Below are 72,089 nucleotides of genomic sequence, written 5' to 3'. Positions count from 1 at the left end.
TCCTTACAGGTTCAGAATTATACCAAATTGGAAGGGAGTTTAAAGATAGCAATCATTCAAGTCAGCCTAAGAAAATAGAGTATTTGCAAGAGGAAAGTTGGAGGGGGAGGGCAAGGTAGGGGAAGGGGGCAAGTTACATTGGGTGAATTGTTTGAATAGTGAGGCCGATAGTTTTTTAAGGCAAAGGCCCAGGTTAGTGTTTGTGAGTGCACCTGTTTCCAATAAAGCGGCCTTTTCCACACTAGTTCGGTGTCAAAGTTTGGTAATGCTCCCCTCTTCCCCAGCTCATCATTAGCCATTATCCAGACAATACACAACACTAGACCAGAGAATCATTTTAGGAACACACCAGTTATTTCAAGCCATTTGTGACTACTTTCTTTGGCATGAAGCTTCCCTTTTATCCTTACAACATTGAATTTCTTCTGTTATGAAAATCTCCACTTTCTGTTGAAACCAGGCTCCACTTGAGTTCTCCAGTATGCATTTCACCCATCATAAATCCATCATCCATGACCTGGTTTCCCTTCTGATTGTACTTGGTCACATTGTTAAACTCACTAAATGGGCATCCTTGTAGCTTCGCCTGTTACATCAGTTAAAACCTATAAGCCTCAAGAAACTTCAAGATTGTGGTTGACGCTGTAGATCATTCCCACGTCTAGATACGGTAGCGCGCTTCCCTTGGGTTAGCCTAAATCATATTTACTTTTAGTCCAAAATTCTAATATAAACACAGGTCTACGAAAGGTTGACAGCTTCCTATGCATAAGGAACAAGGAGGTACTAATCTCAACGCAGCCTGGACACTCTCTGACACCAAAAGACTAGTCAAAGTTGTACCTCCTTTGCACCTTGGAGTGGCAATGAAATTGCAAAGCCCATTTGTGGTTTGCCATGCCTCCCGCCCTTAGCTTTGCAAATCGTCCATGCTCTCCACGTACATCTCCAACAACACTAACTGAATTATATTAATGTATTGACCTTTTGTCAAGTTTTAATATTGCTTTGCGTTGTAAAGCATCTCGCTGCTGCTGTTGTCTCTTTAAAAATATCAATATTGATAAATGACACAGCTCAATGCAATATCAAGACAGAGGGTCTGGAAAGAGAAATCATTATAGAATGTCAGGTGCCCGTGATGAGCTGCGTTTACTTGCGCCACCAGAATTTCCAAGATGAACCAGAAAAAAGTCCCTTGGTACAGAAAAAGTGAATGAATTTTAAAAACACTGTTATAAAAGTAGAGTGCCTTACCTTTCTTTAATAAAAAGTATTGTGCTCCAGGTGAGGCTCGAACTCACAACCTCGGCATTGCTTATTGCAAAGTACTGCTGTATAAGTACCGCGCGCTAACCGATTGCGCCACTGGAGCACTCTTGTTATCCTGCAACAACTCAGTAGTGAGTACACAAACGGAGTGCTGCTGGGAAATCTGTCATACTTATTTATCTTTCAGTTCACACATTGCGAAATACAATACAGTAACAGTTTAACACACACATAATGCACAAATATTCTAGATTTGTAATGTAGGGACAGAAACTAAGAAGAGAAATGAGTAACTGAAGAAAAACGAAAAAGAAAAATTCATTTTCTGCGACCAAGAATTCCGTCTGCAGGCCACAACAACCGAACCCGGAGGAGGCGCTCGTGAGCAGAAGATCATCTGTAGATATGACAACAGTAACACCTTTCAATAAACGCCAACTTTCCCTGCTCCGCCCTTTTCATCTCTCACCTGGGGGCAAACGATTCTTTTCAACAGCGAACAGAAGGCAGATGATTGCACCGCATGATGTTGAAGAGGACGTGGGTTTAGGTGTCTGTGCGGCGCCTCCGTCTATAAGAACCGGAGCCATGTGAGGGAAGAGTGAAAGAAATAGTGATAATTTAGCGGGTCTAAGCGCACAGGAGCCGAGATTTTGCAATACGAGTTTACTCAAGCTGAGGTTTGCGGTCTGCTTCTCATAAAAGGGCTTTCGTTTTATAGACGATCGTTCAGGTTCATGTTTGTACGTCTAATGTGCATTCATTGGAAGAAGCCGTACGCCTTCAGGGCTGCAGCGCGTTCGTGGTGGGATCTAAGCATAATGCAAGCGTTTGGAGTGAATAACTATCAGCTCGCCGCTGTAGTCAATTCAAAAATTGCACCTTTTCATTATTAACACTACATTCGGGTTCCACTGTCCTGTCACTTTTTTGAAATGCTCAAATGCCAATTGGAGCTGTCTCTGTGGCGCAATCGGTTAGCGCGTTCGGCTGTTAACCGAAAGGTTGGTGGTTCGAGCCCACCCAGGGACGAGCGTTGTTTTTTCTGAGCAAAACAAATACAATGTTAGTGTTTTGTATTTTTCATCTGTTTCATGTCACATCTCTAAACAAACACATAAAACACCTCGGTCACCCTAGTTAATATGGTAATTCAACTGTGAATGATGTGAAAATTGAATCAGTCCAAACAATCCAAAACGGGTCAAAGGCTGGATGACCGACCAACATTTAATTATGCAGCATAATAGGGCACCTTTTGTCATAGTATTACCTTACAATTTTGCCTTTTTTTAAAAAATGTTAACACTATCTGGGCAAAGGTTTCACTTCATTAGAGCCAGCCTGACTACCAAATATAGCAATAAGCAGCAGAATGATGACCAGTTAACCTTTGTGAAGGAGATTCCTCTGTGCAGCAACACATGCTGCTGAGTTTTTAGTAACTTTTGATTCTATTGAGCTGGAAAAAAACTTTTTGGTTAAAATCTGCAGATTACTGCTGCAAATGTATAATTATGTGGAAAACGCCAGAATTGCAGAATCACATAATTCCAGTGCCCTTTCTACAAGGCAAGATGCATGCATTCGGATGGCCGGAAAAGTTGCACTGTTTTTTTGCTAATGAAAACCCTTTCCAAGATTGCAGCTTATGAGCAACATAGATGTGACACAAGCACACACGTGCTTCATGAAACGTATGGTAAGGCAAGAGAGTAGCCAAAGCTTTGATGGCAACAAACAAGCAAACAAAGTGAGTCTGACCTTCTCTAGAAGAGCTACATTGTCTGTTCCATCCAAGCATCTATCCATTGGTACTTTCACCTTTCCATCCATCTGATGATATATACCATTTCACCCTTAAGTACTTTCATACAGTCATTCTTGCATCCATCATTCAATCTTTCTCCATCTGTCCATTGGTCATTCAATCCATCAATCTGTTCACATATCCATCATCGATGCTGACATCAGTCTATACATATATCCAGCCCTTACTTCCATCAATAAAGCCTTGCATCCTGTTAATTGATTTTCCTGTCTATCCATCCATCTATGTGCATTTACTCTGCCATCCTTTAGCCCATCCATCCATCAATCCTCTCAGATTTCCATTTACTCTGCTATTCTTTCACATGTCCGTTCACCTATCCATTCATCCAACCTTTCAACCACTCATAAATTTACTCATCCGTCCACCCTTTCTCCCTTTTTCATTCTTCCTTTCACATTTTCTTCTTTTCATCCTTCCATCATTCTTTCCCTTTTCCATCTTTCATTCTTCCTTATAGCGTTAAATATGAGATTCTGTCTTCCGAGTTGTAGACAGAAGAGGCACATAAAGAACCCCACCGCGCTGTTGGTGCTAAAGCAGTGGCTTCAGGATGCCCCCGTGGTAAGGCAAGATGGATGTTTTTATTTATCATTCCAACATGGCAGACAGGCATGTTAGAATAGTAAATAAATACAAGTGAAACAGAAGAAAATTGTGTCTCATCGCAAGTAGACCAAAGGTAAGTGAACGGCCTGGCAGCACTTTGCAGCTTTTGGGACCTCTTAAATAAATAAATAAATAAATAAATAAAATAATTGACGTTGAACACAATGGGGAACATTGCGGGGGAAGGGGTAGGGGGAGGAAAGGAACGAATGGAGGAGGAAAGTACAATCATGAGGAGTGGAATGTTGAGTGAGGTGTGGAGTATGGAGGGGGACAAGGGCAAATGCTCAGAGTGTGGAAAAAAAAGCAGGGGAAAGAGCAAGGACATAAGTGCTGAATTTTAAATGAGGAAAACATGTAAAGCAATAGGAAACATTATTTCAGGTGCAGATTATAATAAAAGAAGTTTAAACCAATAAAATATATTGTTAAACAATTCACAAAATTTCATGAAAGATCTCCTTTTTCCATGGATACTTTTTTCAGTCCTTCATAGAAATCCAGAACATGTTTGGAGGCGATTTAAAAATGATCCATTTGTCATAAAAAGGAGTATGTTGAGATATTGGATTGTACTTATTTTAGCCTTATCGTGCCAAAGCATCAGTCTTCTTGGCTCTTGATTCAAACTGCACCATTGTTGCAAATTAATATATTTGGTGTGGTGTATACCCTCGCATTTTTGGCTCGACTGTTTTTGCTGACTGTAGAACGCTGTATAATTTACCCCTGCTAACCAGTGGAAAGTAGCTCTGCTTCCACTTTCGATATGATGAAATTAGCATACTCCTAATTGGTATATTTAACTTACCTGCAAGTCCTTAGTATATGGTACAGGATGTATCCAGGACTTGGAAGTTAAACGTCACCTGTGGGCTGTAGTACCGATTGTGCCGCCAACCTCAGTGGCAGCGGAAACACAACTACAGGCCTGCCATTTTGTAGCCTAGCTGTGCAGTTTTTAAACTGCAAATTCAACCTTTCAAAAGAACCCCTTTTGATAGGACAAAACCTGCCTTTTGAAAATTAATAAGGCACCCTAAGTAAGCCTTGTTGCCCTAAAGGCAGGGTGCACAGTTCTTAAGTTTGACAAGTACATTTTATTGCTAAACATGTCCTTAACATGAAAAAAAGCCCCAAAGCTATTATCACCGTAACATTATAACATAACTGGCTGTTCCACAGGAAAGCACCAAGATACCATAATACATTTAAAAATGTTAATAAACACCTTCAGATTTAATTCTTGCACTTCTTGGAATATTTATTACAAGCTCAATTCACTGTAATGCTACAGGGACACAACAAACTACAGGAGTCCTTTTTTAGCAAATGCCTAGCTGACCATTTCCAACTGGACCTGCCTTGGACCCTGCAGTTTCCCTCTGCTGGAATGAGTTGTGACCCCCAAGTGCTTTCCACACGTCCTGGACCCTCGGCTGGTGTTAATGTCTACTCCTCCTAACATTTCCTAAAACCAGGGTCCAAGAAACTTTTTGACTTCAAGAACCTTCAGAAGACCAATGTCAACTTGCTAAGCCGAGACGAGGAAGGTGCATTGCTGCAAGGGCCAAAGATTGAGATTGCTCCTGCTCAGAGCTTTTCTGCAGCAGCAAGTCCAATTCAGTGGATTCTCCTGGAGAAGGTATTTGGCCTTGTGCATTCCACATTGGCCATATCCTGCAGGCATGGCCTGCTGCATGAATCAGAGCTCCAAAAACCTTTCTAAGTCCGAAGGTAGAAATCGTCACCAGGCAAAGGCACCAAAAGTATCCTCCTGGCGAGGGAACTTCCTTGGGCATAAAATGAATTTTTTTCCTGCTTAGAGCGCTCCCTGCTAAAGTGAACAGCTTTGTTATCTGACACTGTGGAGCCCTCATAGGCCCCAACCTGCTGCCTTGCCCCTCTGAGGATTTTAGACTTCCATTTCATAGACTAAGTCTGAAGGTAAACCTTCTGACCAAGTCAAACCTGGTTACTGCCTCCGAACCGCAGTCCATCGTGGCTGGCCTTAACTTGCTTCTAGGTTCCGGTCAAACACAACCTGATGATTGAATTGGCGCTTAATACCTTTTTAGCACTGTTTTCACATTCAAACTTTTAAAATTCATAACTCTGGTTTCCCTTATTGAATTGTTGTCATTTGGTACCATTTTATTTATTACAATGTTCTTTATTATTCTAAATTAGATTGGGATTTGTCTTGTGTTGTGTTCTGATTTTATTGCTGTTTTTGTAGTGGATAAAAACTTTACACATTGCGTCAAAGTTAATCCTGCATTATCTGTGCCATAGCTACCACGGTGTTGACCTCAGGTTCAATTAGTGACTTTAGGGGTTCTGCTGACAAGGATTGTGGCTATTGCTTCGGATGGGTATTCACCACTCAACTAATACTCCACTTTTTTTTACAACCATGTTGTTATTATGGTGCAGTAAGGGTGATCAGCTGAACCACATTTGGTACAGCCAGCCAACATGTGTTTCACAGGGCAGCAGTTACACTTCCTCTGTGCTTATGATGAGAAGGCATATCTTTCAAAAGTGCATATTAAATTAGACTCATTGAACATAACCAAAGGATCAACAATGGAATGGCAACTTTTAGTTCCAGTATAGAGATGAATCAGTTTGATGCCCTTAAATTATCAAAGCAAAGATGGAAGCACATCATATTGAGGTACAATATCCTCTAAAATTTAGTAATTTGTACTCCTTAAAATTCATCTGCACTGAAATCTGTGTTTGTTGATTTGTAATGTGCAACAATAAAATGGTGGTTTTAATCTGATCTGCAGATGAAATACGTTTCCCTTTTGCCTTTAGCGAGCATGCCTCATTCTTTCATAAAAGTTAATATTTAAAGACAGGTTGGGATTCTGTCAGTGGGGGCATTGAGCATGCTGACCACTAAGAGACTCTTTAGTTATACCCTGCTATCCTCCACAACCTGTTCTAGATTTAACTTAAACTAGAACAAGCATTGGTAAAGTCAATAGACCTGGATATTATGTACTACCTGCAAACATAGGCATTCACAAAAGTTGGTTACATGCCCAAAATGACGTTTAGCACTTTAAAGCCTGCACTTGTAGCTTTGCCAATGCTGGGAAAGAAGGCGCCATAAACAAATTTTTGTGCATAGAATACATAAATGTAATAAATAATTGAATGTGTCAAACAGCATGATGATTGAGCGTACTTTTCTGATGTAAAATAGCCCCCTTAAATTCCAATGGAAACCCTCCATAGGAGGCAGAGTGATACACCAAACAGCCAACAGCATGATGTGAGAAAGGCATATTTCTCCGGGTGGGGCCAAAGTCTCACTCTATCTACATTTTAACGAATTAGGAACAAAAGATCATTAGAATGCATGACTTGTCAAGCCATACCTAAAATAACCCCCTCTGGTATGCAGTGGAGGGATACAAATCATTCACTCAGAATGCTACGAAATCCTACTGGACAAGACAAACACATACAACTAAGGAGAAAAGCCATCTAATCAAGACCAGATAACTGCAAGAGCCAAGAAATCAGGAGGAAGGGGCTGAACCAGAACCACTCTAGATATATCCAAAGTATTGGATATAACATGTTTGACCAACAGACTGCTAAAGCTGTACACAGCCAAGACCTGAAAAACTCTTCCTCTACCAGATCAGAAGTCCTGGCACAAAGCCTGCTTCTGGTGGAACGCTCTAGAGAGCTACCAAACCTTGTTTGGAGAGACACCCAGACGCTTGCTCACATTGGAAGTCACCTTTTCTGTACTTTATTCATAGAAAGCACAAAGACAAGTCCCAGTTCAGAACAGGATACAAATGTACCCTATCAAGGTCATCATCAATGAGGAAGGGCTCAGGAGTTACTTGTTGTGAGCATGACACTTCATGGTATCGGGCAGCTGAATAAAAGTACATCAGGAATCCATCAGCCACCATCATGGTCCAACAAGCGCTACTTAGCCGAGCTGCAATACTTTTTAGTGAATGTTGCGAACACCTCTTAGCAGGGTTGCTACACCTTTAATGTGACAGGATCAGCACTTCTCAACAAGCATTCCATATTTTTTATTGAACAGTGGCAACATTTCTTAGCAGCTATGCTGTGCTGTTCAGAAGAGCCATCGTTTCTTTGCAAAGTTGCCATACCTTTAATGGGACAGTTCGTATACTTCTCAGAAAGGAAAGGGAGGCATATTCCAAAGGTGGTGGGTGAAGCAGTGTACTTTTTTTCCACTGTTCATACATTAGATTCTTTTGGAAAATATAGTTTTTTTTGTGTGAACTACTGGTCGGCAGCCTGTAGTTTCGACACACATCCACTCTACCAGTTCCCGTAATACATTTTCTTTTTGAACCAGGAAAATTACATACTAAGCGCAAGTTTACAGAAAACAGAAATTTCACAAGATGTAAATAGCCTAATAAATGGGGTTCACAAGAGATTATGCCTGTATAAAAAAATATACATGAGATTAACCAGCAGTCGAAGTGCATTTAGAAAAAAGTATGCAAACTGTAATGTTGCGTGCATTGGGGGTGAGGTCAGTGAGCGTGGAAGCGGGGTCAAAAGCATGGATAAAAGCATATTCTATAACCTTTTTCAGTCTTTCACTTTCAGGTAACTACATATAAAATAACACACAGCTTACATAATAAATAAATACTAGTTAATTTAGTCAGTAAAAAATGCATTATTGTACATTATGAAACCTCTATAAGTTAATGCATGGCAGAGGTCTGTGTGTGTAATCAGAGAGCAACACAACATGCACAACCATTTTTAAGATGAAAAAGTCCTTCCAAAACATAGATATTGATAGTACCAAGACTGCACATGGTACAATTTCTTTTTAGAAATCTCCATTAAAAGCAAGCACACCACAGCCCAGCTGGTAACTCCCTTGCAATACCGCTGAAAAGAATAGGTTGGCACCATCAAGCAGCTTCAAGGGATTGCATCAATTAAAGACAATACCAGCTTCCAAGCACCCTTCACATTTGCAATTTAACAATTTGCGCACATTGGCCATTGACATTTCCTTCAGGTAAGCAGGTGCCCTGGAAAGAAGGCTTGTTTCTTATTTAGCTGTCTTCTCCTTCCTCGATTTCGCAGCACAGGAGACTCCCACCTTACACTTCAGCCGAAACATTTCAGCTGTCGGACTTAACCATCGCAGGACGATTGTATTTTCACAAAAAGTAGGAGAACTTTTTCTATTAAATGAAGAAAATATGGACACTTCATGCCCCTTAGACCCCCACTAGTTCGACCAATGGGAATAACATATTTCCCCATCCACCCAGACATCTATATTTGTCCTTCCACTGCCAAATGACCCACGTGTTGACAGGAACCAGCTATTGCCCACCTGACCTATCAAATGACTCAAGTTACACCAGATCCACACATGCTATGAGCCCATGGTAGTAACACCAGCCTATATCCCCAATTAAAGTTCTCTTCACCAGAGAAATCTCTATCACAATCTCTCAAAAACAATGGTTGGCTTTCTCTACATAAAAACGTCCAATATTTTGTGTGTTTGGTTGGGTTATTTTAGTATCTAATACTTACATTTTGATTTAGGGGGAGGGGACTTCAGCAGATACGCCTGTGGCCATTTCAGAGACTAAGGGGCTCATTATGACTTTGACGTCCTCTCCCCTCTTCGTATTACGATGTTTCCACCGGGCTGACTGGTCGAAACATCGTATTCTGAGAATTTCAGACGGTCATCCCGGCTACAGTGCCACGGCATTGGCCTCGGCTCCCTTAGGGGAAGACCTGTGCCATCGCAAAACCTCACCCTCGGAATGCGCACTGTCTGCAGAGCAGACAGTGTGCATTCTGAGGGTGCTGGCACTGGGGCCTCTGCACTGCCCATGCTATGGGCAGTGCAGGGGCTCCTCTATGGCCCCCGGCAGTGGCTTTCTGCCAGCCTTTCCATGTCAGTGAAACCTTCAATGAAAGGCTGGCAGAAAGTGGACTCGTGATCAGCATGGCAGTGCTGCCATAGGCACCACCATGGCTGACCACAACTCTGACCTCAGCCACGGTCACCAAACTTAGTACACTTGCAGGATTTGTCCTCGCGGTCATCAGGGTATCGTTTGGTCCAGCTGTGGATTCCCGTTCGGAACTTAGAGGCTGGTCAGTGAAGTGACCCTCATTGGCTTGCTGGTTTCTTGCTGTTGTAGATTGGTACCTCCACTCTGGAGGGAGTTCTATGGCGATGTTTGAAGCCTAGAGGTCCTCTGGGGCTCTTTAGAGTTTTTCCAGTTGTCCAGCAGCTCCTTAACAGTGATTGTCGGATTCCTGGGTGTAGCAGGAAGAGTTTGACACCTTTTCTTTGTTTCAGTAGGTCCACAGTTCTCATGGCTTGGATCTCCTATGTGCTGGTATTTCTTTGTCCATCGAATCTGATTTACTGGTCTAGGGATGTGCACTAAATACTGTATTTAATGGGCGTTTTTAGGGGAAACCTGGTAGTGAGCTATGGGCCACCTACCTTTTGGCAGCTACATCCACTAAAGTGACCACTTCTTGTGGGAAGGGTTACTTCACTATACCTGACTGGCTATTTTCCTTCCATCCAAGATGGAGGACAATTAAATGGAGTGCCCAACTCACAGGCAACACCTTAGGGGTGGAGCATGCCAGGTGGGACCACTCCTCCTACTCTTTGTTTGAGTTTCCTGCAAGGAAGGGCTTTGTTCTACAAACCAGAGAGACGGATCTCTCCCCAACGTTTGAAGATTGGGTATCTGGAGGTGGCAGGCTGGATAGAACCAGTCAGCTCCCATGCCAGGGTGTAAGACCTTTACAGGGTCATCCCCAAACGTTTGTGCCTTCCTCTGACTATTTTTTTCTGACCCTTTTTGCTGATGTTAGGACTCTGAGCACTTTACCACTACTGTTCAGTGCTAAAGTGCCTGTACTATTCCTTGTAAACTTGGTATGATGGTTTACGCCCTTGTACAGTGGTATCTCTATACCCAGGGTGTGTAAATTAAATGCTACTAGTGGGCCTGCAGCGCTGCTTGCACCATCCACAGAAGTAGCCTTTCAAACCTGCCTTAGGCCCGCTAGTGCAGGGCCTGCATGCGCAGTTTACTGCCACAGGGACCTGGCATCTAAATTTACTTGCCAGGCCTGGAACTCCCCTTTTACTACATATAATTCACCACTAAGGTAGGCCCGAACTAGCCCTATGGGCAGGGTGCTATGTATGTGCCTAGTTGTGTGGCCTGTCCTGGTAGTGATAAAGAGTCTACGTGGTTTCTCACTGCTCTGAGTGCTGCCTTTCTCATAGGATTGCATTGTAAATGTCCTACCTTATGCCTAGGGGGTACTGGCTGATCTATGAGGGGTAGCGTAGGCATGTTTGGTATAGTTGTAATGGTAGTGAGAAATGCTGCTAACTGGTGTAGGTGGATTTTGTATTAGCATTATAGAAATGCCACTTCTAGAAATTGGGCATTTCTCCCCGCTTATGACTCTGGTGTTTTGCAGCTTGAATCCAATCCATTTCTGGGGCAGAGCGACAGCTCGGCTTTATGCATACTTTTCAGACAGCCTGTACTCAGGGAGGGTCACAGAGAGGCATCTACATATTGAATGGTCTTCTTGGGCTGAGAGATGGGGAGGCAGGGCACACCTGCATTTGTAAAGGCTGTGCACTGGCCTCACACAAAGGGCTCATTTACCCCCACTGATGTCTGAAGTGTGTGCTGGAGGAGAGAGGGGACACTCCTAGAACAAGTTAGGACTGGTTGGATCCCCTTTTCCCCCTTTTGTGGAGACTGTGCAAAATGAGTATAAGTACAGGGGGTCTTCCCCTTCATTTTTAGAGCACTTTTGGGACTGGGGCTGAACCTCTGTCAGAGGGGTAATGGATTGTATATAGGACTCATCAGGACTGCTTTTCTTTTGTTGCCCTGCTGTCTGGCATCTGCTAGGTGGCCCAAAGGACACATTAGGATTGCCTTTTTGTTTCCTGCACTGTTGCCAATACTTCATGACTTGGACTTCTCTGTCATTAGTGGACTGCGAGGAGGAACCACAACTTGTACCTGTTGTTTGCTGGCCTGCTGCATCCCTGTGTCCCAAATACTCTCCCAGGGGCTGTGACATTGTGCTTGTGGGCCACCTCCTACCCGAGGTAGGAGAGGCCGAGAGGTGCCTGGGGAATCAGAGTGGAAGAGTGTGCTCTCATAAGTGCCCCTGTGGCATAGGCTGGCCCCTCCATGAAAAAAATCACTGCTGCGGCCCGGTCCGGTCGAGAAAAAAAAAGCCGACACCTCCCTGAAGCCTAGTGTTGAGGTCTGGAGGAAGCATGGGATGGGCGCTCTTCTTTGTGTGTTCGAGCACCCCCTCCCACCTGTGTTGTTCTCGAGCGGGAGTGCCGTGAGGGGCCTTCACACCCTATAGGCCACGGCCGGCCTCAACCAGAGGAAATTCTCCACGGGATCCCTCCAACCCAGAACCAGCAGACTGAGCAAAGGACACCGGCTGCCCACCTCACGCCCTTGGGGCAAGCCCTTTGGGTAGGGCACTTCAGGCTTGGTGTTAGGGGTGGCCACATAGCATGATTGCAGCTTGGTGATCCTTCCTCTGTGGGGGAAACAGAGTCGACAGGAGCCACCTCTCCCCAAAAGACACGGCGAGCCTTTCCCAGGCCAATGGCCCCTTATCCAGATCCTCACATGGGGAAACCCAAGGAGGGTTTCGCCCCATCATTTGTTGGGATTGCAGCCCCCATCGGAGGAACAGGGATGCTTCTCTATGAAGAGATGATCTCATTTATGATAACAGGAGCGCAGAAGCTCCTACACTAGTGTGGTGGGTTGTTACTCACCACCTACAAAGTAGAAGTGCCGATGCACAGTGAACCCATCCCTGGTTGTTCTGCCTCTGTCTGCCATGATGGTCTCAGGCTCTCAGGGCTTATGTTGTGATCATGCCTTCTTTCACTTTACTATGCTAATGTGCATTCTTTGTGCCTGGCGTGTACTTTAGGTGCCTGATGGTTGCCAGATTGGAATGTTTCATTTTATGTGCACACATGTTGGTGATGTTGTTTTATGATGTATGCCATGGGGAAAGGTTTCCCTCCTATGTGTACGCATGGTGATGTCTTATCCTGTTTATTCTGACAGGTGGATTCATGGTGGTAATAACAACCTGACTACTTCTTTTGTTGCAGAGTAGCCATAACTGTTTATTTTACTACAGCTTATTTTTGCAGAGTACTAATAACCTGTGTGATGTTCTGACAACAGCTTGGGTAGCAGTGTATTACTGATACATATTGTGTTTGGTCTAGTAAGGTTTTATGTAATACAGTGTATTTTTATATAACTTGTTGTTGTGTTTCCTTTGTGGTGTATTTATTGTGTCACATGTGTTGTGTGTATTGTGCAATCGCTTTACACACTGCCTCCGGGTTAGGCCTAACTGCTCATGCCAAGCTACCAAGGGGATGGGCAGGGGTTATCATGGGTGTGTAACCCCCTTGCCCTGACTAGAGTAGGTGGGTTCTGCCTGGTTTAGGTGCATACACTATCCAACCAGAAACCCCATTTCTAACACAGGGTAGTTAGCTTTTGCAGGGGGCACCTCTACGGTGACCCCGGGGTACATTTAGGGATAAATCCAGTACTGGTACCAGTTTGGATTTATCGTTGCTGGATACCAAACAACCCAGGGTTCAGAGTGGCCATCATGTAGCTGGTGAATTCATGTTGACCAGTGTCCAGCACATGTATAAAAATGACTGCTCTATTCACTCACTATGTTCCAGGTTTGGCAAGGACACAGTGGGGAGACACAGTGGGGCATATTGGTCCTGCAGCTATCCCCTCACATATAATATGGTACACCCTGCCTTAGGGCTGGAAGGCCTGACAAAGGAGTGTCTTATCCACAGTGTATGCAGTGTATGGTGGACAGTGCACACAGGCAGTGTGCCATGTCGGGTTGTGTTTTAGGCTCGCACCACGACACCCAGCCTGCAATGGCAGTGCTGGGTGTATCTGGATGCATGGCCATGGAGGGTGGCACAATCAGTGCTGCTGCCCTTAGGGTCTTACATTTAGTACCCCATGTCCTGGGTACCTAAGTACCTTTTACTGGGGACGTATAGTGGTAGCTAAAGGTATGTCCAATTGTGCCAATTCATCACAACAGTTTTAGTCCAGATATTTCTTGAGTGTTTCAAAGAAGATAGATGGCGACTCAATAAATGACTGGAGGAGTCAACATTAAGTTAACTGATCCTCTGAGAATGTGAATGTGGAGAGATACTGGCTTTCTGGGTGTACAGGAACAGAAAAAAGGTTGAACAAATATCTACAACTGTAAACCATTTGTCAGTGGCTCTAATACAAGACAGTATGGTTGCAGGTGAGGAACAACACGAAAGCTAGGTGTAATGACATCACTGATAGCCTGGAGATTTTTCACATATATGAGTTTTTACCAACCTTTTTGGTAAGTGAAATAGGATTTTTACGATTCTTTTTAATAGGCACGATTACCCTTTCTTTGAGGGAAGCCCTAAGAACAGGTCTAATTCCCAGTTGTCCTTCAGGAAATAATGGGTATTAGGGAACGTGGGACACTTTCTTAATTGGATTTACCTTTTCTTCTTTCGATTGACCCTAACTTTCACTGGTTCTCTGTAGGAAAATATGCTCTTTTTGCCATGTTACCCCCAATTTCTGCCTGATAATGCATGCACCCTTTCACTGCCATTTACACTGCACCAGGTCACTTATAAGTCACTCCTACTGCAGGCCTTTCAGCCCTGAAGGCAGGGTGCAGAATACCTATGTGTGAGGGCACTCCTGCACTAGCAGAGGTGCCCCCATGACCTCCAGGACCATTTTCCCAGAGTTTGTGAGTGTGGAAATGCCATTTTACGAGTGCACTGGACATAAGTCACCACCTATGTCCAGCTTCACAGTGATAACTTTGAATATGGCCATGTTTGGTATCAAACATGTTGGAATCATACCCCAAGGCTTTTGCAAGCATTAGCTGTATGATTCCATGCACGCTAGGGGCTCCTTAGAGGACCCCCATTGTTGCCATTACAGCCTTCTGAGGTTTTTTTCCAGGCAGCCCCAGCTGGTGCCACCTCACAGACAGGTTTCTGCGCTCCTGTTGCAGCTCGAGCCCAGGAAGGCAGAACAAATGATTTCCTTTAGGAGAGGGGTGTTACACCCTCTCTCATTGGAAATAGGTGTTACGGGCATGGGAGCCACCAGAATCATCTGCGGCGTACCCCAGGGATTGTCCCTCAGCCTGACCCTCTTTAACATCTACATGGCTTCGCTCATTAACATCGCACGATCGCACAGCCTCAACATTGTCTCATACCCTGATGACACCCAGCTGATCCTTTCCCTCACCAAGGACCCCGCCATCGCCAAGACCAACCTCCGCAAAGGAATCAAGGCCATCGCCGAATGGATGAAGAACAGCTGCCTGAAACCAAATTCCGACAAGACTGAGGTCCTCATCTTTGGCTCCATCCCCTCCGCATGGGGCGACTCCTGATGGTGCGGTTCCCAGTGTGGCAGGCCAACACCCATTGACCACGCACGCAACCTGGGATTCATCCTCGACTCATCACTATCAGTGACCCAGCAAGTCAATGCCATCTCCTTCTCCACTTCAACACCCTCTGCATGCTTCGGAAGATCTACAAATGGATCACCACTGAAACCAGAAGGACAGTCAACCAAGCCCTCGTAAGCAGCAAATTGGACTATGGCAATTCCCTCTATGCAGCAACCATGGCCAAGCTCCAGAAAAGACTGCAACGAATACAGAACGCCTCTGCACGCCTCATCCTGGACATCCACCGCCACTGCCACATCACAGCCCACCTGAGAGACCTACACTGGCTCCCAGTCAACAAGAGAATCACATTCAAACTCTTCACCCACGCTCACAAGGCACTCCTTAACACCGAACGAGAATACCTCAACAGATGGCTCTCCTTCTACACACCCCGACCCGACAGCTTTGCTCTGTCGGCCTTGCCCTCGTCACTGTCCCACGCATCCATAGATCGTTCTCCCATCTAACTGCCAAGATGTGGAACACTCTTCCCACCCACCTGCGTCAGACACAGGACCTATTTAACTTCAGGAGACATCTCAAGACATGGCTGTTCGAGCAGTAGCAGCCCCCCCACTCCTCAGCACCTTGAGACCCTCACGGTGAGTAGTGCACTTTACAAATACTCTGATTGATTGATTGGGAGGGGTAGACTCACAGAGCTTCTGGAAATGCTCTGAAGGCCTCCTTGCATAATCCAGTCTACACCGGTTCAGGGACCCCTAGTGCCTGCTCTGGCGCAAAACTGGAAAAAGGAAAGGGGAGTGACCACTCCCCTGTCCATCACCACCCCAGGGGTGGTGCTCAGAGCTCTTCCAGAGGGTCCCTGGGGTTTGCCATCTTGGATTCCAAGTTGGCAGGGCACTCTGGGAGCATCTGAGTGGCCAGTGCCAGTAGGTGACATCAGAGCCCTCCCCTTACCTGTGCAGTGGACCATTCCCCCTTTCAGGGATATTTAGGGTCTCTCTCTTGGGTGGTTCTTCAGATTCGGATTGCAAGACTCCAGCAGGAATCCTCTGCATCCTTTACTTCACCTTCTTACCGAAGAAACTGCATCTGGACCCTCCAGGAACTCTACAGACTGCAACAAAGAAGCAAAGACAACTTCTGCAGCATTGTATCTTCAGCTCCTGCCAGCAACTGCAACTGTTCCCAGGTCATGCATCCTCCGAGGACTGCCTGTCTTAAGCCTGCACCAGAAGAACGAAGAAATCTCTCTTGAAGTGAAGGAGTCACTTCCCTGCTTCAGCAGGCACCCCTCTGCAGAGAAGATCGGTAGTGTGGGTCCCCTCTCCAGACAAACTGCTTGGAACCAGCAACACAGGTCATGGACTGAAGTGGTCCCGATGGTCCTGACGTCCAAGTTTGGTGGAGGTAAGAGCTTGCTTCCCCACACAAGACAGTACCCCCATGCACCTCGTGTTTTGCAGTTGCCAAGGCTTGTTGGCATCCTTCCACAAAGTTATTCATGCACCTTGCAGCTCTGGCCCCCAGCACTCCTTCTTGCGACGCACAGATTCCTGAGTGGTTCTCCGGCGACGTGGGATTCCTTTGTCTAGTGCTGCATGGGCTTCCTTTTACACCTTCTCTGTCCTCGTGCTGTGGGACTCCTGTGTATGCTGCCTGGTCTTCTGTGGGCTCTCTGAGTTGCTGAGAGCCCCTTCTGACTCCCTCTCCTGGATAGTGTCCACCAGGTCCCTCCTGGTCCTGGGCAGCACCATTTTCCACTGAATGCGAGCTTTGCGTGTGCCAAGGCTTTTTGGCAGAATCCAGCGACGCAAACCAGACAGCAATCATCATCCAGGGTGGGTCACCATCTGTACCAACCAGGAACCCGCATCCTTCTTCCTGGGTGCAGTACTGACTGATGTTCTTCACTGGTGGGTGTTCTTTTGCACCTTTATCCAGGTTAGCAGGGGCTCCTGTTCTCCCTGGAATCTTTAGTGCTCCTTGGACTTTGTCCCCTTCTTCCACAGCTCTTCAGGTCCAGGAATCCATTGCTGATGTCTTGCAGGCTCTTCTGGTTCTTGCATAATCTTCTTTTTCATGTTCTTGTGTGTTCTAGGAAAGATACTGTGATTTACTCCTGCTTTCCTTGGCTCTGGGGTGGGTTCTATTACTTACCTTTGGTGTTTTCTAATACACCCAGCACCCCTCTACACACTACATGTGCCTAGGTGGGAAACTGACTTTCGCATTCCACTTTCTTAGTGCATGGTTTGTGTTCGCCCTAGGTCCAATTCTAACTATTGCGATTTTCACTATTTGCACTGTTTTTTGTTTTTACAGCTATTTCTGCATAGTAGTGTATATATTTTGTTTAGTACTTACCTCCTAAGGGAGTATAGTCTCTATGGTATTTTTGGCATTTGTGTGACCAAAATAAAGTACCTTTATTTTTGTAACACTGAATATTTTCTTTCATGTGTGTGAGTACTGTGTGACTACAGTGGTATTGCATGAGATTTGCATGTCTCCTAGGTAGGCCTTGGCTGCTCATCCACGCTACCCCTAGAGAGCCTGGCTTCTAGACACTGTCTACATTTCACTAATAAGGGATAACTGGACCTGGTATAAGGTGTAAGTGCCTTAGGTACCACTACAAACCAGGCCAGCCTCCTACAACATTTCTTAGGGAATTCAAGAGTAAATAAAATGAGAAATGCAAACAGGAACAACATTGCTCTTCCCAGGCTGGGATGCCACTGTCTGTTTTTGCTGGCTGTAGCTGTTGCTGGTTAGTTTTTTTTCCTCATCGGTTAGTGAGTTTCCAGGAGTCACCCAGAATTAATGGCTAGTGAATCCTACAAAAATTGCATTTCACCCACAGCTCATCAGAACACTCTCTCGATCTGTGTATGAACATAAGAAAAACGGACTTTCTGTTTAAGACCTATATGGAGACCTGAATGTCTGGACCTGATCCCATTTGTACCCAGGACTAAGAATGGGTCTCAAAGATCTGTTGGCTGAGGCTGTCCTCCTGTGTGGCACCAGGGACACCACAACAAACAGAAAAAGGCCTTGTCCCTGAAGTTGCCAACTGACCAGTGGCTACTGGTCTGGTACAGGCCCTGCTGTGGCCTCCATTGGAGTGAGTCCTGGCCACTAATTACTGTTTGTTTTGTCTTGAGAGCCTTTGAAACTAAGAGGAGCTGCTCCAGAACCTATGAAAAGATGAGATTTAGAAAAGTGTTTGACTTTCAAGACCTCCAGAGCTTCAGCAGCACCTCTCAATGACAGTGACCATTTTCCAGAGGAATTCCTTAGATACATTTCCAGACTTGCCCCTTTGGAGGGTTTTGAGATTCATAAAAAAAGACTAAGGACCTGAATTAAAATTTGATGGGCGACTGTCCTCTGCCAGAGTGATGGAATAAATTACTCCATTGCTCTGGCAGAGACCCAGAACTCCAAATTTAGCTCAAAATCCTCCAATGGGGCACGTTATCTCCCATTACAGTGGGGGGCATTTTGCAGTTTTCATGGGCCTTTGCTGCTGGGGGTTCTCCTGACAGTGATAGGCAGTGTAAACAAACCTATAGTCCGCCCAACTAAATAAGCTGGGTGGACATACAGGGCAACCTCTGACGGCCCTTATTCCATCTGAGGGGTGTAACCATGGTGGAAACAGAATAGTCTCCTCTGTCATTACACCAAAGATTTTTCCACTTTTAAATTGGGTGGACAAACCATTACAGAGTACCCTTCCCCACCAAAATGTGTTGGCCTGATATGAGTACTTCAGCTGACACAAAATTTTGAATTCCTATGCTCCAAGTTTTTCGTGCCAGAAGCAACAACTTCAGTAGGACCTCATTCAGTGGCAATCTTGCTTCAAGAGGACTTCAGCAGATATGCCCGCGGCCATTTCAGAGACTAAGGGGCTCATTACAAGTTTGGCGGTCCGACCGTCAGACCGCCAAACCCGCAAGGGTGAGGCTGCCATCATACCGGTGTCCTCACCCCTCTTCGTATTAAAATGTGTCCAACAGGCTGACTGGCCAAAACATCATATTACAACATTTCTACTAGTCAGCCCAACGGAAGCAGTGCCATGGTACTTGCCTCGGCCCCCTTAAGGGAGCTGAGGCCTATGCCGTTGCACAACAACACCCTCGGAATGTGCGCTATCTGCAGAGCAGACATTGTGCATTCCGAGGGTGCTGGCATGGGGCTCCATGCACGGACCTTCCCACGGGCATGGGCAGTACAGGGGCCCCCTACTGGCCCCCAGCACTGGCTTTCTGCCAGCTTTTCCATGGCAGTGAACCCACCATGGAAAGGCTGGCGGAAGGTAGACCCGTGATCAGTATGGCGGTGCTGCCATGGCCACCAACGTGGCTGACCACAACTCCAACCGTCGCCACCCTGTCAGGATCCGTTGGTGGTGGTCCCCTTGCTGTCCAACTGCCAGGGTTGTAATCTGGCGGTCAGACCCCCACCGTGAGTTTGGTGGTCTTAAGACCGCCAAACTCGCAATGAGGCCCTAAGTCAGAAGGCAAACTTTTTGACCTGCACTCCATTGGGGTCATCCTGAAATGGCACCAAGGTCCCAGTCAACCACGAACAGTGATTACTGTTTCTTAATTCTGTATGCCTTCAATCTTTAAATAATCATATCTCTAGTTCCTTTTGTTTTTTGTGTCATTTTATGTCATTTAGCACATTAAATAATTCTCTAGTTTTATAAATTGGTTGTGAGATTTTAACTGTGTTGTTTTATCTTTTTAACTGTTTGTTACTGCCAAATATCTTACAAATTTTCCTAAATGTAGCTTGTCTGCTCTGTGTCATAGCTGTCAAGAGGTAGAGCCCGGTCTAAATTATTGAAACTGTGTTTTACTTTAACAAATTTGTGGCCATATTCATGTATCCTATTAAATACATGGGAAACAGGATAGCAAGAAACACGCACCCTCTGATTTTTCTCTGGGCAGCCTTTTCCAGGGAATTAGCAGGAGCATTCCATATGACTGGAAGCAGAATAGCATGATCTGAACCAGTCCTTGGTTAGCCAGGTATAGGCTTTTTTTGTCACAGACAATGTATTTACCAGGTTGTATTAGTGACTGGGAGGAATATGAAAGGGAGGTTCAAAATGATAAGAATCAAGTTTAGAATTGGGCCCAGGCAAAATGAAAATTACGCTGGCATAACTCGTGTATTTTCAGGACTTTTGCATTAATCTAATGCCAAAAATGTTCGAAATTGCACCAATACTCCACTATATGTAATTACACTGCCATTTGCGACAACATTGTAGTGCGGGAATGTGGGAACAATGTGAACAACCAGAATGCAAGAGACTGGTGTTTACTTTAATTTTGCGTAGTTCTACAGACATTCTGAGAAATTACATGATAGCAAATTATATAAATTTCACACACACACCCTAATGACAATCAGGTCAAACATTAAGAAACACATCCCAATTGCTCTGGCCCACATAGTTGCTGCCATGTTAATGTTCACAAATTATTTTATGGCAGTCTATGAAGGTGATAGATACAGTAGCATTTTTTATTCATCTGGGCCTGGTGTCTCTACATAGAACCACACTGTGAGCCAGAGAACAAGGATTAAAAAAAAGGCCACACAGACCTATTCCTGGATCAAGTACTTGGGAGACGTCAAAGCTTAGCCCATGACAGTCTTGCATTCTTTTGGCTCGGGTTGGAATCTGATGGGCCAGAGTGTCAATGATAGAGTGGTGATCCACTTGAGATGTGTCTTGGCGTAAATGTGAAGTATTTTCTTTTTCAAAGTGGAGTTGAAATGCTGTACTTTTCCTGAAGACTCGGGGTGATAAGCACAGCTACAATTTTCTTTTATGCCCCAAAAGCCTTGCAAAACACCTGCACTGCAGTAAACACAATTAGTGCTCTTGTCACTCCTACAGAAGAAGGGGCCCAAATCTAGGAATGAAATCCAGAAGCAGCCTTTTCACAACTGTCACTGCATCAGCATTGGAGCAAGGATAGCCTTTGATCTGTCTAGAAAACATCCAGGCTGGAATCAAGACGTATGACTGGGAACAACATTTAGGCATTTGTATAAAGCTAATCTGGTGTGGACGAAAGGGCCCCATGTTGGTTAAATGGCAGAGATGTAGTGTTGGTTGCCCTCCCAATATTGGGGGCTTGACAGGTGACACAGGAGTGGCAACAAAAGGAAATATGGATTAAACCAGTGGGTCGCTGAGGCTATCTCTGCCAATATGAGTGATACTGTGGTACAGTTAGGTGAGGATGGGGAGGAGATATTTTGGGGCAAAGCCTCTCTCAGTACTGGCCCTACACACTCCATCAGAATATCTTTTACAGTTCAGTTTCACTTACACTTGTTTCTCTGCCTTAGATGCACATTCCTGTAATTTAGACAAATCTTTTAGGGTTAGCATAAGAAACTCAATCTGAGAAACATATAGAGTGACACTGACCTTGGTCACAAAGTAGCCTTCATTGCATTTTGATACATACAAGTGTTTCCCTCAGAAACTTCATCTTGAGGGACTTGTGTGTAGCACATTTAATAATTGTGAGTTTCAATTGTAGCAGAGAACATCAAGCAAAACTTTAGAATAGGTACCATTTTTAATTGATGTTCCAGCTGATGTGAGGAAATCCCATTCAATCCAGAAAAGCCAAAGATCATGGCCTACTCCAAAACCATATTTGAGCAAATAAATATATGAACAACCTTTTGATTAGTAAGAATACACGCATGGATATGAGGAACAAGCATGAGCGAAGTGTACAAGATATAGAAATCGGCTTTTGGAAACAACATGATCCATCAACATAATAGACAAGATCATAATTGGGCATTGGTGCATCAGAGGGATCAATATGGTACATAGTAAGATGGGTGGTTATGATGATGCAGTCCTGTAGCCAATGGTCTAGTCAGTGGGCAGCAATGAGGTGGGTTTTAAGAAAGACTACAAACTAAGGTAATGTGTGAAGTGGACAGCAAAAGATTTTTGTGCTGGGATAATCTAGCCATGGAAAATGCTGGGTTTTATCAATGATAAAAAGGCCAGTTATGGCATTGGATTTACCTTATCTTGAGTGGATTTACGTTAACTGTCACTGGTTCTCCCAACAGTACACATCCAACATTGTTTGATTGCTCAGGCCATAAATCAAAAGGTACTCAATCAAATAAGTCAGAAATACATGTCAGCAGAATGATTTAAAGTAAATGACATCTCAACATTTTTACGTAAAACAGAAACAGCCACAACTTAATTTTCATTATTTTTTGGCACACCCAAACAAATACCATTGCTGTTCAATGGCAAGGGACACGAGGATTTAAAATACTTCCTGCATCAATGGATAAAACAGAGAGAGGTAATAAGGGGAATGATCATTCTTTTACTTCAGTGAACAAAGAATCACAATTTTATTAAAGACTAAGGAGGCTAGCATTAAGCCTAAACCTTGTATACACTCCTTCTGAGCAGCACCTTTAAATTCTTCCCTCTTAAAACCTATAGTCCTTGCAATGAATTATAATTGTCAGTCCCATAACTACTCCTTGTCCTCCATTTTCCTCCTTTTTGTTTGATTCTTCAGGAAAAGAAACACTTATTATCTATTATTCTTTTGCATGACATTCCTCATTCACCTTAATTAGGTGAAGAATAAATCAAGAAAACATTTATTCATGTCCACTTACATATTTATCCAATATAAACTCTAAGCAACATAAACTTCAAAATCAATAACCTCACAAAATATATCAATGTCTATGTGTCTATCCCTACCCACCAGAAAAACTTCCACGCAATGGGAAGGGTGGGTGAGGTAATGCTAGCCTCCTTAGTCTTTAATAAAAATCATGATTCTTTATTCAATTAACCTACAAGAATCGTCATTTTATGTCAAGACAGGATGCTAGCATTATTAATGTTAAAAAAAATTCAAGTTATAACTTGAAACATATTCTACAGATTTAAAATAAAATCTTTGAAAAGTGTTTGCATCAGACCAATCCGCGCTTTTAATACATCTTCCATTGGACCCCCTGACATAAACAGCTTATTAACCATAACTCCTGTAGTCTAACTGAATGCACTGTAAATATAGACAAATCCACACCCTTCTCTCACCACTGATTTCATCCATCTTGCATTTGTGGCATTTGAAACACCTTTATATGGTTTAACATGAGAAATTATCAACTGGTCTTTTCCATCACACCTTACTTCTAAAATTCTACACTGATACTCCTTTATACACCTCACACAACTTCAGAATGCTGTCAAAACTGGCAAAACAATTACTCCTCCAAATTTAAAAAATGACCCCATTCGGTTGGACAAATCAACTAGATACTTCCAAAGCCCTTATATCAAATACTCTCCTGAAAGAAATCAAACACAGTAACATTGCTAATTTTCAAGTCAGTTCCTGTATACCTAAGTACTTATTACTTGGCCAACTCTCAAAAAGTTTGAGCACTACGTTCACATCCCATAATGACTGATATTTAGCTTTTGGAGGTCTTCTCAGCCTAATCCCTTTCATCACTGCACACTAAAGGACTTCTACCAATAGATATTCCTTCAATCAGCAAATGGCCTGCCACCACTGCTGATCCATAACAATAAACAGTCCTGTAAGATAAACCCTTTTCAAAATAAACTGTCAAAAAATTAGCCATTTCTATTTCATCTGCCTGTACAGGATCGAAATCCCTTTCCACACACCAAGTAACATACTGCCCATGTCCCTCTGTATCTCCTTCTAGTATCTGGTGCCCAGAATTCATCAAGCAACTCTGCAGCTGATCCTTAAAGCCCTGAGAATCTTCCTGAATTCCTGATACTTTCCATACTAGAAGGTTGAGCAAACCCACTAGCACTAAAGGATGATCTTCTTGTTCTACTCACCTCAAAAGTCCTTCATATGCCTGAATCAAATATAGAGTCTCTACCATCATCTCTAACAAAGTCTGAAACCATGCTAGGGTTGTTCTGGACAGAGCCTGTGATTTTAACAGCTGTAAAGGTTGATAATGTAATGGCCCTGGAAAATTACCCAAATTGAAGACGATAACTGCAACAGAAAAAATATTGTGTCTGCTACAAATCCCAGAAACTCTAAACTTTGAGTTGGTATCAAAACTAAGTTCTCAGTGTTTATTATGAAACCCAAGATTCCAAAAAGTCCTTAACTAAAACCGAATGTTGTTTCAATTCTTCAAAATTCTGACCCATCAAAGGAATGATGTCTAAATATATTATTATTTGTGCACCTCTTTTCCTCAGGAGAAGAACTTCTGGTTTTAACATTTTTGTAAAACACCAAGGGGCTGCAGGCAGCTCGACGGTAGACTCTGAAACTTGTATAATAGTGCTTTCCACCTCAATTGTAAATACTTCTGACTGTCCTCATCTATTAGAATTGTGAAGTGTGCATCCTTGAGATCATCTTCACAATCTTGTCCTATTCTTGCAGCATGTCCTGTAAGAGATGTATCCCTTCCATCTTGAATTGTCTGTACTGTACAAATTGTTTTAGATTCCTTAAATATATTAGTCATCTCCACCTTTCGTCCTTTTTCTCCACTAGAAAAAGAGTACTCACAAAACCTTTTTTCTCTTTTTCTACTTCCACTATTGCTATCTTTGCCTTTGTTTTTTTTCCCTCCATTACAATACCTTCCAAATTTCCATTGAGTACCAACTTGTTCAGGTCTCTTATCTGGTAAGGCTAACTTGTAAACTCTATTTGATATCCTTTCACAGTTTCTAAAACCCAAACCCAGACATCTCTTGTTATCTTTCCCCAGTGATCTTGGAACAACTTTAATCTTCCTTCCACCTTTAAAGGGGTAAAACCACTAACTGTCCTCAAACCTTGTCCTGAACTGGATGCTTGTCCTCACCTCGACCTATTTATTCCTCCTCCTTCCCCTGGGGATAGAAACCTCCTTGGTTACCTCTGTAACTGCCAATTGTTTGGTAACCATGTGTAATGGGTCATATAGTTTGCCCTGCTGAAAGGTTACCCTCTCCTTATAGCCCATCCAGAAAAAAAGTTATTAGTGAATTCTCTATTCATATTAAACTGTGCCTTATCTAAGCTTGTAAACATCTGCATATATTTGCCCACTGACTTTACCGTTTCTTCATGAAAAAGTAATTCCTTGGCATCCTCACTTGTTTCTTTCTTATCCAAATCACCTAACTTTGGGTTCATGTGCATTAAACACTTTTGTGTTTCTCTGCTAGGAGTACCATGTTTACATAGCTAAAAAATATAGCGCGTTGACACATCCTCTTAACAAATAAGCTGTTATAAAAGTAAAAAAAGAGTCCCTGTGCCTGAGCTTCTGTTAATAAAATCTTGCTCCAGGTGAGGCTCGAACTCACAACCTCGGCATTGCTCATTGCAAGTACTGCTGTATAAGTACCGCGCGCTAACCGATTGCGCCACTGGAGCACGCACATGTCTCCCCAGCAACCGTTTATTGAGTGTGAAATGGCGTGCTGTGTGCAATGGTTGAATTCATTTTCTCTCTTTCATTTCACACATTGGGAAATAGAATACATTAACAGTGTAACACAGACATACTGCACACATATTTTATATTTCTAACTTAGGAACAGAAATTAAGAAGAGAAATTAGTAACATCGAAGAAAAGAGAAAACGAACATTTCTAGTTCTGCGACCAACGAGGATTCCGTGTGCGGACCACAACAAACGAGCCCGGAGGAGGCTCCCGTCAGCAGAACAGCATCTGAAGATACTGCAACAGTTTGATACAAACAGCATCACCTTTAAATAAATGCCAACTTCACCTGCGCCGCCCTCTTCTCTCACCAGGGGGCAAACGATTCTTTTCAACAGCGAACAGAAGGCAGATGATTGCACCACATGAGCTTGAAGAGGACGTGGGTTTAGGTGTCGGGAGCCATGTGAGGGAAGAGTGAAAGAAATAGCGATAATTTAGCGGGTCTAAGCGCACCTGAGCAAAGGTTTTGCAATACGATTTTACTTAAGCTGAGGTATGCTTCTCCTAACAGGGCTTTCGTTTTAAGGTTCGCGTTTGTACGTCTAATGTGAATTCATTGCAGGAAGCCGGTACGCCTTTAGAGCTGCAGCGCGTAAGTGATGGGAATTAACCGAAATGCAAGCCTTGGGAATGGAAATGTATCAGCTCGCCGCTATGGTCAATTCAGAAATGTCACCTTATATAGATAACAACAGGCACGATGATTCCGGTCTCTAGACCATTTAAAAAACTGCTCAAGTCGGTATGTGCAAGTTGTCTCTGTGGCGCAATCGGTTAGCGCGTTCGGCTGTTAACCGAAAGGTTGGTGGTTCAAGCCCACACAGGGACGAGCTTTGTTCTTCTGAGTAAAACAAATAAAATGTTACTGTTATGTATTTTTCATCTGTTTCATGTCACATCTCTAAATAAACACATCAAAGCACCGCGGACACCGTAGTTAACATAGTAACTCGTCTGTGAATGCTGTGAAAATTGAATTAATACAAACAATCCTTCAAAACGTGTCAAAGGCCTGATGACCGACTAAAATTTATTTTGCAGACCTATGGTGGCGTCCACCTCAACTGGAACGATATATGCCTGCGCTATAAAAATACATTTATCAAGCATTGGCAAATCCAACGGGTCTGCCTCTAGAAACAGTCACTGGAATTATGCTCTAGGAGAGAACCAAATGATGCTGCAAGGGTTACCAAACTTTGTGACTAGAAAAAGCAAATAATTCAGCATAATGCAGCACCATTTTGTCACAGTGTTACCTTACATTTTTGTCATTTTTAGGGTCTAGTCTGCTGTAATCTCTCTGTGAGCTTTTAACCACGCCCACAACACGCCCCTCAGTTTAGTTGATTCGTGGACATGCCTTTTAAAAATGGCTTGATTTTATTTGGGAAAGGCATGCATAAATCATGCCTTTTCTGGTGTTCAGCCCTCCTAATGAAAACATATGAGCCTCTATGTTTTCAGCATGGTTTCTGGACTACTTTTTCTTTTCATTTCCTACGCGGCGCGGTCTGGCTGCACATTTGCCAATACTTTTGACTGCGAGTGTGCTCCTTCACACTCATGGCGTGGCTCTTTAAATCGGCTTGCTTACGTAAAATTGTATTCGTTTTCATTTTCATTTTAAGTGGCAATAAAAGTCCGGTTAGGACTTTACAGCGCCAATAGCTCTAAGTCCAGCAAATGCGAGACCCATTGCACTGCAAATGCTTGTTTTACAAATGTTAACAGAATCTAGCAAAGGTTTCACGTCATTAGTACCAGCCTGACTACCAAATATAGCAATAGGCTGCAGAATGATGACCAGTTAACCTTTGTGAAAAGCCTTCGTCTGTGCAGCAACACATGTTACTGAGTTTTTAGTAACTTTTGATTCATTTGAACTTGAAACAAACTTTTTTGTTAACATTTGCAGATTACTGCTGCAAATTTATAATTATGTGGAATACTCCAGAGCAGCAGAAACACATAACTCCAGTGCCCTTTCTCCATGGTCAAGATGCATGCATTTACATGGTCAGAAATGTTGCCCTGTTTTTTGTTAATGAAAACCCTTTCCAAGATGGCAGCCGATGAGCAACATAGTGGTGACACAGGCACACATGTGCTTCATGAAACTTATGGTAAGGCAAGGGAGTAGCCAGAAAATAAAAATAACTCCTGCAGCAATTTGAGCCAAAGCTTTGATGGCACCAAGCAAGCCATTTGTGCAGTTTTTTACTGCAAATTCAACCTTTCAGAATAACCCCTTTTCATTAGCCAAAACCTGCCTTTTAAATATTAATGAGGCATCCTAAGTAAGCCTTGTTGCCCTAAAGGCAAGATTCAGGGTACGTAAGTCAACCATGTAAATTGTAGTGCTAACATGTCCTTAACATGGAAAAAAAAAGACCTAAAGTATTTTCACTGTCGCATTGTATGGCTGTTCCATAGGAAAGCATTTAGATACCCTATTAAATTTAAAAATGTTAAAAAACACCTTCAGATTTAATTCTTGGTCTTTTTGGAATATTTATTACAATCTAAATTCATCAGTGAAGTCAGATTTGTAATGCAACATGGACACAACTAACTTGAGGAGGCCTTTTTTTGAAAACGCCTAGCTGACTATTTCACAATGGTCCTCCTGCCTTGGACCCTACGGCTTGCCTCTGCTGGAATGAGTCATGACCCCCAAGTGCGGCCCACAGGTTCTGAACCCTTAGCTGGTGTTAATGTCTACTCCTCCTAACATTTCCTAAAACCAGGGTCCAAGAAACCTTTTTACTTCAAGAACCTTCAGAGGACCAGGGTCAACCTGCTAAACAGAGTCAAGGAAGGTGCATTGCTGCAGGGCCAATGATTTAGACTGCTGCTGCTGTTATGTAGCAGCAAATCCGATTCAGCGGGACCTCCTGGAGAAGGTATTTGGCCTTGTGCATCCCACTTTGGTTGCATCCTGCAGGCATGGCCTGCTGCAAGAATCAGAGCTCCAGAATAGTTACTAAGTCCAAAGGTAGAAATCTTCACCAGGCAAAGGCAACATATGTATCCAGCTGGCAAGGGACCTTCCTTGGGTGCAAAATTCAAATTTCTCCTATTTAGAGCATTCGCTGTAAAAGTGAACAGCTTCCCTGGCAGCTCGCCTAGCGTTATGTGACATTGTGGAGCCCCCATTGGCCACAACCTGCTGCCTTGCCCCCTGAGGTTTGTTGAGTTCCATTTCGGAGACTAACAGACTGATTATGAGTTTGGCGATCAAGTTTGCTGACCGCCAGACCTGTGGTGCAGAGACTGCTGTCAAAATGTCATTCTCCCCACCAGCCTTATAATGACTTTCCCACTGGGCTGATGTCCGGGAACCAAGGTTCCCACCCGTCAGTCCAGTGGGAAAGGTGTAACAGCATTGCCACTGGCTCATAATAGAGCCAGCGGCAGTGCTGTCACACGCAGGGGGCACCATCACCCTCGCAATGCGCACTGTCCGCACATTTTGATAGTGCTGGGCGGGGGGGCTGCACTGCCCATGCCAACCACTGAGTGTCTCTTTAGTTATACCCTGTTATTATCCCCCCACACCCTTTTCTAGATTTGACTTAAAATAGAACAAGCATTGGCAAAGTCAAGAGACCAGACTCCTATGTACTACCTGCAAACAGAGGCATTCACAAATGTTGATTACATGCTCAAAATGATGTTTAGCACATTACAGTCTACATTAAAGTCAGCACTTGTTTCTTTGCCAATGCTGGGAAAAAGGCATCTTGAAAGATTGCTTTGTGCATAGAATACATATATGTATTAAATAATTGAATGTGCCAAACAGCATGACAATTGAGCTTACTTTTCAGATGTAAAATAGCCCCTCTTTCATTCCAATGGAAGCTCTCCATAGGAAGCAGAGTGATGCACCAAACATCCAATAGCATGATGTGAGAAAGGCATATTTCTCCTGGTGGAGCCAAAGTTTCACTCTATCTACATTTTAATGAATTGGGAACAAAAGATCATTAGAACGCCTGAACTGTCAAGCCAGACCTTAAATAACCCCGCCCGGTATACAGTGGAGGGATACAAATCATTCACTCAGAATGCTACAACATCCTTCTGGGCAAGACAAACACATGAAACTAAGTAGAAAAGCCAAGAAATCAAGAGGAAGGGACTGAATCGGAGCCACTCTAGATATATCTAAAGTATTGGATACAACATGTCTGGCCAAAAGACTGCTAAAGCTGTACACAGCCAAGACTTAAAAAACTCTTCCTCTACCAGATCAGTAGTCCTGGCACAAAGCCTGCTTCTAGTGGAACACTCTAGAGAGCTACCAAACCTCGCCTGGACAGACACTCAGACGCTCACTCACATTGGAAGTCATCTCTTCTGGTCTTTGTAGAAAGCACAAAGACCAGTTCCGGTTCAGGACAGGGTAAATCTGTACCCTATCAAGGTCATTATGAATCAGGAAGGGCTCAGGAGTTACTTGTTGCGAGCATGACACTTCATGGTATGTGGCAGCTGAATAAAACGGACATCCGGAATCCATCAGCCACCATCATGGTCCCACAAGCGCTACTTAGCAGAGCTGCAATACTTTTTAGTGAATGTTGCTATCACCTCTTAGCAGGGTTGCTACACTTTTAATGCGACAGGATCAGCACTTCTCAACAAGCTTTCCATAAGCTTATTGAACAGTGGCAACATTTTTAGCACCTATGCTTGTGCTTTTCAGAAGAGCCATCTTTTCTTTGCAAAGTTGCCATACCTTTAAGGGGACAGTTCATATACTTCTCAGAAAGGAAAGGGACACATATTCCACATGGAATTCTTTTGAGAATTATAGTTTTTATGTGAACTACGGGTGGGCAGCCTGTAGGCTTGACACACATCCAATCTACCAGTTCGAGTAAGACATTTTCTTCTTGAACCTGGCATCCCATGAGTGAAAATTACATACTTAGCTTAAGTCTAAAGAAAACAGAAATTTCACAAGATATAAATACTCCAATAATTGGTGTTTGGCGAGAGATTACGCTTATATAAAAATATACATGAGATTTACCAGCAGTCAAAGTACATTACAAAAGTATGGGCACTGTAAGGGTGCATGCAATGGGGTCGAGGTAAGTGAGCATGGGGGCGGGGTCAAAGGCATGGCTAAAGGCATACCCTATAATCTTTTTTAGTCCTTCACCTTCACATAACTACATACACAATAACACACAGCTTAAATAGAAAAAATACACAAGTTAATATATTCAGTATAAAATGCTTTATTGTACAATTTGAAACCTCTATAACACCGGTTCCCAACTTTTTGACTTCTGTGGACCCCCACTTTATCGTTACTGGAACCTGGGAACCCCCACTGAATAATTATTGGAATCTGGGATCCCCCCTGTGATGCATTACAAAAAGATGGGGACCTAATCTGTTAATATGATTTAATTTTCTAAGGAGTCACTGAACCCCGAAGGAGGCAATGTGGACCCATGGGGGCCTGGAGTACAGGCTGGGAACCACTACTCTATCAGGTAATGCATGGCAGAGGTCTGTGTGTGTAACCAGATAGCCACACAAATTAATCTTATTTGGTGCTGTGGAGAATAGTGTCTTGTATATTTTTAGTGCTAGGTGTTCCCAGCCTGTAGCAAAAACCACTGTGAATATCCAAGCTATTATTTTAAACTTGCATTTCACATAATATTGAATAGGTTGCAGCAACATGCGGAAACAGTTTTAAGATAAAAAGGTTCTTCCACGATATAGATTTTTGGTACTACCAAGACTGTACATAGTACAATTTCTTTTTATAAATCTCCATTAAAAGCAAGCACGTTACAGCTCAGCTGGTAACTCCCTTTCAATACCACTAAAGAGAATATATTGGTGTCATCAAGCAGCTTTAAGGGATTACATCAATTAAAGACAGTACTGGCTTCCAAGCACCCTTTACATTTGCAGATTAACCATTTGCGCACATTGACATTTCTCTGAGGTAAGCAGGTGCCCTGGAAAGAAGTCTTGTTTCTTGTTTAGCTCTCTTCCCCTTCCTTGGTTTCACAGTAGAGGAGACTCTCGCCTTGCACTTCAGCTGAAGCATTTCAGCTGTTGGCTTAGCCAATGCAGGAAGATTGTCTTTTCACAAAAAGTAAGGGAACTCTTTTTCTTAAATTAAGAAAGTATGGACACTTCGCCACCTCTCAGATCACCCCCCAACTTCGATCAATGGGAATAACATATTTCCCAGTCCACCCAGACATCTATATTTCTCTCTCCACTGTCCACATAAGCCATGTGGTGAGAGGAACCAGCTATTGCGCATGTGACCTATCAAATGACCCCAGTTACACTAGATCCTCACATGCTATGATCCCATGGTAGTACCACCAGCCTATATGCCCGATCACCAGGCCCTTCACCAGGCAAATCTCTACAAACTGCAATCTCACAAAAACAATGGCTGGCTTTCTCTAAATAAAAACAACTTCCAATGATTTGTGTGTATGTGTGAGCTTTTTTAGTGTCTAATACTCACATTTTGATTTAGCGAGCGAGGGTAGAGAGAGAATGTGACTGAACTCCAGCAGTGCTCGGTTTTGGAGGCTCAGAGAGCGGGGCAGGACGGGAGAGACAGTGTTGGGAAGGTAGTAGGGACAAGCAAAAGAATAGAGTACAGGAGTGGACAGCAGGCTAAGGAACGTTCAACACATACATTTCCTTGTAGTTCTAAGCCTCACATTATAGTCAAAGAAAGACACTGAAAGAAAGAATAGGGAGGAAAGCTATCCAATCAAGGGTATGGCAGTAAGAGACAAGAAGCCTATACAATCATGTGGAAGGGTTGACCCAATGCCCACTCAAAGTCATTTAAACACTTTAAGCAGACTGTCAATTAGACATTAAGAGGTCTGTGGAAGGGGCTGTGGTCTTCAGAGAGTCTCAATTACTTCAGCTCTCCTCTTGAACCCTTTTGCCAATTCTGCGAAAGGTTTGGATTTTGTGCCTCCTAAGCGGTTGATGTAACGAACCACGAAAATGTTGTCCTTTCTGAGAAGAACCGAACAGGAAACTCTGGCCCTCATTCTGACCTTGGCGGGCGGCGGAGGCCGCCCGCCAAAGTCCCGCCGTCAGGTTACCGTTCCGCGGTCGAAAGACCGCGGCGGTAATTCTGACTTTCCCGCTGGGCTGGCGGGCGGTCGCCTTCAGGCCGCCCGCCAGCCCAGCGGGAAAGAGGCTTCCACGATGAAGCCGGCTCGGAATCGAGCCGGCGGAGTGGAAGCTGTGCGACGGGTGCAGTTGCACCCGTCGCGTATTTCACTGTCTGCCCAGCAGACAGTGAAATACATTTAGGGGCCCTCTTACGGGGGCCCCTGCAATGCGCATGCCAGTGGCATGGGCACTGCAGGGGCCCCCAGGGGCCCCGCGACCCCCCCTACCGCCATCCAGATCCCGGCGGTCGGACCGCCGGGATCTGGATGGCGGTAGGGGGGGTCGGAATCCCCTCGGCGGCGCAGCAAGCTGCGCCGCCTTGGAGGATTCCATGGGGCGGCGGTACACTGGCGGGAGCCCGCCAGTGTTGCCGGTCCGACCGCAGCTTTACCGCCGCGGTCGGAATCCCCATTGGAGCACCGCCGGCCTGTCGGCGGTGCTCCCGCGGTCCTCCGCCCTGGCGGTCTTTGACCGCCAGGGTCAGAATGACCGCCTCTGTCTCTTGCTAGGCTCCTGATTGCAACGGAGCCGGAAAGCATCTCTAAACAGTTTATGTGTAGTTTTGACTCCTCTAGAGACCATGAGCCTCCAGTCGAGATTGGACCAAACCGGGCTCCCCAACCCAGCAGACTTGCATCTGATTCTAATACAAAATCAGGGGCTGAGGCGTCTAAATGGTCTCTCCAACATTGAAGTTCCGAGCAAGAGTCTTGCTCTAGAACTATGGAATCTGTATAGGCTAGCCCCCTTTGGAGATGACGAATTCTTAGTCTCTGCAATGCGCAGTAGTGAAGTGGACCTGGAAAGATAGCTTGGATTGAAGAAGAGAGGAGTCCTACGACTCTTGCCAGAGATCTGAGGGAAAGCCGAGAGTTGCGTAGAATCAGTAGAATTTCTGACTTTATGGATTTGATCTTTGAAGATGGAAGAAGAAGAGTAGCTGAAACAGAGTCTACCAGGAAGCCTAAGAATTCGATCTTTTGGATCGGATCCAAGGAAGATTTTTCGTAGTTTATAATAAAGCCTAGATCTGAAAGAAGAGTGCAAGCAAGGTGCACCTGGGACAAGAGAGAAGAGCGATTTTGATTCATGATCAGAATATCGTCCAAGTAGATAATTAGTCTGATGCCTCGAGCTCTGAGAAAGGCAGCTACTGGTTTTATTAGTTTTGTGAAGCACCATGGAGCGGAAGACAGACCGAAAGGAAGGGAAGTAAAATGGAAAGTCTGACCGACCCATTGGAATTGGAGAAATTTCTGGGAATCTGGGTGTATGGGTACCGTAAGGTATGCGTCTTGAAGGTCTAACCTTACCATCCAATCTCCCTGGAGCAAAATATCCGTGAGATGTAGGATAGTTTCCATCTTGAAGTGACAATAAAGTACGAACTGGTGGAATTGTCTTAGATTGATAACCAGGCGCATCTTTTTGTTCTTTTTCTGGACTAGAAAAACTGAGCTGAGTAAACCTGAAGGATCTAGAGAACAAGGGGTTATTGCCTCTTTTTGTAGAAGAGATACAATTTCTGAAGAAATTAAGGGGCTCATTCCGCCCGCCGCCTGCCGGGCGGAAACTGCCCACAGACCGCACCGCGGTCAAATGACCGAGGGGGTCATTTTGACTTTCCCGCTGGGCCGGCGGGCGATCTCCAGAAGATTGCCCGCCGGCCCAGCGGGAAAGCCCCTGCAACGAGGAAGCCGGCTCCGAATGGAGCCGGCGGAGTTGCAGGGGTGCGACGGGTGCAGTAGCACCCGTCGCGATTTTCACTGTCTGCATAGCAGACAGTGAAAATCATGGTGGGGCCCTGTTGGGGGACCCCTGCAGTGCCCATGCCAGTGGCATGGGCAGTGCAGGGGCCCCCAGGGGCCCCACGACACCCATTCCCGCCATCCTGTTCCTGGCGGGTTTTACCACCAGGAACAGGCTGGCGGGAAGGGGGTCGGAATCCCCATGGCGGCGCTGCAAGCAGCGCCGCCATGGAGGATTCCCTGGGCCAGGGGAAAACCGCTGGTTCCCCTTTTCTGACCGCGGCTTTACCGCCGCGGTCAGAAAAGCCCTGGAAGCACTGCCAGCCTGTTGGCGGTGCTTCCGTTGCCCTCCACCCTGGCGGTTTCAAACCGCCAGGGTTGGAATGAGGGCCTAAGTCTGTCATTTGAAGAGAGAACTGAGGGGGGGAGGAAAACTTGTTTGAAAAGGCTCTGAAAAGAGTTCTATAACAAATCCTTGAACAGTATTTAGAACCCAGGGATCTACTGTGAGTTCCCTCCATTTTGACAGGCATAGAGAAATACGACCCCCTGGAATAGGTGAAAGAAAATGCTGACTTACCGGCTTGCGTAGAGAATCTGGAGTTACGGTTCCACTTGTTTCTGAAGCCCCTGCTCCTTTGGGGGTAGAATTGCGGTCTGTAATCCTGGGTTGAGTTATTACTGTAGAAACCGCGGGAACCTTGATTGGCATAGGAACGGCCGGCAAAGCGGTTCCTGCCTCTGCTGGCCCTGGCAAAAACATGTGTTGAAAACATATTCTTTAGGGATTGTTGTGCTTTGTCGAGGGATGAGAAGGTTGAAACATACTTGCTCAACTCTTTAATAAAAGAGTCTCAGAAAAGCAGACCCTCTGCCTTGACACCGGGATCTGATCCGGCAAGGTTGACCAGCTTGGGATCAAGTTTAAGAAGGAGACCCTTCCTGCGTTCGTGTCCGATCGAGGAATTTGCATTTCCCAGCAAACAAACAGCCCGTTGAGCCCACAAGGAAAGTTCGACGGGGTCAATGAAGCATGTTCCAGTCGGGCAGTTTCTGCCAAATCAAAAATGCGAGTTAGGGGTCCTACTATATCCAATAGCTTATCTTGGCAAGACGACCAAGCTTTTTCGACTCCTTTCCGCGGGTCCTTCCCGTATTTAATGAAGAAGGTAATAAGGGAAGCATCAATAGTCAGAGTTGCGGTGATTTTGGAAGAAAGGGCAGGGCGAGGACATTCGGATTTGAGTTTCACCCCAACCTGTTTATCCAAGGGGGTGCATAATCTGGCTGTCACATATTCTGCTACATGATCAGTGGGAAACCACTCCGTAGAATTTGGATGTTGGATGTTACTCGGATCAAACATAGGCACCCCTTGAGCATCCAGTATTGTGCAAGACCCTGCAAAGTATTGGGACCCAACTTTAAGTTTTTTGTGAGGCGGAGGGGAGAAAATATCTCCAACGTCCTTGTCGGAAACATCAGAGTCTGTGTTAGGGTCCTGCACTTCGTCATCCGTGTCTAGAATTTTAGAAATAGAGATAGGGGAAGATTTATGTTTGGATTTTACCATGCATTTCTTGGAAGATTTAGCAAGTAACCCCTCCTTAAGAGGAGGCCTTTGAGGAACCACGTCCTCTGCCGCATGTGAACCTTTGTCACTAACCAATAGCGTTGTTTTAGTATTTTTAGGCAGAATAGGACGCTTTCTGCATTCCCCCGCAGATTGGGCCCGCATGGTGTTAGACACTAAATTGACGACTGAATTCTCCAAATTTTTTGATAATTTCTGCCATGAAGCTGAAATAGCTTGCTCCACAGGTAACTGAATAAAGTCATTAAGATTCTCCTTAAGGACGTCTTCCTCCTCCTCCTGTGTTAAATGTGAATGAGAAGGAGCTGCCCATGGTGGCAGCAGAAGGTTAAGAAGGTTAAAATCTATAGAGGGAGGAATGGGTTAAACTTCTCACAGAAGTGAGAGCAAGCAGGTGGGCTCCGCCTCTGGGCAGAACAAAATGCGTGTAACCGAGGAAGCCGGGAGCCCCCACAGAGACGAGGAGTACGGCGCTGCGAGGAATAAAGCAGCAAAAGGGGTCCGATGAGAAAGGCGGTAAGAGTTTTTTTGTGCGTGTGTTTCCTCTCTCAGCGAGTGGCAGAATCCAGCTACCCCGCGCTGAAGAGAAAAAACGCCTTTTCAGCGGCAGTTAATGAGCGGAGCGCGCCGCGAATGAAAGGAACGGAATGCAGCTACAAGCCGACTGTTGATAAAGTGACATAAAACAAAGGCATAATAATGGCAGTATAACAAAGCAAACAAGAGTGCATACACTAAACACAATAAACGTTCGTAATGTTAAGTGAATATTAGAGGGAAATAATACTTATCTTGACTGCGAGCAGCAAGAAAAGGGAGCTGTTCTCAGTCAAGATAGGTATTATTAGAGCGAATTGTTAGTGATTGGTCCATTACTTTGAACTACCTCTTGATCCTCATTGGCTACTTTCATTCGCCTTATGGGATCAGTAATTTTATTCTTGACTGCAGCTGCTATTAAAAATAAAGAAAAGACTAAAGCATAATAGGAGCCTCCGGTCTTGCCATAAATTCACATTTACAGATGACACACTTGGCGAGTGCTCTATGAAGTCTGCAGAAAGACCAAATTCACTTTGCCTTTGAACTGATCTCCGTAGCTCTCAATCATTGCCCTTTGTAAACACCCATCCACAACCGGAACTGACAAGCCTTTTGAAGCAACTCCTTTCACAGCCCACAATATATATGAGTAATATGTTTCATGAAAGAAACTACTGAAACACATTCTGGAAAATTCAAATACTCTTAGGGAATTCAAGAGCAAATAAAATGAGAAATGCCACTGTCTGTTTTTGCTGGCTGTAGCCGTTGCTGGTTAGGTGTTCTTTCCTCATGGGTTAGTGAGTTTCCAGGACTTGATGGCTAGTGGATCCTTCAAATGTGGCATTTCACCCACAGCTTATCAGAACACTCTCTATATCTGTGGATAAACATAAGAAAAATGGACTTTCTGTTTAAGAGCTATATGGAGACCTGAATGTCTGGACCTGATCCCGTTTGTACCCACGACTACAAAAGGGTCTCAAAGGTCTGTTGGCTGGGGCTATCCTCCTGTGTGGCATCAGGGACACCACAACAAGCTGCAAGAGGCATTTTCCCTGAAGTCCCCAACTGATCAGTGGCTACTGGTCTTGTACAGATCCTGCTGGTGGCATCCATCGGAGTGAGTCCTGGCCCCTAATTACTGTTCCTTTTGTCCAGAGAGTCTTTGAGACTAAGAGGTGCTGCTCCAGAAACTCTGAAAAGATAAGATTTAGAGAAGCATTTGACTTTGAAGACCCCCAGAGCTTCAGCAGCACCTTTCAATGACAATAGCTGTTTTCCAGAGGACTTCCTCAGATAAATATCCAGACTTGCCCCTTTGGAAGGTTTTGAGATTCACAAAAAATACCATGGGCCTGATTTCAAATTTGATGGGTGGCTGTCCTCTGCTAGGGTGACCAAGTAAATTACTCCATTGCCCTGGCAGAGACCCAGACCTCCAAATTTTAAATCAGGCTTTAGCTCAAAATACTTCAATGGGGCAAGTTATCTCCCATTACGATGTGGGGCATTTTGCAGTGTTCACAGCCCCTTGCTGCTGGGGTTGTCCTGACAATGATGAGCAGTGTAAACAGACCTGTATGTCTGCCCAGCTAAATTAGCTGGGTGGACATAGAGGGCAACCTCTGATCGCCCCTTACTTCATCAGAGGGGTGTAACTATGGTGGAAACAGAATAGTCTCCTCTGTCTTTACACCAAAGGTTTGTCCACTTATATTATGGATGGACGGACCATTATCGCATACTCTTCCCACCCAAAATGTACTGGGTGAATGAGTACCTCAGCAGCCACGACATTTTGAATTTTTATGCTCCAGGCTTTTCCCGCCAGAAGCAATAGCTTCAGTAGGACCTCATTCAATGGCAATCTTGCTTCAAGAGGACTCAAGCAGATATGCCTGCAGCCATTTCAGAGACTAAGGGGTTCATTACGAGTTTGGTGGTCTGACTGGAGCGGCAAACATGCAGGGGTGAGGCTGCCGTCATAGTGGTATCCTCTCCCCACTTCATATTAAAATGTGTCCACCGGGCTGACTGGCTGAAACATTGTATTATGACGTTTCCACCAGTCAGCACAGCGGAAACAGTGCCACGGTATTTGCCTTGGCTCCCTTAAGGGAGCTGAGGTCTATGCCGTTGCACAACAACACCCTCAGAATGCACACTGTCTGCACAGCATTACATGGATGCGGGCAAGGGGGCCCTGGCACTGACCATGCCATGGGCATGGGCAGTACAGGGGCTCTCCTCTAGCCCCAGCACTAGTTTTCCACCAGCCTTTCCATGGCAGTGAAACCGGAAAGTGGACTGGTGATCACCATGGCGGTGCTGCCATGAGCCCCATTGTGGCTGACCACAACTTCAACCGGCGCCACCTTGTCGAGATTTGTGAACCTGGTGGTGGCAGCGGTCCCCTGGCTGTCTGACCACCAGGGTTGTAATCTGATGGTCAGACTGCCAGGAGTGTGGCAGTGTCACTTCCACCGCAAGTTTGTTGGTCTTAAGGCCACCAAATTGGTATTAAGGCCCTAAGTCAGAAGGCAAAATCTTTCACCTACACTCCATCGAGGTCAACCTGAAATCGCGCTAAGGTCCCAGTCAACCACGAACAGTGATTACTGTTTCTTAGTTCTTTCTGCCTTCAATCTTTAATAAATCATCTCTGCTTTTTTTGGGGGATTTTTGTCATTTTATGTCATTTAACACATGAAATATTTCTCTAGTTTTGTAAATTGGTTGTGAGATTTTTACTGTGTTGAGTTTTATCTCTTTAACTGTTTGTTACTGCTAAATATCTTACACATTTTCCTAAATTTAGCTTGTCTGCTCTGTGTCATAGCTGTCAAGAGGTAGAGCCCGGATCTAAATTATTGAAACTGTGTTTTACTTTAACAGATTTGTGGCCATATTCATGTTTCCTATTAAATACATTGGAAACAGGATAGCAAAGAAACATGCAGCCTCAGATTTTTATCTGGACAGCCTTTTCCAGGTAACTAGCAGGAGCATTCCCTATGACTGGATGATGGAAGCAGGATAACATGATCTGAACCAGTCCTTGGGTAGCCAGGAATAGGTTTGGTTGTCACAGACAATGTAATTACCAGGTTGCATTAGTGATTGGGAGAGTTATGAAAAGGAGGTTCAAAATGATAAGAATCAAGTTCAGGATTGGGCCCAGGCAAAATGTAAATTACACTGCCATAACTCATGTATTTTCAGGAATATTGTGTTAAGCTAACAACAAAAATGCTCGAAATTGCACCATTACTCCACATTATGTAATTACACTGCCACTTGCAACAACATTGTAGTGCAGAATGCAAGAGACTGTTGTTTACTGCAATTTTGCTTAGTTCTACAGACATTCTGAGTAATTAAATGATAGTAAATTATATACATTTCATGCACACACCCTCATCACAGTCAAGTCAAACATTAAGAAACACCTCACAATTGTTCTCGCCCACATAGTTGCTGCCATGTTTATTTTCACAAATTATTCTATGGTAGTCCATCAAGGGGATATATATAGTCGCATTTTTCCTTCATCTGGGCCTGATCTCTCTAAATAGAACATCACTATGAGCCAGACAACAAAAGGCCAACCAGGCCGATTGATGGATCAAGGACTTGGGAGATGTCCAACTACCCCATCAGGAGATTGGATCCATGGAAAGGAAGAGGGACTATCTTCTGCTAGTGGCTAGGTTCAGGAAATGTGGCAGCTAAAGTTATTTCCTCAGCTGACAAGGTATGTTTAGTTGCAAGAGCAGAATACATAGTAGAGTTTTGGCTCACGGGCACAGAGGCAGCTTCAGGGCTTGAGCTTTTTGGTTCAGTGGTCCTCTTGCGATGGCTGACATGCACTTAGTCTGGTATTCCATGGCACGTTTCATCAGTGTTCATGGTAAGCAGGACTTGGGATGGACCATTTCAATAGGGCTGGGAAGCAGAGTTCTGTTGGTGGACTCACTAGTGGACCAACGGCCTGGTTACGGGTTGTGATGGGATGTAGTTGGACGAACTAGTAAGGCAGCTTTTTCTTGAGAATGGAAAATATATAGAGATAGTGAATATGTTGTTTGCAGTATTGAAGTGTATTATCATTCAAGTTCAAATCAAAGAATGATGGGGATACAAATGAATTTGATAAAACCAGCATGGTTTAACCCATGACAATCTTGTATGCTTTTGACTTATTTCTTTGGCTAGGGATTGAATCTGACTGACCAGAGAGTCAAGGATAGAGTGGTGATCCCCTTGAAAAGTGTCTTAGCATGAATGTTAGCTATTTTTTATTTCTAAGTGGAAGTGAAATGCTGTACTTTTCCTGAAGGCCAAGGGTGATAAGCACAGTTATAGTTTTCTTTTATGTCCTAAAAGGCTTGCATAATATCTGCACTGCTGTAAACACACAATTAGTGCTCTTGTCACTCCTACAGAAGAGGGACCCCAAATCTAGTAATGAAATCCAGACCCAACCTTTTCACAACTGTAATTACATCAGCATGGGAGCAAGGATAGGCTTTGATCCATCCAGACAAAAAATCAAGGCTAGAATCGGGACGTATGATTGGGAACAACATTTAGATATTTGTATAAAGCCAATCTGGATGTGGATGAAAGGGCCCCATGACGGTGAGATGGCAAAGATGTGGTGATGGTTGCCCTCCCAATATTGTGGGCTTGACAGGTGACACAGGAGTGACAACAGAATGAAGAATGTAATATATCCGCAGGTAACTGAGGCTATCTCTGCCAATAAGAGTGCAAATGTGGTACAGTTAGGTGAGGAAGGGGGGGAGATATTTTGGGGCAAAGCCTCTCTCAGTACTGGCCCTACACACTCCATCAGAATATATTTTACAGTTCAGTTTCACTTACACTTGTTTCTCTGCCTTAGATGCACATTCCTGTAATTTATACAAATCTTTTAGGGTTAGCATAAGAAACTCAGACAGAGACAAATATAGAGTGACTCACAGATCTTGGTGACAAAGCAGCCTTTTTGGCATTTTAATCCACAAAAGTGTGTCTCTCAGAAACCTCACCTTGTTGGGACTTGTGTGCAGCACATTTTATAATTTTGAGTTTCAATTGTAGCAGAGAGCATAAAGCAAAACTTTAATATAGGTACCATTTGTAATTGAGGTTCTGGCTGATGTGAGGAAACCCAGTTCAATCCAGAGAAGCCAAAGATCACAGTCTACTCCAAAAGCATAGTTTGAGCAAATAAATATAATATCAACCTTTTGAGTAGTAACAATACAAGCATGGGTATGAGGAACAAGCATGAGGGAAGTGTACTAGAGGTCGAAGTTGGCTTTTTGCAACAACATGAACCATCAACATAATAGACAAGACCCTAATTAGGCATTGGTGCAAGAGAGATCAATATGGTACATATTCAGATGGGTGGTTATGATGATGCAGTCCTGTAGCTGAACGTTCTAGTCAGTGGGCAGCAATGAGGCGGGTTTTAAGACAGACTACAAACTAAGGTAATGTGTGAAGTGGACAGCAAAATAATTCTGTGCTGGGATAATCTAGCCATGGAAAATGCTGGGTTTTATCAATGATATAAAGGCCAGTTATGGCATGGGGTACAGCGACTATGGGAGTGGAACCTAGGGCAATGTTTTCAGAAGCTCCTGCAAGATGGGGGGCAGAGGTGACACCTACGAAATGAGGTGGAGGTCCTGTCACCATGGCATTGAGAACAGTGTTTTTTAATCCAACAGGTTTCTCTGTGATCATGTACTAAAACCCCTGACACAAATCCATATATTTAATGACAGCTCAAAGTGAACAGTTAATTATATTTTGGCAGAATTAATGAAATAGTGGGTAAAAGCATTTGCTTCAAAAACACAAAGGCTTGTTCTGCTTCCTTAGTTCCCTTACAAAGGGTCAGGGCTATCTTTCATTTAATAATCTTGGATGGACTAAACAGTAGTCACATATCCCAATATCTGTGCCCAATATAATGTACCATTCCTAATAGAGTGTGTCTGAGAGATGGTTACTGGTCTAGGATTGTTACAATGTGGTCAGCTGACAGATGCCTCTTTCTCACAGAGATATCATGATGTAGCTAGTGAGCACAGGAAAAACAGTACTGTAATTTCTCTCTGGAAACTTTGTCCCCTTTCTTAGCTGGTTCAATTCAGGGATATAGGGAATCCACCTTGCATTGGTCCAAGGAGGCAAATGCCACCAACAAATAATCTCCATATTGAATTAAGGGAACTCCTCCCAAGAAGACAAGGGTGTCCAGATATTTCTTGAGTGTTTGTAAGAAGATAGATGGTGACTCAATAAATCACTGGAGGAATCAACATCAAGTTAACTGGCCCTCTGAGAATGTGAAGAGATACTGGCTTTCTGGGTGTATAGGAATAGAAAAAAGGCAGAACAAATATCTACAACCGTAAACCATTTGTCAGTAGCTCTAATACAAGACAGTATGGTTGCAGGTAAGGAACAACAGTAAAGCTAGGTGTCACAACATCACTGATAGCCTGGAGATTTTACACAAATAAGTATGCGTTTTTACCAGACTTTTTAGTAAGTGAAATGGGAGTTTTACACTTATTTTTAATAGGCACTATTACTCTTTGTTTTAGCAAAGCACTAACAACAGATCTAATTTCCAGGTGTGCTTCTGGGAATAATGGGTATTGGGGAATGTGGGGTTCTTTCCTTATGTTCAGTGATTTACCTTATCTTTAGTGGATTTGCCTTAACAGTCACTGGTTCTCCCAACAGTACGCATCCAACATTGTTTGATTGCTCAGGCCATAAAGCAAAAGGTACTCAATCAGATAAGTCAGGAATAGATGTCAACAGAATGTTTTAAAGTCAATGACATCTGTACACTCAACAGTTTTATGTAAAACAGAAACAGCCACAACTTAATTTCATTATTTTTTGGCACACCCAAATAAATACCATTGCTGTTCAATAGTGAGGGACACACGTATTTGAAATACTACCTGCATCAATGGATAAAACAGAGAGAGGTAATAAGGGGAATGATAACTCTTACAGTTCACTGAACAAAAGAATCACAATTTTATTAAAGACTAAGGAGGCTAGCATTAAGCATAAACCTTTTATTCACTCCTTCTTAGCAGCACCTTTAAAATCTTCCTTCTTAAAACCTATAGACCTCACAATGAATTAGAATTTTTAGTGCCATAAATACTCCTTGTCCTCCATCTTCCTCCTTTTTGTTTGATTCTTCAGGAAAAGAAAAACTTGTCAGACATTATTCTTTCTCATGATATTCTTAATTCACCTTAATTAGGTGAAGAGAAAATCAAGAAAACATGTATCCATGTCTACTTCTATCTTTAACCAACATAAACTCTAAGCAACATAAACTTCAAAATCAATAACCTCACAAAATATACTAATGCCCATTTGTATTCCCTACCCACCAGAAAAACGTTCACTCAAGGGGAAGGGTGGGCGAGGTAATGCTAGCCGCCCTTGTCTTCAATAAAGTCATGATTCTTTATTCAGTGAACGTATAAGAATCGTAATGTTATGTCAAGACAGGAGGCTAGCATTATTATTGTTCAAAGTTTCTCAAGATATAACTTTGAAACATATTCTACAGCTTTAAAATAAAATCCTTGAAAAGTGTTTGCATCAGACCAATCTGCGCTTTTAATACATCTTCCATTACACCCCCTGACATAAACACCTTCCTCACCATAGCTCCTATAACTGAATGTGCTGTAAATATAGACAAATCTACACCCTTCTCCCATCACTGATTTTATCCATCTTCCATTTGTGGCCTTTGAAACACCTTTATATGGTTTAAAATGAGAAATTAACAACTGATCTTCTCCACCACACCTTTCTTCTAACATTCTACACTGATACTCCTTTATGCACCTCACACAACTACGGAATGTTGTCAAAGCTGGGATCAAAAATTACTCCTCCAAATTTCAAATATTAACCCAACCAGTTGGACAAATCAACTAGATACTGCTAGATTTTCAAGTCAGTTCCTGCATACCTAAGTATTTATTACTTGGCCAAGTCTCAAAAAGTTTGAGCACTACGTCAACATCCCATAATGACTAATATTTCGCTTTTGGAGGTCTTCTCAGCCTATCCCTTTCATCACTGCACACTAAAGGACTTCTACCAATAGATATTTCTTCAATCAACAAATGTCCTGCCACCACTACTGATCTATAACAATTAACAGTCCTGTAAGATAAACCATTTTCAAATAAACATGTCAAAAAATTAGTCACTTCTATTTCATCTGCCTATACAGGATCCAAATCCCTTTCCACACACCAAGTAACCATACTGCCCATGCCCCTCTGTATCTCTTTCTAGTATCTGGTGCATAGGATTCATCAAGCAACTCTGCAGCTGATCCTTAAAGCCCTGAGAATCTTCCTGAATTCCTTATACTTTCCTTACTAGAAGGTTGAGCAAACCCGCTAGCACTAAAGGACGAACTTCTTGTTCTACTCACCTCAAAAGTCCTTCGTATGGGGGTGTGGCTGAGACGCCCCCAAGATGGCAGCTCTCCTTTGAAGCTCTGCGTCGTCATGGAGACGTTTTAGCTTCGTTTGGCGGCATTTGGGGACTATGCACAGAGATAATTAGAGGCACAGAGATGGGAACATGAGGGCAACAGGTATTTTACCGCTGGAATAATTTTGGAGCGTGTTATTAGTGTTTTTTGGCTTTTTTGGCCCCTCCTCAGCTTTGGTGGCCGCCATTTTGATTTATTATTTTTTTTAGGAAAAAAAATAAGAGGAAAATGCCTGCATACTTTAATGTTGTAGGACGCAGGTACTCTATGAAGCTAATTTTTTCTTCTTTAAAATTGGATTACTCTTATCCAGCCACTTTCCTCTACAATTGGGATATGGTCAGCATCTACAGCCTCAGGAGCTATATGTGTCATTAATAATTTTGCTGGTCAAGAGATTTTATGTACTGCAGGTTTTTCAGACTGCAGTACTGCATTTAAGATAATTGTATTATTATCTATTAGCTCTGAGTTTATTCTCTGCATACTTATTTTCTATGGAGCGTCCCTCCTCTTCTTCTCTAATGGTTGCAGTGGTTTCTGGAGCCATGTCCTCGTCATGGAAGGACTATAATAATACCTCTAAACGACAAAAGAAGGATACTTCCTCTCCGACAAAATCTCCTTTGCCTCTGACCCTGGAAGACCTTATGGACGAAATAAAACACTTGAAGCCCTTTGTGATGGAAACTAATGCTACCCTTCAAAGGATTGAAGAAAAGTGGTCAAGTCTGCAATCCAGGGTCTCAGAGGCTGAGCAAAGGATCAGTAATATGCAGGATGAGGTTACTAAGATTGATGGCATCTCTAAAGGAATTTCGCTTCTGAAGCAACAAACTGAGGACTTGGAAAATCGTAACCGACGTAACAACCTTAGAATTTATGACATTCCTGAGGAGGCGGAAGGCAATGACATAATCTCTTTCCTGAAAACTAATATTCCAAAAATAATTGGGCTCAAAGATGGTACTGCTCTTAATATACAACGCGCACATCGTGTGGGGCCCAGATCTTCCGGTGCCTCATCACCTGATCGACCAAGAGGCATAATTGTTCTTTTTTTTGGAGGATACTGAGTCACTCATGGTTTTGGAAGCACCCAAGCAAAGAAAACAGATGTTGTGGTCTGGTCACAGGATTTTCGTCTCACAGGATGTGGCACGTGCTACGGCTGCTCGTCGCAAAGAGTTTCTTTCACTGCGTCCAGGGTTGAGATCACTAAACGCTCGCTATGGACTGGTTCATCCTTGCTTCTTTAAAGTAACATACAAAGAACATACTTTTTCATTTGCCTCTCCTGCTGATCTGAAAAAGTTTATTAGCCAATGCAAGGGTGAAGAAATAGAATGTGGCAAATCTTCATTACTCATTGTTAGTTCTTAAGAAGTTCTTTGCTGATATATTGTCCTACGTTACTGATCACTTTTATTTGTATTTATTTTTTATTTATTATTTTTATTCTTTTTACAGATACATCACGCTTCATTTGTTTCCCTAAATCCGATATGTCTCCCTTTCCTGTGTCATGTTCCAGACCCTTTGTCTTCATTTGTTCTCAGTTGTCGGTAAGTGTTTTGTATAATTCATTATTGTTCATATTTTTGCCGTATTATTTATTTCTTCTGATAATAATGTCTTCGTGGCCTTCTGTTTCTTCTCTGTGTAGTTCCGGTTGTGGACCATCTTAGCTTTTTCCGTGCTTCCCCACTCTCCCACTTTATTGTCATTGTATTGTTTCTACTTTGTCTTACTATGGCTCAAGCCGTTTGGCTCCTTGCCATCTACTCTGTTTTTATCACCTTTTGCTCTATTTTTCTCCTTTCTTTTCCCTTTTCTTCCTTCCTTCTTTCTTATTCGACTGAGATGTGGTTGTTCATTCTACATACCTTTTGGTATCATAAGATCCAGTGGGTTCTAATTTACTGTTATATAAATTATTTTATATTGATAATGTTGCTACAGATATATTATTTTGTTGTTCTACAAAATGGTTAAAGTCATGCGTGTTGTTTCTTGGAATGTGAAAGGTTTACGCAATCCGATTAGGGAGCAGATAGTCCTTTTCTTGTCCTTTCCAAGTTAAATTGCAAGGCTGCCATGTTACAAGAAACCCATATCTCTGATAAGGATATGAATTCTTTGAGGCGGCAGTGGGTTGGTCATATTTTTTGTTCTCCGGAGCTCCATAATAAAAATGGGGTTCTTATTTTATTTCAAAAATCACTTTCCATACAGAAAGAGCGAGAGGAGAGAGATGATGAAGGGACGTGGCTTCTTCTTCACCTCACTATCAATAATGTCCCATACACCTTACTCAACATTTATGGCCCTACAGGTATTGATCTAAATTTTGGGAAAATATTTTGCGGGTTTTACGTTCCTGTCAGAATGATAATCTTATATTGGGCGGAGATTGTAATCAAGTTATAGACCCCTTTATGGACAGGCACTCCCTTTCCAGATATATCCCTAATAAAATGCAAAAAACATTCAAGAATGCCATTCATTCCAGAGGCTTGAAATGCTTGGGGGATATACAATCCAGATAGTTTAGAATTCACCTTTCATTTTCCATGCACAATTCAAAATCTAGAATTGATTATATTTTTTTGACACCTCACTTGCTAAGTTGTCTAGTGCACGCTGAAACAGGTGCTATACTAATATCGGATCATGCACCTATGTTTATAGATATTGATATAACAACTGAATCTTGTAGGTCAAGGAGATGGCAATTTAATAAATATTTGCCGAAGGATGAGGTGTTTGTAGATAAATTTGAAGTATTTCTTAAGGAATATTTTGATCTCAATCTGACGCGTCCTTTGCAATTCCATATTGTCTGGGAGGCTTTCAAAGCCTGGGCCAGAGGCTTCATTATTGACTAGGTGGCTACAAAGAAGAAAAAGTTTCTCACAGAGTCGGCTCTTCTCTTATCATCTATTAAAACTCAGGAGCTTAAATACTTTACATCAAATGATAATGATACTCTGAAACTCCCTATTCAATCCAAACTGGATTTTAATAAGAAGTCCACTGAATAAGCCTCAGGCACGCTTTTAAAAATTAATTCTAAATTTTATGGTGGGCGTAATAAAGCTGGAAAGATGCTTGCAAATTATCTTAAAGTTAAATCCCAAAAATCCAAGATTTCACATATCATAGATGACAAGGGGAATAATCATTTTGGAAATGAGGATATTTTGCAATGTTTTTCTGATTTGAAAATACGCCTGAATCAACCCCCTCTGAGGCAGATCTTGAATCCTTTTTTAAATCTCTCCCATCTCGACCAAGTCAGCCTCAAGACCTACCTTGCCTAGATAAAGAAATATCTGTGCAGGATATTAAGACCGCTTTAGCAAAAGTACCAAAAGATAAAGCTCTTGCCCCGGATGGCTTTACAGCTGAATTTTACCTTTGTTTTTCACACATTCTTCTGCTGCATTTGCATTGTCTTTATAATCAATGTAGTCAGAATGATAGCGCTCAAGGTACGTTTTCTCAAGCAATGCTTTGCCTCATCCCTAAAAAAGAAAAGGACCTTTCTCTGTGTGCTAATTATCGGCCAATTTATCTCATTAATTTAGACTGTAAGATATTTGCTAAGATATTAGCTCTTCGGGTAAATCAGATTATACAGGATTTAATTGGTTTTGAACAAACTGTCTTTGTTAAAGGCAGATCTATTACTGATAACTCCAGAGCCTTACTAAATATTTTACATCTTGCTTCTACAAGTACTATTCCAATGGCTGCCATTACTTTGGATGCAGAAAAAGCTTTCTATCGTATTAATTGGCTTTTATGATGCAAGTCCTAAAATGGCACGGTTTTGGACTTGTAATTTTAAAATATATTAATATATTATATTCTTCCCCATCCACACCTATCTTTTTAAATGGAGTTCAATGTTCCTATTTTTCCCTTTATCGAGGTACTAGGCAAGGGTGTCCATTATCCCCCTTGCTATTCATTTTATCTTTGGAACCTTTCTTATATTCCTTGAAGCAATCTAATTTGTTTACTGGGTTTGTGCATAAAGATTTGCAAATCAAATTTACTGCTTATGCTGATGATGTTATCTTGTATGTTTCTAATCCGCAGACATCATTACCTGTATTTATTGAACTACTGAATTCATACTCTAGCCTCTCAGGCTATAAATTAAACTTAAATAAATCCGAAGTACTTCCTTTAAATACATTTTGTTTAAAACATATGTTTGAAGAAACTGATTTTAAATGGACCCCCACACATATAAAATATCTAGGGATTAAGTACACCCCTTCAATTCCGGCTACTATTCAGCTTAATTTGGCAGATCTTGTTAAAAAAAATTGTAGCATGACGGATAAGTGGTCTCCTCTGAATTTATCCTGGTAGGGTAGGTTGGAATCCATCAAAATGATGATGCTCCCAGTGATCAATTTGTATCTGTCTGTTACCGGTCGAAATACCTTTACAAATATTTAACTCGCTTAATAGCATATTGATAAACTTTCTATGGAATGGACGCAAAGCACGCATAGCTCTTTCCTCATTGTGTAAACCTAAGGATGTAGGTGGAGTTAATTTTCCAAATCTTCGTCAATATCATTCCTCCTTTATATCGAAATAAGTTTTACCTTATATCTATTCTCCTCAAGAAATTCCTCCATCGATTTGGTATAAATTGGAGGAGGCAATTATTTTTCCTTTCCCTTTCAATCAATATCATATTTTTCATACTCTCCTAGAGGGTTCTGATCTCCTTGTCTTAAGCAGTCCATCTCAATTTTGTATCCACTCTTTACTAAACCATTATCATCCTTACAAACATTCCTGGACTCCTCTATTTGGCATAATAGAAATACCAAGTTATTTAATCGTACTCTCTCCTGGAGAGAGTGGGTAATTAAAGGTATTGTACAAGTCAACCAATTGTTTGAGCATATGCTATCTCTCTCTTTTACTGAACTCTAAATTAAATTCCATTTATCAGCCACCCACATGCCAAAATATCAAAGCTTAATAACCCTTCCGGCACAACAACTAAATATCTTATTGCTAGATCCAACCCCCGCTCCAACTTTACTTCCTATGCAGCTTTCTCCCTGCACCCCTATCAAAGCCTCTCACATATATAAATACCTACATTATCACTTCCCAAGCTGTGTTAAAAATAAAATAGAGCTTACTTGGGAATCGGACCTCAATTGCTCTCTCTCTGTTCAAACATGGAATTGCATTTGGTCCAAAATCCATCATACATCCTGTAATGCTAGCACTACACAGGCCACCTATGATTTTTATCATAGACTTTTTTTAACTCCATTCTCTCTCTCTAAGTATAACCCAAGCATTCCGGATTTTTGTTGGCCCTGCTCTGATACACCAGGCACCTACCTACACTCTTTCTTCCAATGCCCAGCTATTGCTTCTTTTTGGCAAACAATTTGTAATAAAATTGCACAGATATGCAATGTAAATTTTCCTTTTGACATTGTCAACATATTTTTGGGAAGTTCCTCTCCTATTTGGATAGGCGCCTGTAAAGTGGGCCAGTTTGTGGATTTGCTCATTGCTCTAGCATTACAAGATATCACTTCAAACTGGAAGGATGCTACTAAGATCACTTTTAATGGATGGTGGAACTTGCTTTGTCATCATCACCAATTAGACAGAGTCTCTGCTATATGTACAAAACAACTTCTTCAAAAAGACTCATTTTGTCCCCTCTTACAACTTATTTATGTCCTCCACCATCTCAATTTCGTAATAACACTTTTGTATTCCAGCCGCCATGAAATTATAGTTTCAATACATGTTTAAGATACTATTTAATGATTGTTCTTATTATTTGACGTTTTATGATGATTACTGGTTCTGGTCATGTATTTTCATTGTATTATCTATTCATTTCTCTCTTTCTCCTTTTCTACTTTCTATATCTTTTTCCTTCTTACTTCTCTTTGCTGTATCTATCTTATACCCTCTCTTTTCTTTTCTGAAACAAAAAGAAAAAAAAACATTAATTGCTAGTCTAGAAGTGGTTCATTCTTTTCTTTTAGCTCATAATTCGGTATTTATAGCCAGTACTATATTCATGCTTTATTCTTAAAATGTGTATATATATTACATTTTCGTGTATTGCTTTTTGGAATAAGTCTGATCATTTTTGTCTGTAAGTTATTGTTCTTTTTTTTCATACTTTCATATAATAAAGCATTCGTAAATTTTAAAAAAAGTCCTTCGTATGACTGAATCAAATATCAAATCTCTACCATACTCTCTAACACTGTCAGAAACCATGCTTGAGTTGTCCAAAATGTGGTCAAAAGTACTATCTGACGCCTCTGCCTCCTCACACGTACTAATACTCTCTGACTCATTGAAAAAGGAGGGAAAGCATATCCCCTCATTCCAGTCCAATCTACTATGAAAGCATCTACCGCTTTTGCACCAGGATCCAGCCTCAGACTTATGTAATTCTGTAGCTGGGTTGTCAACCTGGACGCAAAAAGGTCTACTCTGAAAGGACCCAACAACTCTTGCATTCTTTGAAACAAATACTCCCTCAGTTTCCATCTGCAAATTCCTTGAATTCCAGTCTGCTTTCATATTGTATATACCAGGAAATTACTTTGCTTTCAGGATAGTTTTATGCTCAATTACAACTCACACATTTCCAGTGTTAAATTTGACAATTTCTTTGATCTGCTTCCTCCTAGCTTGTTGATATATGTCACTGCTGAGATATTGTCCATCTTCAACAAGACAGAATGTCCTTTTAACTGCCTCCTGAAACTCTGTAAAGCAAATAATCCTGCCTTCGTTTCCAGACAATGTATGCGATTCTCCCTCTCTAATACATTGTAAACACCTTCTGTTGCTTGTTCTGAACAAAGTGCTCCCCATCCTAACTTGCTTGCATCTGATTCGAGTACAAATTCTGGTTTTAGCCCTGACATTCCATGCCTTCATATTTCCTTCCACCATTGCAATTCCACCTTTGCATCTTGATGAGTGCTTCTTTGTCTCCATACCATAGTCCTCTGGGCAGGGCCTGTGATTTCAACCGCTGTAGAGGCTGATAATGTAATGACCCTGGAAAAAGCACCTGAATTGAAGATAATAAACAAATCACTTGAGCCAACTCCCTGAGCTTCACATCCCTATTCACTTTTTTCTCTAGTAACTGTAACTGACAAAGAGTTGTGTCCACTACAAATCCCAGAAACTCTAAACTTTGAGTTGGTATCAAAACTAATTTCTCAGTGTTTGTTATGAAACCCAAAGATTCCAACAAATCCATAACTAAAACAAAATGTTGTTTCAATTCTTACAAATTCTGACCCACCAAGGGAATGCTGTCTAAATATATTATCATTCGTAAACCTCTTTCCTTCAGGAAAACAACTACTGGTTTTGACATTTTTGTAAAACACCAAGGGGCTGAAGCCAGTCCAAACAGTAGTCACTGAAACTGGTAAAATACTCTGTGCCACCTGAATTGTTAATACTTCTGACTGTCCTCATCTATTAGAATTGTGAAGTGTGCATCCTTGAGATCCATCTTCACCATCTTGTCCTATTCTTGCAGCATGTCCCGTAAGAGATGTATCGCGTCCATCTTAAAATGTCTGTGCTGTACAAATTGATTTAGATTCCTTAAATGTATTACTCGTCTCCACCCTTCCTCCTTTTTCTCCACTAGAAAAAGTGTACTCACAAAACCTTTTTCTCTTTTCCTACCTCCACTGTTGCTATCTTTGCCTTTTTTTCTTTTTCCTCCTTGACAATACCTTCCAAATTTCCATTGAGTACCAACTTGTTCAGGTCTCTTATCTGGTAAGGCTGACTTGTAAAATCTATTTGATATCCTTTCACAGTTTCTAAAACCCAAACCCAGACATCTCTTGTTATATTTCCCAGTGATCTTGGAACAACTTTAATTTTCCTTCCACCTTTAAAGGGGTAAAATCACTAACGTTCCTCCTACCTTGTCCTGAACTGGATGCTTGTCCTCACCTCGACCTATTTATTCCTCCTCCTTCCCCTGGGGATAGAAACCTCCTTGGTTACCTCTGTAACTGCCACTTGTTTGGTAACCATGTGTAATGGGTCATATAGTTTGCCCTGCTGAAAGGTTACCCTCTCGTTATAGCCCATCCAGAAAAAAAGTTATTAGTGAATTCTCTATTCATATTAAACTGTGCCTTATCTAAGCTTGTAAACATCTGCATATATTTGCCCACTGACTTTACCGTTTCTTCGTGAAAAAGTAATTCCTTGGCATCCTCACTTGTTTCTTTCTTATCCAAATCACCTAACTTTGGGTTCATGTGCATTAAAGCACTTTTCTGTCTCTCTGCTAGGAGTACCATGTTTACATAGCTAAAAAATATAGCGCGTTGACACATCCTGTTAACAAATAAGCTGTTATAAAAGTAAAAAAAGAGTCCCTGTGCCTGAGCTTCTTTTAATAAAATCATGCTGTAGGTGAGGCTCGAACTCACAACCTCAGCATTGCAAGTAATGCTGTATATGTACCGCGCGCTAACCGATTGCGCAACTGGAGCACGCACATGTCTCCCCAGCAACCGTTTATTGAGTGTGAAATGGCGTGCTGTGTGCAATGGTCGAATTCATGTTCTCTTTCATTTCACACATTGGGAAATAGAATACATTCACAGTGTAACACAGACATACTGCACAAATATTTTATATTTCTAACGTAGGAACAGAAATTAAAAAGAGAAATTAGCAACATCGAAGAAAAGAGAAAACGAACATTTCTAGTTCTGCGACCAACGAGGATTCCGTGTGCGGACCACAACAAACGAGCCCGGAGGAGGCTCCCGTCAGCAGAACAGCATCTGAAGATACTGCAACAGTTTGATACAAACAGCATCACCTTTAAATAAATGCCAACTTCACCTGCGCCGCCCTCTTCTCTCACCAGGGGGCAAACGATTCTTTTCAACAGCGAACAGAAGGCAGATGATTGCACCACATGAGGTTGAAAAGGACGTGGGTTTAGGTGTCTGTGCGGCGCCTCCGTCTTTAAGAACCGGAGCCATGTGAGGGAAGAGTGAAATAAGCGGTGATAATGTAGATTTTCCAAGTAGTTTATGATGGAAAGTCTTAATTTTATTAAAGACACGGAGGCGAGTATTATGCTTTCTTTCCCTGCTTTATTTCAAACAGCAGCCAAGAAGAAAAGCACGAATCCCAGGGGATTGCAAACAAGCAACCAATGGGATAACAGAAACTAAGATCATCAACCAATCAATGCAGAGCATCACATAAGGTATACCTATCCTGACTGCAGGCAGCCCTCTTTTCGTTTGCGAGACAGTCAAGAAACAGATTTAAACAAAGGTACTATACAACAGATCAAACATATTGCTAGAATTAGAGCAAAAAAGTCTTGAATTCTGTCCAAATTAGGAACAATGAATGGTTCAACCAGATGCTGGGTGTACAGATCCGAGCTTCGTGAAAGACGTGGTGAATGAGATCCTCGTGAAGGAAAGGCATCCGCTGACTTAAGTTGAGGAGGATGCTGAAGCGTTGGTATTGGCTAGAAAGGGAGGGAGATAACAAGATTAGTACAATAAGTGGTGGGATAATACTCGCCTCCGTGTCTTTAATAAAATTAAGACTTTCCATCATAAACTACTTGGAAAATCTACATTTTATGACAAGACCGGAGGCTCCTATTATGCTTGTTTAAAGCATGTCAATTACAATAGAAGTTGCTGAATTAACAGGTTTACAATAAAATGTACGAAAGGTAGAATCATTAGACCAATCTGCCGATCTTAGAATATCCTCCAATCTTGAGCCAGCCCAAAAGGCTTTTGATGCCATGGCACCTCTAGCAGAATGGGCGCCAAATTTTGAAGTATCAATGCCCGCTAGTGACATTACCCATTTGACCTAACGAGCCAAGGTAGGAGAAGAAACCGGTTTATAAGGTTTCCTAAAGGAGATTAAAAGTTGGGAAGCAGAAGATGTTCTAAGATTGGCCGTTTTTTGTTCATAAACTTTTAAACAGTTTCCTACACAGAGTTTTGGTTGATTTGGAAAAAAGGGATAAAACACAGAGGTAATATTGGTTTTAGTACGACCGGACACATTGAATAGAATACCAGACGGAGTGAATTGACGAGCCGAGATATCTAAGGCTCTTACATCTGACAAACGTTTTATAGAGACAAGACACAGTAACATTGTTAATTTGGCTGAAAGCATTTTCAGAGATAAGGATTCATTATCTTGCCAAGAGATAAACATTTGAAGGACTAGGTTGACGTCCCATATGGTGGAGTATTTGGGAATTGGTGGATTGGAAAATTTCACTCCTCTTAATAAACGACAAATCATAGGATGTTCTCCTACTGGTTTTCCGTTTATAAGAGGAAGATGTAGCGACAATGCTGATCTATAAAGATTAATGGTTCTGTAAGATTTGCCTGCGCTAGCCTGAGAGGCCAGGAAGTTAGCTATTAAAGTTAGATCTGTTGAAAAGGGATCGCATGATTTTCCCAAACACCAGCTAGACCAGATAGACCACGCTGACTTGTATGCTTTGGAAGTGCCGGGAGCCCAGGAGCTGTTGATATAAGCTGAAGCTTCGAGTGAAATTCCTGGATAAGACGATGAAGACCTGAGACTTTCCAAGCGGATAGAAACAGGGTTTTGTTGACAATGAGATCGTGGGGAAGACCTTGAGGATTGAGAAGTAGTGAGGGAAAGGAGGATAGCAGGACGGGAAAGTCGACGGCTAACTCCAGGAGAGTGGGAAACCATACTTGAGCTTGCCAGAACGGAACTATTAAGACTATAGTGGCTTTTTGTCGTCGGAGATGATTGAGGACTCTGTTTATCATTATGAACGGAGGGAATGCATAGTGCGTTGCGGAATGCCACTGTTGGAGAAAGGCATCGGTCGCTAACGCATGAGGGTCTGGTCTCCAGCTGAAGAAACGAGGTAGCTGAGTGTTCAGACGGGATGCAAACAGGTCTGTGTGAAAGGGACCCCACTTGTGATGGATAGAGTTGAAGACTGAAGAGTGAAGTTTCCAGTCGCTGTAGTCTGAAAGATGACGAGAAAACCAATCTGCGACTGAGTTGAGAGAACCTGGTAAGTATTCCGCTTGAACTGAAATTTTTCTGTGAAGGCAGAAATCCCAAAAACTTTTTGCCAGTTCTGCTAGTGGTTTGGATTTGGTACCGCCAAGGTGATTTATATATCTTACCGCTGTAAGATTGTCCATACGAAGGAGTACGGAACAAGAGACTTTGTTTTTGGTGAAAGTCCTTATTGCAAAGGAGCCTGCAAGCATCTCTAAATAATTGATGTGCAATGAAGACTCCTGTCGAGACCATGTGCCTCCAGTCGATATGTGACCACACCTTGCGCCCCAACCTGTTAGGCTTGCATCGGATTCTAACACAAGATCTGGGACTGAGGCAAAGATGGTCCTGCCGTTCCAGGCTTCGAGGTGATCCAGCCACCATTGGAGTTCTGTACGGGATTCGAGATCGAGGGGGATGAAATCTGAATAAGCAAGACCTTTGCGAAGATGACGAATTTTTAATCTCTGAAGAGCCCGATAGTGAAGAGGGCCTGGAAAGATTGCTTGAATTGAAGAAGAAAGAAGACCTACAATTCTTGCAAGAGACCTGAGGGAGAGAGAAGTCTGCTGTAAAGATAGGGTTATCTCGGATTTGATGTGTTTTATTTTTGAGATCGGGAGTTGAAGGAGACCTTGAGGGGAATTGATCAGGAATCCTAAGAATTCCATCTTTTGTGAAGGGGTAAATATTGACTTCTGCTGGTTTACTAGAAAGCCTAGGTCTGAAAGAAGGGAGATGGTGTAAGCGAGTTGGGACTTCAGAATAGAAATGTCTTGATGCATTAGAAGAATATCGTCTAAGTATATTATTAATCTGAAACCTTGAGATCGAAGAAGAGCTACTATAGGTTTCATTAGCTTTGTGAAACACCAAGGAGCTGAAGAGAGACCGAAGGGAAGACAAGTAAATTGATAGGTATTGAGATTCCATTGAAATTGAAGGAACTTTCTGTGAGAGTAGTGAACTGGAACTGTTAGGTATGCGTCTTGGAGATCTAGACGGACCATCCAGTCGTTGAGAAGTAGGGAATCTCGGAGCTGGAGAATGGTTTCCATCTTGAAGTGTCTGTATACAACAAAGTGATTGAGTTGTCTGAGATTGATGACTGGTCTGATTTTCTTGTTTTTTCTTATTACTAAAAACAGTGGGCTTATGAAGCCTGAAGGAAGGGGAAATGCCGGTTGAATAGATTGTTTTTGAAGAAGCTCTTGTATTTCTGCAGAGATTAGGTCTGACATTTCTTTTGAAAATTTGAGAGGGGGCAGCGGAAAGTTTTGATAGGGACTCTCGTAAAATTCTATTAAATAACCTTTGATTGTGTTGAGTACCCAGGGATCTGAGGTAATCTCTATCCATTTGTGGAGAAACAATTTTAGACGACCCCCTACAGAAGGATGGCCAGAAGGAAGGTTTACCTGAATTGTTGTAGGATCTGCGTTGGTTCCTCCCTCTGTATCCTCTGGAGCGCTGGGGGTAGAACTGGGGACGAAAGTCTTGTTGCTGTTGTTGCTGGTAAGCAAATGAACCTCTGAAGCCTTGGTTTCTGGAAGGGCGGCCGGTGGAGCGGCTTCTACCTCTACCGGCCCTGACAAAAACCCGAGAATTAAAAACCTTTTTAAGTGATTGTTGGGCTTTGTTAATTGAAGCAAAAGTGGTAACATATTTGCTTAGTTCCTTTATGAAATTGTCCCCGAACAGTAAGCCATCGGCTTTGGCTCCTGGATCTTTAGTCGCCAAGTTTACAAGTTTAGGGTCAAGCTTAAGCAGCAGACCTTTACGGCGTTCATGCGTCATGGCTGAGTTGGCATTACCCAGCAAGCAAAAAGCTCTCTGAGTCCAGAGAGAGAGTTCTTCTGGGTCGATAGACTCATCATTGGCTCTAGCTGATTCAGCTAGATCAAAAATGCGGGATAACGGCCCGACCAGATCCAGTACTTTATCTTGACATAGAGCCCATGCTCTGTCCACCCCTTTGCGTGGGTCCTTGCCAAAGTTGGAGAAGAATGTTAGGAGGGACGGGTCTATGGCAGGGGTATCGGTAATGTGTAGTGGGAGGGAAGGTCTGGGACATTCAGCTCGTAGTCTTGAACGAACTTGTTTGTCTAGAGGAAGTCGCAATTTAGCTAAAATATATTTTGCTACATGATCGGAGGGAACCCATTCTGTCGAATTAGGATGGTGGATTAGTCCAGGATCAAACATGGGGTTGCCGTCAGAATCTAAGAGGGGGGGATGGGATTGGCTAGATGAAGCTAATTTTGATTTTTTAGGAAGAGGTCCGATCCAAAAATTAGAGTAATTATCGTCCTCAATGTCTGACGAGGAGACAATAGAGTCAGCATCGTCATCGGTATCTTTAATATCCTCAATCACAATTTTTTGGGTCTTGGGGACATTTTTTGACTTACTTTTACATTTTTGACCCAAATTTTTATTCCCCTCCAAACTGGGAGGCCTTTGAGGGACTTCGTCCTCTATCCCGTGTGAGTTTGACTCACCAACCATAAGCGCAGACGAGTCATTAGACTGACTTTGAGAAGCCTCCGGGGCTTTGCGCTTTCTGCTTTCCCCCGCAGAATGGGCCATTTGCGATTGAGATAGACATGAGGACATAGTGGACTGAATTTGTTTAGAAATTTTGTCCATAGAAGCAGAAACTGCTTTCTTGACAGAGGATTGAATGAAGCTATTTAAATTCTAGGAGAAGTCTTCTTGAGAGTCTTCATTAGAATTAAAGTAGTCTGAAAAATCCATAGCTATGACAAAGAGAGAAAAAAAAAAAAAAAAAAAAAAACGGTGTTTAAAAGGGTTAAATTTGAAAACACAAGCTTTCAGGTTAATGACCTGTGACTCACCGAACAAATATGCCAGGAACTCTTGAGAAGAATTACTGCCTGCTCTCCGTGAACAGTCTCAGCTGCTTTTGTTTATACAAGCGAGGCTAATTGCAAAATCAATAAAAGCCTTCAAGCTTTTAAAGCATTCTTCAGAAGAGAGGCTAATTGAAAAATCAATAAAGCCTTCAAGCTTTTAACTCCTGTTTTAGAACCTGAAAAGAATGTCAGTGAAGCGGCAGAAAAAATCAATAGAGCTGTCAAAGCTTTCACCCAGCGAGGCTCTGTGGTGAAAGGAATGTGTTGGACTGAAGCCAGCTGTCAGAGTAGAGGTCCGTCAGCTGCGTTCAGGATAGAACGTTCGTGGCGATGCGCCTCTGACAAACGGAATTCGAGAAAAAAGACGTGTTGAAGTGTCAAACTACCAAGTATTACAAATATTCACAAGAAACGATACAACAAGAGTTTTAACACGATAATAAATGAACATATAATATAATATAAATACAAGGAAATAACAGGTGATATAAGGAGCAATGAAGGGTATACTTATCTTGACTGCGAGCAGCAAGAAAAGAGGGCTGCCTGCAGTCAGGATAGGTATACCTTATGTGATGCTCTGCATTGATTGGTTGATGATCTTAGTTTCTGTTATCCCATTGGTTGCTTGTTTGCAATCCCCTGGGATTCGTGCTTTTCTTCTTGGCTGCTGTTTGAAATAAAGCAGGAAAAGAAAGCATAATAGGAGCCTCCGGTCTTGTCATAAAATTTAGCGGGTCTAAGCGCACCTGAGCAGAGATTTTGCAATACGAGTTTACTTAAGCTGAGGTCTGCTTCTCGTAACAGGGCTTTCGTTTTAAGGTTCGCGTTTGTACGTCTAATGTGAATTCATTGCAGGAAGCCGGTACGCCTTTAGAGCTGCAGCGCGTAAGTGATGGGAATTAACCGAAATGCAAGCCTTGGGAATTTATAAGTATAAGCTCGCCGCTATGGTCAATTCAGAAATGTCCCCTTTCATACAGAACAGTAGACACGTTGGTTCCGGTCTATAGCCAATTAAAAAAAATGCTCTCAGCTAGGTTTGAAAGTTGTCTCTGTGGCGCAATCGGTTAGCGCGTTCGGCTGTTAACCGAAAGGTTGGTGGTTCAAGCCCACCCAGGGACGACCTTCATTTTTCTAAACAAATAAAATGTTATTGTTATGTATTTTTCATCTGTTTCATGTCACATCTCTAAATAAACACATCAAATCACCGCGGACACCTTAGTTAATATAGTAACTCGTCTGTGAAGGCTGTGAAAATTGAATTAGGCTGCAAGGTGTACCAAACTTTCTGGCAAGAAAAAGCAAATAGTTCACCTTTTGTCACAGTGTCACCTTACATTTTTGTCATTTTTAGGGTGTAGTCTGCTGTAATCTCTATGTGAGCTTTTAACCACGCCCACGACACGCACTTCAGTTTAGTTGATTCGTGGGCATGCCTTTTAAAAATCGCTTGATTTTATTTGCGAAAGGCATGCATACGTCATTCCTTTTCTAGTGTTCAGCCCTCCTTGAGCGCACCGGCCAATTAATGAAAACATATGAGCTTCTATGTTTTCAGCATGGTTTCTGGACTACTTTTTCTTTTCATTTCCTACGCGGCGCGGTCTAGCTGAACATTTTGCGAATACGTTTGAGTGCGAGCGAACGTCGGTATCATTTTGTGTGCTCCTTCACCCTCATGGCGTGGCTCTTTAAATTGGCTTGCTTACGTAAAACTGTATTAGTTTTCATTTTCATTTTAAGTGGCAATACATGTCTGGTTAGGACTTTACAGCACCAATAGCTCTAAGTCGAGCAAATGCGAGACACATTGCACTGCAAATGCTTCTTTTACAAATGTTAACAGAATCTGGCAAAGGTTTCACTTCATTAGTACCAGCCTGACTACCAAATATAGCAATATGTAGCACAATGATGACCAGTTAACCTTTGTGAAAGGCCTTCCTCTGTGCAGCAACACATGTTGCTGAGTTTTTAGGAACTTTTGATTCATTTGAACTTGAAACAAACGTTTTGTTAAAATCTGCAGATTACTGCTGCAAATTTATAATTATGTGGAAAATGCCAGAGCAGCAGAAACACATAACTCCAGTGCCCTTTCTACAAGGCAAGATGCATGCATTTGCATGGGCAGAAATGTTGCACTGTTTGTTCTTAATAAAAACCCTTTCCAAGATGGCAGCTGATGAGCAACATAGTTGTGAAACAGGCACACATGTGCTTCATGAAACTTATGGTAAGGCAAGGGAGTAGCCAGAAAATAAAAATAACTCCTGCCCCAATTTGAGCCAAAGCTTTGATGGCACCAAGCAAGCCAGAGGTGCAGTTTTTAAACTGCAAATTCAACCTTTGCATAACCCCTTTTGATTAGCCAAAACCTACCTTTTAAATATTAATGAGGCATCCTAAGTAAGCCTTGTTGCCCTAAAGGCAGGATTCATGGTACTTAAGTCAACCATGTAAATTGTATTGCTAAACATGTCCTTAACATGAAAAAAAAAGACGTAAAGTATTTTCACTGTCGCATTGTAAGACGACTGACTCTTCCATAGGAAAGCATTTAGATACCCTATTAAATTTTAAAATGTTAAAAACGCCTTCAGATTTAATTCTTGGACTTTTTGGAATATTTATTACAAGCTGAATTCACCAGCAAAGTCAGATTTGTAATGCAACAGGGACACAACTAACTTGAGGAGGCCTTTTTTGAAAACGCCTAGCTGACCATTTCACAATGGTCCTGCCTTGGACCCTGCGGTTTCCCTCTGCTGGAATGAGTCATGACCCCCAAGGGCTGCCCACAGGTTCTGAACCCTTGGCTGGTGTTAATGTCTACTCCTCCTAACATTTCCTAAAACCAGGGTCCAAGAAACCTTTTGACTTCAAGAACCTTCAGAGGACCAGGGTCAACCTGCTAAGCAGAGTCAAGGAAGGTGCATTACAGCAGGGCCAATGATTCAGACTGCTGCTGCTGTTATGCAGCAACAAGTCTGATTCAGCGGGACCTCCTGGAAAAGGTATTTGGCCTTGTGCATCCCACTTTGGTTACATCCTGCAGACATGGCCTGCTGCAAGAATCAGAGCTCCAAAATAGTTAATAAGTCCAAAGGTAGAAATCTTCACCAGGCAAAGGCAACAAATGTATCCAGCTGGCAAGGGGCCTTCCTTGGGCGCAAAATTAAAATTTCTCCTATTTAGAGGGTTCTCTGTAAAAGTGAACAGCTTCCTGGCAGCACGCCTAGCGTTATGTGACATTGTGGAGCCCCCATTGGCCACACCCTGCTGCGTTGCCCTCATGAGGTTTTTTGACTTCCATTTCGGAGGCTATGGGCCTGATTATGAGTTTGGCAATGGAGTTTGCTGCCCGCCAGGCCTGTGGTGTGGAGACTGCCGTCGAAATGGCATTCTCCCCACAGGCCTTAAAACGACTTTCCCACTGGGCTGATGGGCGGGAACCAAGGTTCCCACCCGTCAGTCCAGTGGGAAAGGTGCAGCAGCATTGCCACTGGCTCATAATAGAGCCGTCGGCGATGCTTTCACATGCAGGGGGCACCAGCACCCTCGAAATGCGCACTGTCTGCACAAGAGACAGTGCTCATTTTGATGGTGCTGGGCAGGTGGGGCCCTGCACTGCCCATGCCAACCCCTAAGAGTGTCTCTTTAGTTATAGCCTGTTATCCCCCACACCCTTTTATAGACTTAACTTAAAATAGAACAAACATTGGCAAACTCAATAGACCAGGCTCCTATGTACTACCTGCAAACAGAGGCATTCACAAATGTTGATTACATGCCCAAAATGATGTTTAACACATTACAGTCAGCACTTGTTTCTTTGCCAATGCTGTGGAAAAAGTCACCTTGAAAGATTGCTTTGTGCATAGAATATATAAATCGAATAAATAATTGAATGTGCCAAACAGCATGACGATTGAGCTTACTTTTCAAATGTAAAATAACTCCTCTTTCATTCCAATGGAAGCTCTCCATAGGAAGCAGAGTGATGCACCAAACATCCAATAGCATGATGTGAGAAAGGCATATTTCTCCTGGTGGAGCCAAAGTCTCACTCTATCTACATTTTAATGAATTGGGAACAAAAGATCATTAGAACGCCTGGACTGTCAAGCCAGACCTGAAATAACCCCACCCGGTATATAGTGGAGGGATACAAATCATTCACTCAGAATGCTACGACATCCTCCTGGGCAAGACAAACACATGAAACTAAGTAGAAAAGCCATCTAATCAAGACCAGATAACTGCAATGGCCGAGAAATCAAGAGGAAGGGACTGAATCGGAGCCACTCTAGATATATCTAAAGTATTGGACACAACATGTCTGGCCAACAGACTGGTAAAGCTGTACAGAGCCAAGACCTGAAAACACTCTTCCTCTAGAAGATCAGTAGTCCTGGCAAAAAGCCTGCTTCTGGTGGAACACTCTAGAGAGCTACCAAACCTTGCATGAGAAGACACTCAAGCGCTCACTCACATTGGAAGTCACCTTTTGTGGTCTTTGTCTGTAGAAAGCACAAAGACCAGTTCCAGTTTAGGACAGGGTAAATATGTACCCTATCAGGGTCATCATGAATCAGGGAGGGCTCAGGAGTTACTTGTTGTGAGCATGACACTTCATAGTATCGGACAGCTGAATAAAAGGACATCAGGAATCCATCAGCCACCATCATGGTCCAACAAGCGCTACTTAGCAGAGCTGCAATACTTTTTAGTGAATGTTGCCAACACCTCTTAGCAGGGTTGCTACACCTTTAATGTGACAAGATCAGCACTTCTCAACAAGCATTCCATAAGCTTATTGAACAGTGGCAACATTTCTTAGCAGCTATGCTGTGCTTTTCAGAAGAGCCATCTTTTCTTTGCAAAGTTGCCATACCTTTAAGGGGACAGTTCATATACTTCTCAGAAAGGAAAGGGACACATATTCCAAAGATGGTGGGTGAAACAGTGTATTTTATTTCCCCTATTCACACATGGAATTCTTTTGAGAAATATAGTTTTTATGTGAACTACGGGTGGGCAGCTTGAAGCCTTGACACACATCCAATCTACCAGCTTGAGTAAGACATTTTCTTCTTGAACCTGGCACCCCATGAGTGAAAATTACATACTTAGCATAAGTCTAAAGAAAACAGAAATTTCACAAGATATAAACAGTCCAATAATTGGTGTTTGGGGAGAGATTACGCTCATATAAAAATATACATGAGATTTACGAGCAGTAGAAGTACATAAAAAAAGTATGGGAACTGTAAGGGTGCGTGCAATGGGGTCTAGGTAAGTGAGCATGGGGGGCGGGGTCAAAGGCGTGGCTAAAGGCATGTTCTATAATCTTTTTCAGTCCTTCACCTTCACATAACTACATACACAATAACACACAGCTTAAATAAAAAAATGCACATGAGTTAATTTATTCAGTATAAAATGCTTTATTGTACATTATGAAACCTCTATAACACCGGTTCCCAACATTTTGACCTCTGTGGACCCCAACTTTATCATTACTGGAACCTGGGGACCCTTACTGAATAATTGTTGGAATCTGAGGACCCCCCTCTGATGCATTACAAAAATCTGGGGGCCTAATCTGTTAATTTTATTTAATTTTCCAAAGGAGTCGCTGAACCCCTAAGGAGGCTACGTGGACCTACAAGGGGCCCCGGAGTAGAGGTTGGGAACCACTACTCTATAAGGTAATGCATGGCAGAGGTCTGTGTGTGTAACCAGATAACCACACACATTAATCTTATTTGGTGCTGTGGAGAATAGTGTCTTGTATATTTTTAGTGCTAGGAGTTCCCAGCCTGTAGCAAAAACCACTGTGAATATCCAAGCTATTATTTTAAACTTGCATTTTACATAGTATTAAATAGGCTGCTGCAACATGCGCAAACAGTTTTAAGATAAAAAAGTCCTTCCAAAATATTGATTTTGCTAATACCAAGACTGTACATAGTACAATTTGTCTTATACATTCCCATTAAAAGGAGGCACTTTACAGCTCAGCTGGTAACTCCCTTCCAATACCACTAAAGAGAATATATTGGTGTCATCAAGCAGCTTTAAGGGATTGCATCAATTAAAGACAGTACCGGATTCCAAGCACCCTTTACATTTGCAGATTAACCATTTGCGCACATTGACATTTCTCTGAGGTAAGCAGGTGCCCTGGAAAGAAGGCTTGTTTCTTGTTTAGCTCTCTTCCCCTTCCTCGGTTTCACAGCAGAGGAGACTCTCGCCTTGCACTTCAGCTGAAGCATTTCAGCTGTTGGATTTAGCCATTGCAGGAGGATTGTCTTTTCACAAAAAGTAAGGGAGCTCTTTTTCTTAAATTAAGAAAGTATGGACACTTCTCCACCTCTCAGATCACCAACCAACTTCGATAAATGGGAATAACATATTTCCAAGTCCACCCAGACATCTATATTTCTCTCTCCACTGTCCACATGAGCCACGTGGTGAGAGGAACCAGCTATTGCACATGTGACCTATCAAATGACCCCAGTTACACTAGATCCTCACATGCTATGATCCCATGGTAGTACCACCAGCCTATATGCCCGATCACCAGGCCCTTCACCAGGCAAATCTCTACAAACTGCAATCTCACAAAAACAATGGCTGGCTTTCTCTAAATAAAAACAACTTCCAATGATTTGTGTGTATGGTTGAGCTTTTTTAGTATCTAATACTCACATTTTGATTTAGCGGGCGAGGGTAGAGAGAGCATGTGACCGAACTCCAGCAGTGCTTGGTGTTGGAGGCTCAGAGAGCGGGGCAGGGCGGGAGAGACAGTGTTGGGAAGATAGTGGGGACAAGCGAAAGAATAGAGTACAGGAGTGGACAGCAGTCTGTAGGAAAGATCAGCACATATATTTCCATGTAGGTCTAAGCCTCACTTTATACTCAAAGAAAGACCCTGAAAGAAAGAATAGGGAGGAAAGCTATCCAATCAAGGGTATGGCAGTAAGAGACAAGAAGCCTATACAATCATGTGGAAGGGGTGGCCCAATGCCCACTCAAAGTCATTTAAACACTTTAAGCAGACTGTCAATTAAACATTATGGAGGTCTGTGGAAGGAGCTGTGGTCTTCAGAGAGTCTCAATTACTCCAGCTCTCCTCTTGACTCTACTTTCATCTGCAGTCACTCAGTTAGACACATCAGCCCTCCTTGCATATTTCACACCTCATCTCTTACCTCTTCAGCCCATTCTTTTCGCTCTACTGAACATACTACTATACATCTAATTGACCTCATCTCCCCGCAGGCAATGTATCCCTTCACCTGTAAGCTCTACCTTTTCTTTAACTTTCAGCATATTTTGACATTTGAGTACCTTTTTCACACGCATTCATGCATAATCTCATTTACAGATGACACACTTGACCAGTGCTCTATGAACTCTGCAAAAAGACCAAGGATTTCGTGAGCATTTACTCTGAACCCCTTTATGACCTACGGATGGGCAGTGTGGGAAATTCATGCTGCCTTTGACCTGAGCTCCGTAGCTCTCAATCATTGCACTTTGTAAACATCCATCCACAACCGGAACTGACACAAGCCTTTTGAAGCAACTATTTTCACAGCCCACAATATATATGAGTAATATGTTGCATGAAAGAAACTACTGAAACACATTCTGGAAAATTCAAATACTCTTAAGGAATTCAAGAGCAAATAAAACGAGAAATGCCACTGTCTGTTTTTGCTGGCTGTAGCTGTTGCTGGTTAGTTTTTTTTTTCTCATGGGTTAGTGAGCTTCCAGGAGTCACCCTGACTTAACGGCTAGTGAATCCTACAAACATTGCATTTCACCCACAGCTTATCAGAACACTCTCTGTATCTGTGGATGAACGTAAGAAAAACAGACTTTCTGTTTAGGACCTATATGGGGACCCAAATGTCTGAACCTGATCCCATTTATACCCACGACTACGAAAGGGTCTCAAAGGTCTGTTGGCTGCGGCTGGCCTCCTGTGTGGCATCAGGGACACCACAACAAGCAGCAAGAGGCATTTTCCCTGAGGTATCCAACTGACCAGTGGCTACTGGTCTTGTAGAGATCCTGCTGGTGGCATCCATCAGAGTGAGTCCTTGCCCCTAATTGCTGTTCCTTTTGTCCAGAGAGTCTTTGAGACTAAGAGGTGCTGCTCCAGAACTCTGAAAAGATAAGATTTAGAGAAGCATTTTACTTTGAAGACCTCCAGAGCTTCAGCAGCACCTTTCAATGACAATAGCTGTTTTCCAGAGGACTTCCTCGGATAAATATCCAGACTTGCCCCTTTGGAGGGTTTTGAGATTCATAAAAAAGACTATGGGCCTGCTTTACAATTTGATGGGTGGCTGTCCTCTGCCAGGGTGACCGAGTAAATTACTCCATTGCCCTGGCAGAGACCCAGACCTCCAAAATTTAAATTAGCTCAAAATACTTCAATGGGGCAAGTTATCTCCCATGACGATGTGGGGCATTTTGCAGTGTTCACAGCCCCTTGCTGCTGGGGTTGTCCTGTCAATGATAAGCAGTGTAAACAGACCTGTATGTCTGCCCAACTAAATTAGCTGGGTGGACATAGAGGGCAACCTCTGAGGGGTGTAACCATGGTGGAAACAGAATAGTCTCCTCTGTCTTTACACCAAAGGTTTGTCCACTTATATTTTGGATGGACGGACCATTATCGCATACTCTTCCCACCCAAAATGTATTGGGTGAATGAGTACTTCAGCAGCCACGACATTTTGAATTTGTATGCTCCAAGCTTTTCCCGCCAGAAGCAATAGCTTCAGTAGGACCTCATTCAATGGCAATCTTGCTTCAAGAGGACGTAAGCAGACATGCCTGCAGCCATTTCAGAGACTAAGGGGCTCATTACGAGTTTGGTGGTCTGACTGGACCGGCAAACATGCAGGGGTGAGGCTGCCGTCATACTGGTGTCCTCATCCCACTTTGTATTACAATGTGTCCACCGGGCTGACTGGCTGAAACATCGTATTATGATGTTTCCACCAGTCAGCACAGCGGAAAAAGTGCCACTGTATTTGCCTTGGCTCCCTTAAGGGAGCTGAGACCTATGACGTTGCACAACAACACCCTCGGAATGCACACTGTCTGCACAGAATTACATGGATGCGGGCAAGGGGGCCCTGGCACTGACCATGCCATGGGCAGTACAGGGGCTCTCCACTGGCCCCAGCACTAGTTTTCCACCAGCCTTTCCATGGCAGTGAAACCGGAAAGTGGACTGGTGATCACCATGGCGGTGCTGCCATGAGCCCCATTGTGGCTGACCACAACTTCAACCGGCGCCACCTTGTCGAGATTTGTGAACCTGGTGGTGGCAGCGGTCCCCTGGCTGTCTGACCGCCAGGGTTGTAATCTGATAGTCAGACCGCCAGGAGTGTGGCAGTGTCACTTCCACCGCAAGTTTGTTGGTCTTAAGGCCACCAAATTGGTATTAAGGCCCTAAGTCAGAAGGCAAAATCTTTCACCTACACTCCATCGAGGTCAACCTGAAATCGCGCTAAGGTCCCAGTCAACCACGAACAGTGATTACTGTTTCTTAGTTCTTTCTGCCTTCAATCTTTAATAAATCATCTCTGCTTTTTTGGGGGGATTTTTGTCATTTTATGTCATTTAACACATGAAATATTTCTCTAGTTTTGTAAATTGGTTGTGAGGTTTTTACTGTGTTGAGTTTTATCTCTTTAACTGTTTGTTACTGCTAAATATCTTACACATTTTCCTAAATTTAGCTTGTCTGCTCTGTGTCATAGCTGTCAAGAGGTAGAGCCCGGATCTAAATTATTGAAACTGTGTTTTACTTTAACAGATTTGTGGCCATATTCATGTTTCCTATTAAATACATTGGAAACAGGATAGCAAAGAAACATGCAGCCTCAGATTTTTATCTGGACAGCCTTTTCCAGGTAACTAGCAGGAGCATTCCCTATGACTGGATGATGGAAGCAGGATAACATGATCTGAACCAGTCCTTGGGTAGCCAGGAATAGGTTTGGTTGTCACGGACAATGTAATTACCAGGTTGCATTAGTGATTGGGAGAGTTATGAAAAGGAGGTTCAAAATGATAAGAATCAAGTTCAGGATTGGGCCCAGGCAAAATGTAAATTACACTGCCATAACTCATGTATTTTCAGGAATATTGTGTTAAGCTAACAACAAAAATGCTCGAAATTGCACCATTACTCCACATTATGTAATTACACTGCCACTTGCAACAACATTGTAGTGCAGAATGCAAGAGACTGTTTTTTACTGCAATTTTGCTTAGTTCTACAGACATTCTGAGTAATTAAATGATAGTAAATTATATACATTTCATGCACACACCCTCATCACAGTCAAGTCAAACATTAAGAAACACCTCACAATTGTTCTGGCCCACATAGTTGCTGCCATGTTTATCTTCACAAATTATTCTATGGTAGTCCATCAAGGGGATATATATAGTCGCATTTTTCATTCATCTGGGCCTGATCTCTCTAAATAGAACATCACTATGAGCCAGACAACAAAAGGCCAACCAGACCGATTGATGGATCAAGGACTTGGGAGATGTCCAACTACCAGGAGATAGGATCCATGGAAAGGAAGAGGGACTATCTTCTGCTAGTGGCTAGGTTCAGGAAATGTGGCAGCTGAAGTTATTTCCTCAGCTGACAAGGTATGTTTAGTTGCAAGAGCAGAATACATAGTAGAGTTTTGGTTCACGGGCACAGAGGCAGCTTCAGGGCTTGAGCTTTTTGGTTCAGTGGTCCTCTTGCGATGGCTGACATGCACTAAGTCTGGTATTCCATGGCATGGTAAGCAGGACTTGGGATGGACCATTTCAATAGGGCTGGGAAGCAGAGTTCTGTTGGTGGACTCACTAGTGGACCAACGGCCTGGTTACAGGTTGTGATGGGATGTAGTTGGACGAACTAGTAAGGCAGCTTTTTCTTGAGAATGGAAAATATATAGAGATAATGAATATGTTGTTTGCAGTATTGAAGTGTATTATCATTCAAGTTCAAATCAAAGAATGATGGGGATACAAATGAATTTGATAAAACCAGCATGGTTTTACCCATGACAATCTTGTATGCTTTTGACTTATTTCTTTGGCTAGGAATTGAATCTGACTGACCAGAGAGTCAAGATAGAGTGGTGATCCCCCTGAAAAGTGTCTTAGCATAAATGTTAGCTATTTTCTATTTCTAAGTGGAAGTGAAATGCTGTACTTTTCCTGAAGGCCAAGGGTGATAAGCACATTTATAGTTTTCTTTTATGTCCTAAAAGGCTTGCATAATATCTGCATTGCTGTAAACACACAATTAGTGCTCTTGTCACTCCTACAGAAGAGGGACCCCAAATCTAGTAATGAAATCCAGACCCAACCTTTTCACAACTGTAATTACATCAGCATGGGAGCAAGGATAGGCTTTGATCCATCCAGACAAAAAAATCAAGGCTAGAATCGGGACGTATGATTGGGAACAACATTTAGATATTTGTATAAAGCCAATCTGGATGTGGATGAAAGGGCCCCATGACGGTGAGATGGCAAACATGTGGTGATGGTTGCCCTCCCAATATTGTGGGCTTGACAGGTGACACAGGAGTGACAACAGAATGAAGAATGTAATATATCCGCGGGTAACTGAGGCTATCTCTGCCAATAAGAGTGCAAATGTGGTACAGTTAGGTGAGGAAGGGGGCGAGATGTTTTGGGGCAAAGCCTCTCTCAGTGCTGGCCCTTCACACTTCATCAGAATATCTTATACAGTTCAGTTTCACTTAAACTTGTTTCTCTGCCTTAGATGCACATTCCTGTAATTTATACAAATCTTTTAGGGTTAGCATAAGAAACTCAGACAGAGAAAAATATAGAGTGACTCACAGATCTTGGTGACAAAGCAGCCTTTTTGGCATTTCAATCCATAAAAGTGTGTCTCTCAGAAACCTCACCTTGTTGGGACTTGTGTGCAGCACATTTTATAATTGAGTTTCAATTGTAGCAGAGAGCATAAAGCAAAACTTTAATATAGGTACCATTTGTAATTGAGGTTCTGGCTGATGTGAGGAAACCCAGTTCAATCCAGAGAAGCCAAAGATCACAGTCTACTCCAAAAGCATAGTTTGAGCAAATAAATATAATATCAACCTTTTGAGTAGTAACAATACAAGCATGGGATGGGTATGAGGAACAAGCATGAGGGAAGTGTACTAGAGGTCGAAGTTGGCTTTTTGCAACAACATGACCCATCAACATAATAGACAAGACCCTAATTAGGCATTGGTGCAAGAGAGATCAATATGGTACATATTCAGATGGGTGGTTATGATGATGCAGTCCTGTAGCTGAACGTTCTAGTCAGTGGGCAGCAATGAGGCGGGTTTTAAGACAGACTACAAACTAAGGTAATGTGTGAAGTGGACAGCAAAATAATTCTGTGCTGGGATAATCTAGCCATGGAAAATGCTGGGTTTTATCAATGATATAAAGGCCAGTTATGGCATG

The 72,089-nt window shown here is 42.8% G+C and overlaps 1 protein-coding gene and 4 non-coding genes across 5 annotated transcripts; 2 read left to right on the top strand and 3 right to left on the bottom strand.

The window, feature by feature from the left end:
- Positions 1 to 1,279: 1,279 nt before the first annotated feature.
- TRNAI-UAU (transfer RNA isoleucine (anticodon UAU)) lies at positions 1,280 to 1,375 on the bottom strand. Its single transcript has 2 exons — positions 1,338 to 1,375; positions 1,280 to 1,315 (listed from the first exon to the last, which is right to left on the bottom strand). It is a non-coding gene; the product is annotated as a tRNA-Ile (tRNA).
- Positions 1,376 to 2,230: 855 nt separating this feature from the next.
- TRNAN-GUU (transfer RNA asparagine (anticodon GUU)) lies at positions 2,231 to 2,304 on the top strand. Its single transcript has one exon. It is a non-coding gene; the product is annotated as a tRNA-Asn (tRNA).
- Positions 2,305 to 25,714: 23,410 nt separating this feature from the next.
- Positions 25,715 to 25,809, bottom strand: TRNAI-UAU (transfer RNA isoleucine (anticodon UAU)). The gene is made up of 2 exons: positions 25,772 to 25,809; positions 25,715 to 25,750 (listed from the first exon to the last, which is right to left on the bottom strand). It is a non-coding gene; the product is annotated as a tRNA-Ile (tRNA).
- A 28,913-nt stretch (positions 25,810 to 54,722) lies between these two features.
- LOC138268207 (uncharacterized) lies at positions 54,723 to 60,195 on the bottom strand. Its single transcript, XM_069217647.1, has 2 exons — positions 58,086 to 60,195; positions 54,723 to 55,108 (listed from the first exon to the last, which is right to left on the bottom strand). The coding sequence occupies exons 1-2, from the start codon at positions 59,314 to 59,316 to the stop codon at positions 55,074 to 55,076; spliced, it is 1,266 nt and encodes a 421-aa protein (XP_069073748.1). The 5' UTR covers positions 59,317 to 60,195; the 3' UTR covers positions 54,723 to 55,073.
- A 399-nt stretch (positions 60,196 to 60,594) lies between these two features.
- On the top strand, positions 60,595 to 60,668 carry TRNAN-GUU (transfer RNA asparagine (anticodon GUU)). The gene has a single exon. It is a non-coding gene; the product is annotated as a tRNA-Asn (tRNA).
- The last annotated feature ends 11,421 nt before the right edge of the window (positions 60,669 to 72,089 follow it).

Source organism: Pleurodeles waltl, chromosome 12, assembly GCF_031143425.1.
Source record: "Pleurodeles waltl isolate 20211129_DDA chromosome 12, aPleWal1.hap1.20221129, whole genome shotgun sequence".
NCBI classification, from domain to species: Eukaryota; Metazoa; Chordata; class Amphibia; order Caudata; family Salamandridae; genus Pleurodeles; species Pleurodeles waltl.
Note: the sequence above shows the minus strand (reverse complement) of the source record. Positions and strands in the feature narration are given on the sequence as shown.

What these genes read in the sequence shown, in the direction of transcription:
- LOC138268207 (XM_069217647.1), bottom strand. Translation starts at nt 59,316, where the DNA reads ATGGACAAAATTTCTAAACAAATTCAGTCCACTATGTCCTCATGTCTA. An exon ending in CAGATCCTACAACAATTCAG is followed by an intron (nt 55,109 to 58,085) that starts GTAAACCTTCCT and finishes CTCCCTTTCTAG; the next exon opens with CCAATACCAACGCTTCAGCA.